The sequence below is a fragment of the Setaria viridis genome, chromosome 9 (genome assembly GCF_005286985.2).
Source record: "Setaria viridis chromosome 9, Setaria_viridis_v4.0, whole genome shotgun sequence".
NCBI lineage: Eukaryota > Viridiplantae > Streptophyta > Magnoliopsida > Poales > Poaceae > Setaria > Setaria viridis.
Window position 1 is genome coordinate 34,828,004 of NC_048271.2, and position 68,943 is coordinate 34,896,946.

Below are 68,943 nucleotides of genomic sequence, written 5' to 3' on the forward strand. Positions count from 1 at the left end.
GGGTGGGGCCTGGCCTGCCCAGGGAGGCGCGGGCACCGTCGCTGCCACGTGGGGCTCCGGCCGGGACCGGCGGGTGGGGGCCGCGAGGTCAGCGGGGGCGCGTCACGCGGAAGGCGAGGCGGAATAAGAGGTCAAAGCGGGGGGAGGTCGCGTCACGCACGGACAGGCACAGTGCACAGCACACCAACAAGTAACCGCGCCGTCTCCTCCGCCGCTGCTGCCTCGCTTCCCCTGTCGTCGTCTCCCTCGCTGCGCCGGCTGCTGCGACTGCTGCGAGGGGAAGACGAGAGCACAGGGGCAAAGGCAGGAGAAGGAGAAGGCGATCGATCCACCTCGCCATCGTTCGTCTTCAACCTCGCGTGAGTGCGTAGGTGAGCCGATCGAGCGAGCTTGGGCGAGGGGGGAGGGGGAGGAAGCAGGGGGTACGCCGAGGCACAGAACAACCGACAGGGTATTTACTGCCGCCATTTACTCCCCCCGCCCTTGTCCCGCCCCCATCCCCTCCCTCCCCTTGCCCTTTCACTCCCATCGCCTTCGCCCCCTCCATTCCGATCCCCCTCTCTTCTCCCTTCCCCCCCAAACCTTTCCCTTTCCTGTACGCCCCGCTAAATCCTCCTCCTCTCCCCCTGTACTCGCCCTGCCATGCTTCGCCTTGGATTTTAATTACTACTTGCTGCTTCTGTTTGGGACGCAAGATCACCAGACGGGCCGCACGACGAGAGCAGGAGGAGGAGGAGGAGGGATTCTTCATTCATCGGTTCGTCTGCCGGTCGAGCCAGGAAGGAAGGAAGGATGTTTGGGGACTGCCAGGTCCTGTCCTCGATGGCGGCCATGGCCGGGGCCTCATCCTCGGCGGACGCGCTCTTCATCCCCAACCCTGGCGCGCTCGCCGGCTTCATGTCCTCCTCCGCCGCCGCCATGCCGTTCCACCACTTCTCCACCACCACCGCCTCCCTAATACTACCTGTAAGTGCTCCGTTTGTTCTTCTTGTGCGTGCGTGGGTTGTTCTTTCTCTGTGTCTGATGAAATGGTACTACTACGCATTCATGTGTGCAGAAGGAGGAGGGCGGCATGATGGGCGCGCTCCAGGCGGCCAAGGACGAGGACATGGAGCTGGAGATGGACATGGAGCTCAGCGGCGGCTCCGGCAGCGGCCACCTGGACGGCCTCCTCAGCTTCGCCGACGTGGACGACGACCGGCCCGAGCAGAAGCCGCAGCACGGGGGCCTCGACCTCCAGGCGGCGGACGCCGGGCAGCCGCCTCAGCAGCAGCTCGCCACCGCCAACGGCAAGAAGAAGCGCTACCACCGCCACACCGCGCACCAGATCCAGCAGATGGAAGCGTAAGAATACTCTTCCACCATGCATTTCGTAATCTTCTTCGATCGGAATCGATCTCTGATGCACGCATTGCATTGCATTGCCTTGCCCGCAGGCTGTTCAAGGAGTGCCCGCACCCGGACGACAAGCAGCGGCTGAAGCTGAGCCAGGAGCTGGGGCTGAAGCCCCGCCAGGTGAAGTTCTGGTTCCAGAACCGGCGCACGCAGATGAAGGCGCAGCAGGACCGCGCCGACAACGTGCTCCTCCGCGCCGAGAACGAGAGCCTCAAGAGCGACAACTACCGCCTCCAGGCTGCCATCCGCAACGTTGTCTGCCCCAACTGCGGCCACGCCGCCGTCCTCGGCGAGATGTCCTACGAGGAGCAGCAGCTCCGCATCGAGAACGCCAGGCTCAAGGACGAGGTCGGCCGCCGCTCCCTACCTACCTACTCGCCTCCCTGCTAAACCCTAAGCACCGCACCGCTCTGCACTGCATGCAAGAATCCTGGACGGGCAACGGGGCAAAGTACTTTTGTTTTTTTATAACTTTTGATTTGATTCGGGCCAACACAACACTGTTCATTGTGCATGCAGCTCGACCGATTGGCGTGCATCGCGACCCGGTACGGCGGCGGCGGCCGCCAGCCAAGCATGTCGTCCGCGCTGGTCTGCTTGCCGGGGCCGCCGCCGGTGCTCATGCCGCCGCTCGACCTCGACATGAGCGTCTACTCGCGCCACTTCACGGACCAGTCCCCGGTCATGGGCTGCGGCGACCTCATCCAGTCCGTCCTCGCGCCCCCGCCACAGCAGATCGCCGGCGGCGGCGCCGAGAACCATGCCGCGTCGTCCTCGTACATGGGCTCCATCATGGCGCCCGTCCCTGAGCAGGACAGGCAGCTGGTCCTCGACCTTGCTGCCACGGCGGCTGACACCCTCGCCAAGATGTGCCGCGCCGGCGAGCCGCTCTGGGTGCGGTGCCGCAGCGGCGCGGGCTCCGAGGTCATGGTGGCCGATGAGCACGCGCGGATGTTCAGCTGGCCGGTCGACAGTGGGAAGCAGGGCGGAGGCTCCCCGGTCGCCGGCGCCAGGACCGAGGGTTCAAGGGACAGCGCCGTGGTTATCATGAACAGCATCACGCTGGTGGATGCCTTCCTGGATGCAGTGAGTTTTCGATCCATTTTAATCCCTGAGCAGGCGATTTAATTAAACTCCTTCCTGGATGAAACGGGTTTCATTTGAAAGTGATTTGGCAATCGGGACTCCCTGGATCTTTACTATCTTGTTCGAATGCCGGGAGAGATGGTGGCACAACCATGGGGTGGGGGTGCTGGAATAAGATTTGGAAAAATCAATATCAGAAACCTATATCTTTCTTGTTGTGTCAATATATGAAATGTTTTTTATGCATTTGTCTCAAATATTTATAATTACAAAATTCTGTTTTGGCAGAACAAGTGGATGGAGCTGTTCCCTTCTATTGTGTCCAAGGCAAGAACTATTCAGGTCATAAACCATGGAGCTGCTTCTGGCCATCTGGGCAGTGGATCTCTCCTCTTGGTAACTAGCTCTCATGTTTACGTGATGATCACTTTACACTTTGTTAATACTTAAAATGTGATTGATCTGATTGCGTGGAATGAACGAACAGATGCAGGCAGAGGTGCAGTTCCCATCTCCTCTGGTGCCGGCGCGGGAGGTGGTGTTCTTCCGCTACTGCGTGCATAATGGTGATGAGGGGACCTGGTCTGTTGTTGACTTCCCCGCAGAGGGGTTTCAGCTGGAGGCACTACAGACATCATCAGTGGTCAAGTGCCAGCGTCGCCCCTCTGGCTGCATCATCCAGGACATGCCCAATGGCTACTCAAGGGTAAGCATGACACTTGTACGTGAGGTGATGAGGGCATGGTGTGCATGATGCTTATTTCAGCAAGGGGTTTGACACACGAATCTGCATGCAGGTGGTGTGGGTCGAACACATGGAGATGGTTGGGGAGGAGAAGCCGCTGCACCAGGTTTTCAAGGACTATGTAGCCAATGGTACTGCCTTTGGTGCCACACGTTGGGTCTCCCTGCTCCAGCGCCAGTGTGAGCGCCTCGCCAGTGAGCTCGCCCGCAACATTGCCGACCTTGGAGGTATGCTCCGCTCTCTGTCATTGCAAGCATAATTTTTTTTTAGGAAAACTGCAAGCATACTACTTGATTGCTGGTTCTTATTTGCCATGGCAACACATTATTTGCTCATACGGCATGTTTGCTGCTTGAGACCTGGAAACCCAAGCTTTCACATTTGTTCAAAACCATAGATCATGCCATCTGTTTGTATGATTTTGATCTTTTAGTTGCTGTCTGCATTACCTTGTCTACCCGCTACTCAACCTTTTCCCTTGGGGATAATTCACGTGCTCATTTCAACAAGATGTCTGTTTTTTATCGTCGTCATCATCTTTTCTTTGAAGGAAATGTGTTGTAGAATATGCATATGCTTCATTTAGTACATTTGTCTCCTATCATAACTATGGCTACTATATGTTATTGCTGATCATCAGCATTCATCCATTGTGACAGAAGTCCAACTCTAACCTTCATGTTATTTTTTTTCTTACCTTATAATTCCCAGTGATTCGCACCCCAGAGGCAAGAACGAATATGATGAAGCTGTCGCAACGGATGATCACCACTTTCTGTGCCAACATCAGTGCTTCTGGGAGCCAGTCTTGGACGGCACTCTCGGAGTCTACAGAGGACACGATCAGGGTCACTACTCGGAAGAACACAGATCCAGGGCAGCCCAGCGGTGTCATCCTGACTGCTGTCTCCACAAGTTGGCTTTCTTTCAGCCATCAGCAGGTCTTTGAGCTTCTTGCCGATGAACAACAACGCTGTCAGGTAGTGTCTGTATTTACGATTTCACTGGGTCATTTTTAGCATTCTTTGCTCTAGTTGCATCCAATTGTTGTTAAATTTGATTCAGTAGTGTCTTGATGGATGCTTTACTTTTGCAGCTTGAGATTTTGTCAAACGGGGGCTCACTTCATGAAGTGGCACACATTGCAAATGGATCACACCCTAGAAATTGCATCTCTCTTCTTCGAATTAATGTGAGTATCTCATTTCTGCTTCTGATTGCTATTTTTTTATGGCAGCTTCTGATTGATATTCATAGTCCTCATATTTGAACGAAAAAGAGTTTATGAATACTGATGTTATGTTGCTAATTTCTTGCTTCAAGAGCACAATCACATTAGGTTGGCTCTTGCATGGTGCTTGTAGTTTTTAGTATTTAGTATTCGAAGAACATTATATAGATGATCTAGCTATTACATTGGACTAGTAATTTAGGCTGATATCTGAAGGGTGAGAATCATATATTCTTAGCTTTTATGTTACGAAAATATAATGGGAAGAATTGTGATAGTATACATGTATGCCATTTTTTATGTGTCTCTAAAATGAAAAGTTGTCAAAAGGGAAGCAAAATTTGTAATTGCTCACTGGTACTGAATTACTGCAGTAACTGTACTCTGGTGTAGAACTGTTGATCATTTTAATAGTTCTACAAGCACTTTACTATTTGCTACCAATGCCAAGGACAAGAAATTAACAGCGGCTACTTGAGCTGTACAGTACTTGAGATGCCACAATAAATGAGATTTGATCTATCTACTCTGAGTCTTAGCACATGCATCCCTGCAATTTTGCAACCAAAAGTTAGTTACATTTTCTGTCAAAACTTTAAATTTTACCTGGAAAGAAAGGAAGCTTATATGTCTTAAGGTCCTCTCTTTATGGTATCAGACCCATGCAAATCATATGCTGATTTGAGGCCTTTATAATCTGAACCATCTTGACATTTCATTTGCCACTTTGTACATACTGAAGTAGTGGAGTACATGCTTTGTACATACTAATTACATGCTTGCGTCGTCATATATATTGTTTTGTTTGTTTATGATAGTTTCTGTTCATCTTTTTCGTGTTCTTGTTCATTTTTTGGTATATTGTTATTATCCCTGAAATACTGTTTATTTTAGCATTTAAGTAGATATTAACATGATGTTTGGAGATCTGATATTTTTGCAACTGAATGAAACCACAGGCTGCAAGCAACTCATCACAGAATGTGGAGCTCCTGCTGCAGGAGAGCAGCACCCACCCTGATGGCGGGAGTCTTGTGGTGTTTGCAACTGTGGATGTGGACGCCATCCAAGTGACGATGAGCGGCGAGGACCCTTCCTACATTCCTCTCCTACCCCTGGGCTTTGCCATCTTCCCAGCAACCAACCCTTCTCCTGCAGCAACCAGCACAAGCTCCGGCAATGGAGAAAGCAGCCCAGGTAACCCAGAAGAGCCTGCCAGCGGCTGCCTCCTCACCGTTGGCATGCAGGTGCTAGCCAGCGCTGTGCCCTCAGCCAAGCTGAACCTCTCAAGCATCACAGCAATCAACAGCCATGTCTGCAATGCCATCCACCAGATTACAACCGCGCTAAAGGGCACTGGAACCAGCGGGGCTGAGCTGGCAGCTGTGGGGGGCTCCGACTAGTTGCAAGAATGGCTGGGTGGGGAACCGAGGAGAGCGGATGGACACAGACCAAAATGCCTTCCAAGTCAGGTTGTTTTTGCTAACATCAGGTTTTCTATTAGTGCCAGTGCAAGGGAGGATTTGACAAGAGCCCGAAACTAACACATCAAAATTCAAAATTCCTCTCTTTCCCGCCAAGTGCCTCTCAAAATGACAAAAATACCCCCGACCAGGCAAACAGTGTGGGGGCATTTTGATCATTTTGGGAAGCTAGTGCTGTCTACAACTACTAGAAAGGGTCTTGTCAAGCTCTCACTTGCACCGGCTGAATCAATCACACAGATAGCAACCCGGGCATTTTGGTCATGCAGTTGTCGCTGCTCTCGGTCTGTTCCCTTTCTCAGAAACCAGAACTGTGAAGGTTAGCTAAGATCGGTATGCTTCTTATTTTTGTAATAATACGATGAAAGATTACCTAAATAGTTTGCACGTAATGGTTTCGTCGTCTCTGTTAGAGATTGAAGACTATTGTGTAGGAGAGAGGAGAAAAATGTGTGAGAGGAGGAGTCAAGAGCGAACCAAACCAGTTGTGACCCTTGGATTGGATCCCGGGTCTTGGTTCGGGAATTGACTTGTTCCCTCTCTGCACTGTCCTTGTCGATCTGTAACCTGCTTGTTTGTGTTACTCCGGTCGTTTGATTCCATTGGTAGATTGTTATCAAGCATGTTTGCAGCTCTTGCTCTTGCTCTGGTTGTGAGGTGGTGGTTGTTGAATGGGAGTGAATGTGCGTGGTGCCCTTTTGTTTCTTGTGTCGACCTAATCTGTGGAAGACAGTGCAGGGACTTGAATGCCCTGCCTTTCTGCTGCACACCACTGCACTGCGTTGCATTGCATTGGATCCTGCTGTGGTGGCTTGCTTGAGATAGATGTCCTGGCACTCAGCAACTGTAGAGTGTGGAGGGCCAGGCCAGCCACCCCAGTTTTCGAGCTGCACAAGGCAATGCAAGCATCAGCAGCTGCTGCTGGTGGTTATTTATTCCTGTGTACTATGCGTGAAGATGCTGTGTCTGACGATCAATCTGATGGGTGGTTGGGGAGATGCCTCCCTCATAAATAGCTTACCAGGGGAGGGGACCGGCCAGCTCCTCTCCTCTTCTCCCCCAGCTGCATTGCATTTTCTCTGTTTGATGCTTTCAGTTCTGCCATTTTTGTGATAAAAGCAACAGCATGTCTTGTCTTAGCTGGATCAGGAATTCCCTGTCACTCTTTCTCTCTCTGTTTAGCTGGAGAGGCCTTTGGAGTTCTGACAATGACCGGAGGTAAGGGTTCTATGGGAGCATGCTGCATTTGCTACCTGCTGTTGAGGCAGAAAGAAAGCCATGCTTTGCTTTGGACATTGGTTCTAAGTGTTAGGAAGGTGCAAATCAAGATATATTGCTATGTCCAAATTAAATGGGGCTGATATGCAAGCATGATGTACAGAGTGCAACAAACGCTCTAAACTAGAGGGTAAGTACATAACACAATGTAGGTCCGTCTGATCACGACACTAAATTTGGAGAGGAAAAGCCATGTTGCGTTCCTGTCTGTGCTCTCATGAATTTAAGTCTGGTAATTGAAGCTCCAAATGAAGAATCAAAACATGTTCATACACCCGCGCGCGGTCTCATGCAGGAAGCACCAACACCGATGCTTGGTGAGTCTATGCTTCATTGGATCCCGAGGTATACTGATCGCACTAGCGCTATTAGAGCAAAGAAGGATCCAGTCTTTGCCATGTTACCCCAACTGTCAACGATCTCATAGCTCACAGGTCAACCTCAACACTCAGAGGAATTGTTGTGTCTTCTTGGTCTTTCAGGCAATCAAAGAGGACCTAACAAGGACAACATAGCTGGCAGAAAGGGAGTGACAATCAAAGTGCCTGATCGCATCAGATTGATCCTTAAAGTCGTTGTAGCGAGGGAAACAAATTAAGACGGGTAGAAATGGTACGAAAGACATATCATAGAACAAAGAGAAGGTAGTTGTAGTAGTGCAGTTAAGTGGAGAAGAAACAAAGAACCAAACTAATAACTAAAGGTGTGTGTGTACAAAGTGAGAATGTCATGGTGAGTGATTCTAATTAAGACAAGGTTCCCAACAAAGCAGTGATAGCGAGTGGATGGGATCCTCAAGCGGCCACCACCATCCATCAGTGGGCTACAGGTGAACACCAAGCTCAATAGGACCATAATTTGTGTGGTGATTGGTGAGAGCGACACGAGCAAAGAAAATCCTATATCATATGTACTTCTCCTATAGGTAGATGTTGTCAAGAGTGGAAGAAACCTTGACTCCAAGGAAGTATAGTGAAGATGATCCAAGTTAAACAATCATGAATAACTTGTCATTGAGATGTTTTTTCATAAAGTTGATGAAACCGTGAGCCATCACTTATAATGATCTTTCAAAAATAAATGATGATGCCATCAACATAAAGATGAAGGATATGACCATGAAGAGAAATGTGAACAAATAGGGCAGGTTCATTGTTGCTGCGCTTACAACAAGCATTAGAGGGTGTTTGGATCTTTAGTCGTGACTAAAATTCATGTCACATCGAATATTCGGATGTTAATTAGGAGGACTAAACATGAGCTAATTCTAAAACTAATTACACAGATGAAGGCTAATTCACGAGATGAATCTATTAAACACAATTAATCCATCATTAGCACACATTTACTGTAGCATCACATTATCAAATCATGGACTAATTAGGCTTAATAGATTCGTCTCGCAAATTAGTCTCCATCTGTGTAATTGGTTTTATAATTAGCCTATGTTTAATACTCCTAATTAGTATCTAAATATTCGATGTGACATGAATTTAAAGATGTGCTAAAGAAACAAACACCCCAATGACAAATCATTCCATCAAGGCGAGGAATTTATACAACTACCGCTACAAAGAGCATTAAGAAGCTTCACCCACTGTACATGTCATCGGTAGGAAACCTGCATCTAATTCAACTGAGATTTACCCACTTTGTACTTTTAAAAGGTATACTTTTTTATGCAAATGCCATGCTAGTAATGTGCAATTTTAAGTAATATGAGACCAGAAATTCGACCCCTTTGCATGGAGCTCCAATATGTGGATTATAGGCGAGAAGAGCAACTCTCTGATACCTACGGAAAAACTTCTTGTGCCAACTTTGCATTCTTCTATCTTTTCACATTGGATATTAACTTACTGCACTTATGTTTTTGAAATTAATTTTCCTTGAATTAATGTGTGAGTGATGTGCAAACTACAAGACTATATACTGGTTGTCAAATACATACCCAAACCTATACTCCCTCCATCCACAAATATTTTAAGTTTGAGCAAAACTATAGAAAAGGCAAATAATATTTATGATATTGATAAGCATCCTTAGATCCATTATGAAATATATTTTTCATAGTTTACTTCTTTGATGTGGTAAATGCTAATACTATTTTTTTATAAGTTTGACATAAACTAGGATTAGGATAGTTTGATTTAATTTGTGATAAACTCAGATATCCTTATATTTCTGGATAAAAGGGGGTATGCATCTAAAACTAATAAGAAATGTCGTGAATAGATTAAGAAATGAGCTCTCCAGTTTCCAGCCTGTCTGTCTGGCTGTGCCCTATGATCACCTTCTGGCTCTCGAGTGACGGGAGGTCATGCGATGCAGCACCTGTCACTGGCTGGGAGGCACTGAGACGACGTGACCATCATCTGTCAGCTCAGGCCTCAGGCCATGGCTATCGCCATCGCCATCGCCACTTTCTGCTCGCAGGCATGAGCTCTTCCGGTGTCCGCACGCCTGCAGGCTGCCCAGCAAGCACGGGTCTTGCGTGATTTTGTTACTCCACTTCTGCTACCAGTTACCACCACAAATTTAGCGTTGTCTGACTGTTTTAGGGATCTCATCAGAAGCCTTGTCACGGAACAATAAAGAGTTTCTTACAGAATGCAGTAGTGAGTCATAGTTATTTTCAGAGTGCTTATTGCTTTCCACAAACAACCAGCAAACAAATGGCTAAGACCAATGCAGGCAGAACGATAACAATCAAAGTAACACATACTAACTGACAGCAGGTGCATGATTACAGACGAAGAAGACAACACCACGAAACACAAATGAGTAAATGGCAACTGACTGAAACTGAGCTTCACAAGACGTGAACACATGTTTCTACTTGTCAACTGAAAACTGTTTACACACAGTTCTGAACTTAAAAAACAATTCAACCTAGTTCTGAACCATGCAACGGAATGCTTTTAGTCTCTACTGTACTGCACTATATACAAACACTGTACTGTACTATATACAAACACACGAACGCGCTCTCGACTAGTTCTGACCTCAAAGGTCAGGTTCCTTTCCTGACAGTTAACGAGCTCCTCCAACTGAAAGGCATCTCACATCTCAGGCTAGCTGTATCCTATCAGACTTGCGATCCATGCAGCCCAAGCGATGGGAGCAACCAACCTCCAACCAGATGGTGCGTGCGTGTGTGACTAACAAGCCCAGGGAACTTGCCTTGCTCTGTCATTGTCCAGGCTCCAGTTAGCCTCTGCGAAAACACGGCGACGCCGTGCCGATCTGGGTCCTACGGCCTTCTTGTTCAAAGGCGTGAGTGTCCGGAACATCACGGCTTCTTTGTTCTCCTTCTCCTCGTGCTGCTCCTCCTGCGTGCGCCGATCCATCTCAGACCTCTTCCGCTGCCGCGTGCTTCGCTCCTTCGTCTTCCGGTCTGTCTGAAGCTTCGCCTCCACGTCAGTGTTCCTCGTCTCCAGATTGCCTGCATGAATCAAAACTCAGAAGTTCAGTTTATTGTCAGAAATTGTATTACAATAGCATTGCTCAGGTTGGGAATTAGATTACAAAAGCGGCAAATTTCCGACAATGCTCTGAAGCCTGCACACAACTACTGTAACGCTATGTTGTTGCAGCATGAACAACTGCTATTTTCATTTTCTCGTCAGAAACTGTGTTTCCTGAGGATGATGTATTCAAAAAGGTTTACTCAAATTAAGGGTTATTGATGAATCGACAAGATCCTAGTTGTTGGGCTTCCATGAAACTATAACTAATTATGCATCTTCCTCGTACTTATCGCCATGTTGGTTTTATGCAAAAATAAACAACTAATGTGCAATGAACTCTGTTTTATCACAAACGATGCTATTTACAGCATGTTCTCATTAAAATCCTATGCAGGAGCAGGATCCCTGCCAGTGCCAGATTTATCAAAGAGGAACACAAGTTCAGAACAAAGGAGGCAATCACGACACGACTATCAATCGCAAACAACAACCTGAAGCCCACAAGTAACTAATGTAACTTCTATACACATTTTCAGTTTAGTCAGAAACTGGCAAATTTGTCAGGAACTGTTTTTTGATAAATCTGTCAGAAACTGTGTTTGAAGTGTCAAAACTGAAATTAAGTACTGAATATGAATAGATTCCATCATGACGTGGATCCCATAGAAACCCCATAGTACTGTGTTCGAGTGCTTGAGCATGCTTACCTTTGAGATGGTCGTGAGGCAAGGCTGCAGTGTGCTGCTCCTGCTTGTGCTGGTACATGTCATAGCTCTCTGGCTGTAGCATGCTCTGGTTCAGGAAGCTCTCGATTGCCTTCTGGTCTGCCTCAAGTGTCGCCTCCGGGTCACCATCCCTCATCTCCAGATTGGCTGCATGAATCAAAAATTCAGTTTCTTTTCAGACATTGTACTGCAGCAACATAGGGATTAGCGATCAATCAACGGATTCCTACTTACATGGTTTCCAGCAAACCATACAGAAATGACAAATAGCCAACAACACCCCGAAACCAGCACATAAATACTACACGCTATGATGTTAAAGCATGAAAAAGCTACAATTTCAGTTTCTTATCAGTCATTGTGCTTCTATATGAATTTCTTCATAAAATGCATTGAAACTGCGTTATCAAATCTATAAAAATGGCATTACTAAAATCAAGGAGTGTCAATTATGCAATCAAACCATATTGTCAATTCTGCTGCTTGGTTGTGAAACTATCCTATCTTCAGACACAGACACATGACAAATTCAGTTTCCTGTCATAAACAACTACTCTCTACAGCATGTCACAGAATCACTGAATATGATTTAGCCATTAATCTGTTAACTAGTGTGGAAATTTCATTTCTACATGGTTCTTTTGAAAACCAAAAGAGAATACAGCCTCAGTTTCTCAATCTGGAAACGAACAAAAAGGAAAGTTCAGGTAATCTAGTCAGCAATTCCGTCCAGATTCATTGATCTCTCAGAATCAGCCATAAACTTTCTGTTTTTGGTCAGATATTGTGTTTCTTGACATTTTTTTGTCAGAACCTGTGTGTAGATGCAATTAGGGAAATTAAGTACTAACAATGAACCGACCACATCATGATGTGGGCTGCGGAGGTATATACCCTGTAACTACAAAACTTCATAGAGATCAAGACATACCATCAACTAGGAGCTTGAGTGCTTGATGCTTACTTTCGAGATGGTTGCAAGGCCAGTCTTGCTGGTGCTGAGCATGCTGGTACATCTCACAGCTCTCCAGCTGCAGCGTGCTCTGGTTGAGGAAGTTCTCGCTCGCCTTCAGGTCCGCATCAAGCGCCTCTGGATCATCCCTCATCTCAAAATTGGCTGCATAAAATCAGAAGTTCAGTTTCTTGTCAGAGATTGTACTGCAGCAAAGCAGTTAGTGATGAATGAATGCAGTTCCATGGTTTCCAGCAAACCAACATCACCCTGTCACAAGGACATAATCACTATATTGCTGTGATATTGCTGCATGAAACCACAGTTTTAGTTTCTTATCAGATAACGTGCTCCTAGATGAATTTCCTAAGAAAATGTGTTGAAGTAGTGTTATTAAATCTATTAAAATGGCATTACTAAAATCAAGGAGTGTCAATTAAGCAATCGAACCTAGTATCAATTCTGGAAGCTGCTACACTCTTACTATGAAAGTGCATTGGCATATCCGCCGCTTTGTTCTGAAGCTATCCTCAGTCTTGACAACCTACATATTCCTTTTACAACTCAGACACACGAGAAATTCATTTCCTGATGTAAAGACTATCCTGTATGTCACAGCATCACTGAATATGATTTGGTGACTAATCTGTTAATTAGTACAAAGTTTCATTTCTACATGGTTCCTCTGAAAAACCGAAAGATAATACAGCCGTTGTTTCTCATTTCGGAAACAAACAAAAAGGAAAGTTCAGTTAACCTAGTCAACATTTCCATTCAGATTCATTGACCTCTTGGAACCATCAAATTTTCTGGTTTTAGTTAGACATTGTGCTTCTTGACAAATTTTGTCAGAACCTGATGCAATTAGGGAAATTAAGTACTAAAAGTGAATCGAACAGATCATGATGTTGGGCTGTGGAAGTATATACACCGTGACTAGGAAACTTCATAGTCTCATAGAGATCAAGACATATCATCAACTACGAGCTTGAGTGCTTGAGCATGCTTACTTTCAAGATGGTTACAAGGCCAGGCTGCAGCGTGTTGCTGCTGCTCCGTGTGCTGGTACATCTCATGGCTCTCCAGCTGCAGCGTGCTCTGGTTCAGGAATCTCTCACTCGCCTTCCTGTCTGCCTCAAGTGTCGCCTCTGGATCACTGTCCCTCATCTCAAGATTGGCTGCATAAAATCAAAAGTTCAGTCATTGTGCTGCAGCAACAAAGGAATTAGCGATGAATGAATGGAGTTCCATGGTTTCCAGGAAACCGACAAAACCCTGCAACAAGTACATAAACACTATAATGATATGCTGTTGCCGCATGAAACCACATTTTCAGTTTCTTATCAGATAATGTACTTCTAGGTGAATATCATCAGAAAATGCGTTGAGCAAATCATTGAAGACTTATACACTCTTACCATGAAAGTTCATCTTTATATCTCTTCTGAAAGCAAATTAAACGATGATTAACAAAAGCCACTTTCCTGTCCAGATTCATTGACCTATCCTATCTGCAGTCCTGAACAACCACATGTTCCTAAGACTTTTTCACCACACCAATTTCTTGCAGACATCAACAGAAACGCGAAAAATTCAGAACATGGTTGGCGACTAATTCATTACTGAAATTTCATTTCTATTTGGTCCGTCCGAAAACCAACAGATGCAGCCCCAGTTTCTCATTTCGGGAAAGTAACCAACAGCAGGTTTCAATTAACCTGGTCAAAAGTTCCGTCCAGATTCATTGACCTCTAAGATTCAGTCCGGGGAGCCTGAACATGGTGCTTACCGTCGAGCCGGTCATGGGGCCAGGAGAAGTAGTCCCAGTCCCACCCCTCGAAGTCGTACTGGGGCCGCCGCAGCTTCACCAGCGGCTCTCGCACGACGGCAGCGAAGCCGAACCCCGGGCCCCTGCAGAGCGCAGCGAGCCAAACACGACGAATTCAGAAAAGGAAAAGACAGAACGATCTTGCTGCTACGCAAGAGCCGGGGACGAATTCAGCGTTTGGGCGGAGGGCGAGGCAAACACGAATTCAGTGGGCGGAGCCAAGAAAGAAGAATGGCAACCAATGGAACAAGCATCCAGAATCACGAAGGCAGAAGAACTGGAAGGATAAGCATCAGAAGGATCAAGAACGACCGATGCTGCAAGAACCAGACCGCTGTTGATGCTTACCTGAGAATGGAGGAACCCCTGTCCACCTCGATCTCCGCTCTCAACCAGAAGCGGTGTCGCCGCGGAGTCCACCCCTCCATGGCCGTCTCCGTCCGTCCTCCTTCTCCTCCTCCTCTCTCGCTCGCCCACCGACTCGCTCGCGTTGGCGCTCTTCTCCTCGCCTTCGGCGGCGTTCGTGTTCTTGCCTTGGTGCGGCTCGGGTCTGGGAACGGACCGAGCGGGGGATTGGTCGGTTGTTTTTATAGGCGGAGGCAGCGAAGCAGGAAGGGGGGAAGAAGAAGAAGAAGCAGAGCAGGGGGGCGGAGGGGATCAGGGGAAAGTTCGTTACGAGTTAGCCGTTGCGGCGAGACAGCTTCCGTGTGTTTCTGAGGCCATACTCCGTGTGGCCCACCTGTGTCTGCCTGCGTGGGCTCTCGCCATCGGAGCACACAAGTCAAGTCAGTCAATCAATCGAATCCTCCACAAGTCAATTGCGGCGCTGCTGTTCTCAACAATTCGCTCGTCAGCAGCTCCACCAGGCCTCTCCATTGGCCCAGATTTCCATATTTAGCGCAGGAGTATATAGGAAAACATGCCAAAAGAAGAAAAAGAAAAATTACAAACGCGGTTCGTAGGTTGCCGGCGGTCTTTTAATCTAGTGGGGTTTTATTTAAGTGAAAATTTTCTTGTTTGTGGCATATTTAGCTGATAGCATTAGTGGTATTGTTTTTGTGTATTAGGGTATTATGTTTTCTGCTCACTTCTCAAGGATAGGGTCAATGCAAAAGATCTTCTTAGAAGAAAGCAAATGGAGTTGGAATCATACACGTGTGACCTTTGCATTTTGTAAATACATGAGGCTGCAGCTCATCTCTTTCTTACACTACAACTTTGCAAATGTTTGCTAGGCTTCCATCGGTGGTAACACACTAACAATGACAAGAAATAGTTTTGCAGGCTTTTAGAAGGATCAGACAGTAGTTGGGAGTTCCTTTCTTAATGGAAGTTATATTCAAATGACTTCGAGCATTTGGACTATCAGATATGACTGGATCTTCATTCTTCAATGATATTGATCCAATTGTGGATTATTGCATAGAAAGTTTATTTCAGAATTCTCCCTAGTCCTTAGAGCAAAGCCAAATCTTCTCACCTCTATGGAATCATGGCTCAATAACTTGTAATTCTTATTTTGTTCCCTTTTCACTTTTGAACTTTTTTCATGAGCCTAGTGCTCCTTTTCCTTATTTCTCAATATAATATCAAGTAGGGGCTTGTTTCTCCTGTTTCATTAAAAAATGTATTCTATTTTATGGCATATTTAGCTAAATAGCGTTGTGCTATCGGTTTTGTGCAATGTAGGTGTGAAGACTTTTATTGTTCTCGTGTGTATCCATATGATTATAGCTATGTTTGGATCCAAGGGTCAATGTTTAGCTAGTTAAAGTTTAGCACTAGCCTATCCAAACAGGAGGGTTAGTGGGTGAACTAGGAAAGAGGAGCTAATGAGTGCTAATAGGAACTAGTACAATAGGAAAGTGTCAAAATACCCCTAAGGAAATAGAAAAGCAAGGGCAAAAGTGACACTTCATACAAGTTAGCTCTATCCATTAGCCATGCCTGTGCAGTGCTAAGGTTTAGCTCTAGCCCATCCATCCAAATATGCCGTACCTATTATCCATTGCCATTTTTTATGTACGTATATATACAAATGGTTCATATTTATTTATCTTTGACATTTCATCAACTACTGTGAACATATCCATTTGTCATTCACCGGAGCTGCACCAGACAGACATATCATTCAAATTGGGCCGACACAACATATCGATCGCTTTACATCAAATTGGGCGCGTACGTGCATCAAGTGTGTCGGTGTATGCATAGATCGATCGCCTTATATCATCCGCCAAAAATCTAGTACCCAGACGCCTGAAAACCATCTAAATCGATGGTGAATTGTGTCATAACCGAGTTGTTAAGTGGTGTGCAGTTGTGCACTGAAGAGGAGGAAGTGAACACAGCTCCTATTACTTCGTTCTGGCATAGTTGCTCATCAAAGCGGACCTGTTTCTCAAGCAAAAGACCTCTGCAGTAAATCTCAATGCCAGTCGATCAAAATTTCCGATAATGCTCGACAATAAACAGAAGCATCAATACAATGTTAAACGGTGCTTCCATTGATGTCTACGGCCCAGCATATCAATACAAGGTCGCAGCAACGTTGCCAGGCATCAACACATCCAAGCCATCGATCCCCGTCGCTACGAGCATCCCGGGTACCTGTGGGTGCCAGTGCACTTCTTTCCAATGTTTCTGGCCCTGCACATACAAAACAGCCAGTGCCATCAGTACTCAACTCTTTTTTCCAGATTACAACACTACGTATAGAAACAAAAACCGACTGGGCCAATGCAAAAGATGATGTGATAATACTACCTGATGAACAAAAAGAAGTTGTGGGGGTAAATCTTCAGGCGCCTTTACATGATCTTGCATCTTTGATTCGAATTCGGCCTCCCCTTCTGCTCTTTCTACTGCAAGATCCCAAATTCTGAAGCCACACAATTCAGGAGGTGTCAGTGAATCGTAGAACATTTCTGTGGCTTGGGGGATTTAAAAAATATATAAACAAGAGAAGACGAGAAGAATCACGTCAGTTGATGGTCTTCGGATGATACAGCCAATGTTGATGCTTCAAAGGGACTCCACTCAATAGATGTAATTGCTTTCTTGTGATACTTGAAATGTGCTGCCAAGGAGCCAACGCCCTTCTACGAACACAATAGAGAGCATAAGGGAAACAGATTCGACGAGAAAATATCATTGAGAAGCCATGTACTTCAACTTTTTTGCAGGAAAAAGTTGTGTTTGCTTTAGATATTGCTGGGTGCAATTCTATGACATGCTGATAAAGAGGCCTGAAGGAATTGAATATATGCCAAGAATTATCCATATGAATAGGAGCATGATGTTGTAACACCCTAATTTTCAACCTTTGCAATTTAATAAAATTTGCTATAATTAAATGCATGTGTCTAAGGATTTTTAGGTTGCATTTGAATTTTCTTAGGCAATTAAATCTTTTTCAAAATAAATTAATGAATCATAGGAGTTCATTGTGGCATTCATTCTGGTGCATTGTTTTTGGTTGCTTGAATTCAAATTTGTGTTTAAATTTATTTATTTGAATCTTTTAAACAATAGGAAAGTCTTTTTCTTTTCCCTCCCTCTCTTTTCTCTCTTTCGGCCCGCTCTTTCTTTTGGCCCAGCTCGCCGGTGGTCAGCGGGGAGAGCGGAGGGGCAGCGCGGGAGCGGGCCGGCGCGCGAGAGCACTGGAGCGAAGCGCTGGGCCGACGCAGAGGCGGAAGCGGGCCGGCGCGAAGCGCTGCGCTGCGGCGGCGAGCTGGGCCAAAAGAAAGAGCAGGCTGAAAGAGAGAAAGGAGAGGGAGGGAAAAGAAAAAGGCTTTCCAATTGTTTAAAAGATTCAAACAAATGAATTCAAACATAAATTTGAATTCAAGCAACCAAAAATAATGCACCAGCATGAATGAAACAATGAACTCCTATGATTCATTAATTTATTTTGAAAAAGATTTAATTGCCTAAGAAAATTCAAATGCAACCTAAAAATCCTTAGACACATGCATTTAATTCTAGCAAATTTTATTAAATTGCAAAGGTTGAAAATTAGGATGTTACAATGTGGAAATTAGCAATACATGTGCTTGTTGAGATAAGATCTTGGACATTATCCTTTTACTACATTGCTCTTAATCAGTTATACCCATTTTACTTCACCTCTTCATTCGTGGATCTTCTTGAGTTTCATCTCTAGACTCTAGCGGTCTAGCTTACCAACTTGCTTGGGACAAAAAGTAAAGGTTTTGTTGTTGTTATTGTACACATTATCAAATATGTTAAGACCAAAGGGTAATAACAGAGGCAATAGCAGTTGGCTCTGCACTGATTTTTGCTTGACAATGTACTATATAGTACTACCTGCACTAAAACAACATATGCCGTAGCATCTCAACTTGGAAAAAAAAAATCCAAGATTTCCTCCATGAGAAGGTTGGCCCATTACAAAGACTGGACTAAACCGATAATCCCCACCAAAAGAAAATCAACAAAAACAGAGGACCATTTATTTATTTTTAGCCTTTTAATCTTGCTATTTCTCGTGGACAATTTTACGCATCAAATGCTCTTTATTGTATCTAAATGAAAATGTAGGCAGTGATCCTTCCATATTATATACGTTAATATAAAAGCACCACTTAGGTAGTCATAGGCATAACTATTGTGGTTTACGAAGAATTCAAGATGAAATACCTTGATTAATCTATAATCATGGACTGAGACACTGCCATCATCACTTCCTGAAGCTATCATGTTGTTGGCAAGCCTGAGAATATAATGGAAGTAAAGAAACATGCATAAGAAATCATCTATGCATCTATTGTTGTTCATAAGTAAAATTTGAGTTTTTCAACAAACTTACCGGTTCCATGAGATAACATTCACGTCGGAATTATGAGCCTTCATAATAATACATGGTTTCTTTCCTGTCCGTATATCCCATATAGCTATGGTTTTATCCGCTGAAGAAGAGGCAAATATGTCGGCTTCCGTGGGACTCCACTGCAATAATATAATTGTAGGAGTTGAAACAATCACAATCGAGAAAACATAGGTGAAGATCTATGTTACATCATTCAGTGCTGTACCTGTAGATCTTCAACGCTTTTAGAGTGTCCAACAAATGGATTTGCATCTATGTTCCAGTTGCTCGAAGTTGGCTCCCACAGGTGAATGCACTTGGTCAAGTCACCTGCATATACAAAGAATTAAACTAATCCATGCAGATGTCCTATATATATACACCAAATTAGATGACTTGGATGACTTATTGACATGTATCAGAGGGGGCAAGATGATATATTAAGTCACCAATAAGGAAATACTTTGGATACTATAACAAATAGCAAAAAGTGTGAAATGGATAAGACCAATTATACACCAGAAACAAGTCTTCCAGTAACAAGTGGATTCCAATCAATTGCAAAGCCCTCATCTTTATGGCCGCTAAATACTTTCAAAGGTACGAGCTTGTGGATTACTTTGTCTTCCATCCCTGAATCTGATAATGAATTAAGGAAAGAGCTGTAGTCCCACACCTGCACAGAATGCACAGTTATGAACAGATAGTCAGCATGGGGCATTCTATTCCTTTCCAAAACGAAATATAACATGTAAAGTATACATTCTGTTGATGTCTGAAATGGGATTGATCATTGACGTGGGCCAGTCAACCATCACAGAACATGAAAAGGAAATGTGATGGAGGAACCGAATTACCTGAACATGACCAGTTTCTCCCCATGTGGCACATAGATGTGGTTTTTGAGTCATCGAGCGTATCCGATTTACACTCCCCGCGTGAGCCACCTTTTTTAGCTGATACATTAGCAAAATAACACATAATAAGCTATGCATCAGAAGAGCCTACTGGATAGTGAAGTAATTACTTTATTTATGGACAAGTCATTTGAGAAAAAAAACATACTTGCATAGTGTCCTTTGTATCTTCTGCATCATCACTGCTGCTGTCACCATCCATATCATATTCACCATCAGGTCTCGGCATCTTCCCTTTCATGTTGGAAAGCATGAAAATTCCAACATAATTTGGTGTACCCTTTGGAGTCTGAAGAAACAAGAAGTGTTAGCTCTTAAACTGGAGGGACAAAAGTTTGATTATCTGGGTTCACAGGTGGATAAAATATTACTGAAAAAGATGCAAAACAGAGCAGGTAAACATGCGCTGATTATCTGCAACTACACGAATCTTAAAAGTTCCAGCAAAAGATTGATTAATTTTAGAAATTTGTTCAATCTCGTTGTTATTATTTCAACGAACCAAGTTAGAGAAAACTCGCAGTCCATCACAATCTTTCCTAAAAATCATGATGCAAATGCAATCAAACACTCATACTCAGTTTCCTCATGGTTTTTATGTGCTCAGAGTCAGCACCGGCATGATTTTTTTTATCTAAAACAATGTAATAAGATCATAGCAAAGTAAAATTCAGAGCAGGAACCAGGGCAGTATAAAGTCACAAAATATGACAATGAGATATGATTTATTTATGTTTAGAAAATCAAAGAGCCAAGTCCGGGAGACATGAGTGAGGAGCAATTCAAGTTTTGCTGGTGCCCTACACCACTAAGCTGAAATACATAGATGTGTGTGTAGACTTTCACCTGAGTTCCAGCAACACCGTACAATGTATGTGGGAACTCTGATCGGACAAGTCCAAGGTGATCGCGAACGACATCAAAACTGCAACGGAAAGTAAGTTTGTTGACAATGGACCGCACACATTGACCTCAAATTAGGATTTAGGAGAAGTATAAACAACAACCCATGTGGAGAAATAAATCTTACCTCAAGAAAGGACAGCCAATGCTAACAAACTGATGGAAATAATTGTAAGCCGTGGGGTCGTACTGGAGCTCCTCCCCATCTTCCAGTGCATCTACGCCCGGTTGCCATACCTAAATGAATTACTAGTTGAAGAATCACATCTTGTAACGATGATAAAAGATTCCAGCTGTAACTTAACAAATGAAATAATAGGGAACGTTGATGTTCAGCACTCCGCAGTCATGTGCAGTGCAGTCTCCACACGTTCAGGAGACGCGAAGAAAATAACAGGATGGGTTGTTTCACGGCCTTACCTTAGCCGGGACGGCAGATGATGACGAAGGTTCACCAAGTTGCTTCAGCCAGGGAATACAGAAATTGGGATCAGGAAACACTGGTGAGCGATCGAAATTCGAAACAGAAAAATCAGATAACACGATGCATGTATCTGGCACCTTCTTCTTGGATTTGGCCGCCTTCTTGGATCTCTTGACGCGACCCATCAGTTGTGTAAAAGAAATCCACCAATGTAGTAGGAAGGGAGAAGGTCGACGAGACTCTTTCTAGTTATGATGAGCTGGGCAGAGTTATGGGGTGTGTTGTGCGGCTGCGAGGGAGAAGTAGGAGCTAGCGGCGCGGGCGCGGCGCCGGTGCTGGCGGTGGCGGTGTCAGGGTTTGAGGCAGTTGCGTTCCGTGGATGCCAAGCAAGATTATATGGGCTGGGCCGAGACTCAGGTCTCGGGTGGACCGAGAGCAGATAGACCGCCGTCCGCAATCCGCCTCTCCTCGGCTCGCTCGCCCTGCTACGCCGCTGCCGCTGCCGCCGCCGCCGCCGCTGCCGCCACCACTACTCGGTCGCCCTGCGCCGCCGCCACCGCCCGCCATCCTCCTCTCCTCGGCTAGGTCTCCGTGCGCCGCCACGCCGGATCCGCGGCGGAGGAGCCCAAGGACTCCAACGGCCTCTCCTCTCCTGCTGCTCGTTGCGCTCTCGGGCTCTTCGCCGTCCACCACTTCGCTGGCCATCCCCGTCTCCCTCCCTGCGCTGCCGCCGGGCCGCCGCCGATTCCTTCCTGCGTCGCCGCCGCCGTCCACCGCATCGACAGGTCCGTGGTTCTGCCCGCCCACGTGGGTCTGCCTCTCGCCAACCGCCATCCTTTACCCATGGTCTGCAGCACTTCCTCGCCGCCCCTCTTCCTCCTCACCGCGCTCGCCCTCTGCGCTCACCGCGCCACGTCGCCCGGCGCGGCAGTGCCTCGCGCGGGATCCCCTCCTCGACAAATCCACCGCCACCATCAAACAAATGCCGCCTCCCCTTCACCCGTGCTGCTCGTCCTTGTGTTCCCCACCTCCACCTCCCCAATCAACATTCGCCTCTGTGTCGCCTTCGACTGGCTCATCCTGCGGCATCTGCCCTAACTCATCAGCTGTGCGATTGAGAGGAGCTGAGGTGCAGGCCATGGCTTGAATTGCCCATGAGGGAGATGGATTGGGAGGAGCCCGTGCTGGATTTGTGGCTCGGGTAGGAGGAGAATCTCAGGAGATGTCGTGCTTTGGTTGGAGGTGCAGCAAGAATCGATGGAGATCTAGAGATGAGGTCATGGTGGTGATGTTGGAGCTTGGGGATTTTAGAGATGGATTTAGCGTGCTGCTGCTGATGCATGCTGCTATTGGAGGGAGAGAAGGTTAGCTGGGTTCATGATCAGCTCGTCGTGCTTGCCGGCAGGAAGAAGGGAGAACTACTGGTTGCTGCTGCAATCATGGTGGACAGAAGAACAGAGAAGAGGTGTGCTGCTGATTATATTTGACCTGTTGCTTGCTAATTTGGAGGAAGAAAAAGAAAGAAACTGGTTGGCAGGTTGCTAGCTATCGAGGATTGCTTGCTCGGTGGAGGCGGAGGGAGAAAGAGAGGTGTGAAGGAAGAAAGATGCTACTATGTGTTTATTTGAGAGGAGCTGGCTTGCTATAAGAGGCCGGGAACATTTGTAGCGTATTCTTCAGAACATATCACAAGTGCTAGCATATTGAAGATTTGGAGGGCCTGGAGGACTGTGACCTGCTCTGCGATGTGGTACTGCAGATGAGGTATCCAACTATCCATTGTTTGCTTTGAGTCTCCCTGTGTTTATGTGCCTTTAGATGACAGTAGCTTTAATCTTGCTCCTAATTTGATAGAACTGAGATTTTTTTCCAACATAAATAGGCTAATTTCTTAGAGCCATTACTTCATCCCAGTTTACACTTATACATACTCGCCAGATTGAACCATAGTTAGACCTACTGGAAATACCTTTTTATGCTCTCGTATTCTGAATATGGGAATTCTGGACTACTTTATTTTGTGCATGTTAATTTCTCGATAGTATTTCTTTAAGATTTGCAGTTAGGAGACTTTGGCCTTTTGCTCATCAACTTTCTATAGCAATCAGTGATGATATATTAATCTTGATTCTTGAGCCAATCTTCTTGTTACTGAGGCCACTTATTGTACTTGTGCCCATGCAATGTATCTTAACATGGTAGATAACATGCAGGTTCCATGTTAGGTGGAAAAGTTAATTTTCAAACAAACATTTAATCAGGACTACATGCAGTTTATTTTGTGAATTTTGGTTTCAGGGATACATGCAGTGGTATTTGTTTCATATCAGCTTTAGGCTCTCCAATCCTTATTTATTTTATGAATTTTGGTTTCAAGCCTACAAAGCACTGGCATTTGTTTCAAATTTAACTTTTAGCTCCCAACTCTTAATCTGTAAATGGGCAGCTTTAGGTATCAAGAACTGCATTAACCATTGTATTTGTGAGGACTAATGCCCAATTATTTGCCTTCTAGATTTTAGGACACATCATTTTCCTTGTTTCCCTTGTACAATCAATACCAAATGTGGTTTATTTTGCTGTTACTGATTCCTTCCCGTCCATGCTATTCTGCCAAGAAAGTTAGGTTATTGGTTAATGGTTGTTCAATGCAAAATATTACGATTCTTCATATCTAGGTGTACTGTTGTCCAAGAAGTTTGCTTGAGTTACAATTTACAAATAGTGTGCACTGTTGGACTGAATTTTTTATGAAGTCTTAAGTTGTACAAACCATAGATGGATCAGGCCATGAATTTTATTACTGTACTGGTTCCTACATAAGTTATCAAAATTATTTAGCAACATATCAACTATAGGTTATATAGCAAGAAAATGCTATTCAACTTCATTATAAAAAACAATTTCATTCAAGCAAGGCTTTGTTGAACTCACTTGGCCCATCCTTTTATTTTCTTTGTCTATCTAGGTTCTAGAGAAGTTGGATGGAAGAAAAAATGTAGAATCTTTATCGTCTGGGTTCTATGTCAGGTTTGGTTTACTATAAGCATGCTGTTGACGCCAGATTTTGACACGTGTAAAATCGGCGTTAGGAGAAGAAAAGATCGGAAGATGCGGCGAGATACAAGGGCGACGATTGGAAATCGGCCGATTACTGCTATAGTCAAGGATCGGCCATTTGATGCTTCAGTCGAGGATCGGCCGATTGATCCTTGGAGTTCCGCCTTGCCCGACCCCTAAGGCTTGGGATCGGACACACCCGACTCTCCAAGGGAGGATCTCCGCCTCGCCCGACCCCTAAGGCTTGGGATCGAACGCGTCCGACCCTCCAAGGGAGGATCTCCGCCTCGCCCGACCCCTGAGGCTTGGGGTCGGACGCGCCCGACCCCTCCAAAGGAGGATCTCCGCCTCGCTCGACCCCTAAGGCTTGGGGTCGGACGCGCCCTCCAAAGGAGGGTCTCCGCCTCGTCCGACCCTAGTGCCTAGGGTCGGGATGGGTTTGAGCCATTGACGTGTGGGTCCTGATCGGTTACCTCCTTGCTAAAGAGGTGATTGGGCCGATGTAGGCTTAAAAAGGATTATGAAGATGAAAGAGGAGGTCAGCCTATGAAGCGCGTAAAGATAGTACGAATCGTACTTGTAAATATTCATTTTCTGTTTAGATTTGGGGATAGAGTTCTAGTCGGATAAGAAGTTTTTCTGTTTAAAGTTAGAGATAGAGTTCTAGTTAGATTAGAAGTCATTTGTACTGGGCTATAAATAGCCACCCTTATGGGTCTGTAAAACAACAATCAACTCAATACAACAAACTACTTTTTCCTCGTACTTACTTTCAAGCAGGCGACTTCGCCAACACTTTTTCCTCCTTTTCCACGAGTTCGTACGGATTGGCGGGGCTGCATCAACTTGACCTCCGGCTGATCTTGTAAGCTCCGTTTATCGAGTAATTTCTAAGCTTTAACTTCGGGCGCATCGCTGTCGTTTCGTTTAGATTTATTCACCAGTTATCGATATTTACTAGAATTCTAGGTTTTACCTGTTGTTCTAGTTTTATCACCAGTTATCCAGCTTGGAATTAGAACTTTCGGTTTTATTATATCTTGTTACTTAATTTACTACTTTCATATAGCTGATCGGATCTGTTCCTAGTGTTGCTACCTTAGCGTTGTTTAGATTGCTCTAGTAGTTTTCTCTACGAACGTTACATGGTAATCGGTTGCCTCATAGCCGATTTTCTTCATTACCGCAAATCGGCCGATTCGCTGATAAGCTTTCATAAGATCGGAACTTTAGCCGATCGCAACCCCTGGGAACTGATACGTCTATTTCCTTGCCAATCAACAGGTCAGATTGGCTGGCACGCCGCGAAAACCGCACCAGGGCGATTCACCCGAACATGAGCGAAGCAGATTCTCCCGGGTCGTGTGTCTGACGCTAGGAATTCGATCAGTAGTTTCTAGCGCCAACACACTTTTGGCACGTCCGATGGGACCAATACAACCGCCACCATGTCGAAAGCTGCTGAAGTCACCGAAGATAACGTCATCGAAGTAACAGAGGCAGATCTCAGGGACGACCAGAAGGAAGAACTAGAGAGGCAGACGGCATACTACCGGAAGGCATGCCTGCAATCCTTCAGTCGCACCAGGAGCGGGGAGACTATCAAAAAGACTCTGTTTCCAACTCCCCGCCAGATCACAGTCACCGAGGATTCGGACAAGATGTCCGAGATGGTTCAGCAATCCGTTTATCAAGCTTTCATCGATCAATCCCCGGTGCAGATAAGGTACAGCTCTGCCCATTTTAGTTGTTCCTTGAGAGCCATATGCGCAATACTTCTACTTATGATTAGTGTTTTATGACTATGCCAGCACTGTATTTCTTACATTTTGTTTCATGGTACATTAGCATGTTGTACACCCAAATTATAGGGGATGGGGTAGGGCTGGTGACTGGTGGCTCCATTGATATTTCTGATGAAGAAAATAGAGGAAGATTATGTGTTCATTGAGTTTTCTGTTTACGTGAAATCATGTGATGTGGTCATTAGCATGTTGTACATCCAAATTGTCGGTTGGAGTAATCATCTTTGTCGCAATCTGATATTGTTATGTTTTTGTCTATTACACATGCAATTGCACATGAATTTTAATTTTGTTTCATTCTGTGCTTGGTATTAATGGTATGCCCAATGGCAATTTCGTGTCATGTGATGCGATTCTACATTTGTTTTGCATGTAGGGATAATTTGTTTTGCCCGTAGCAACGTTCTCATGATGCAGTTGGTGGTGGAGCAAAACTGTTGCTAGATGAATGATTCTAGCAAGTGTGCAAAGGTGCCGGCTTTCTCTGCACACAATCTCTTTCGTTTCTATGCTTTGTTTTCAACCAGTTTTATTTTCTTAATGTAGCTCAAAATAGCATGTTGATAAGATCATATTGATTGTTGGGTAATATATTTGTTAATTAGGATTTGCATGAGATTAACTTATGAATTAATCATATGTCCTTGACTAAGTAACAACAGTCCCTTTCTTGTAATGAAAAAAAATCAGATCAATCTACATCAACCTTGAGGTTATAATGCATTCTTTGACATGGCATGGCAGGTTAATGCACAACGTGGTTGTATCATTCATGGTGAATGCAGGAATATGATGGAGAAAAGTGGGCTGCTGGATTTGGCCCCCTATAATCCCACTCCTATGCCAAGGTTCATGGTGTTTGTGCCATCGGAGGTAACTGAGGATAGGATAGCATAGCTATCTAGCTTCTGTTTTTGAATGTGATTATTCTTAATTACTGATTATGCAGGTTTCTTGCTGCTTAGCTTCAAGATCCCTACTGGTGGCAGTATAATAGGTGATAGACATTAGATTTAGCGGGGTTTGTTCTAAAACCATTTCTGGACATAAGCTTTTCTCCTATCGATCTACTGACTGTCCTTTTTATATAACTTAATGGATGACTCTCATGATGCTTGATTTTTGTTGCACCTGTAATACGAATGAACATGAGAAGTCATGTATGCCTGTTTAATAAAGTATAAAGTTGGATGTATTGCATTTATGTTAGTCGTCCACTAAGATTAGAATGTTATCTATCTATGATTTGTGTTGCCCGTAGCAACACAAGGGCACAATCCTAGTAAGAAAAAAAAAAGCAAACAAAGGTTTCCGATTCAAACTTTACATCATATAAGTTTCGACTCAAAACACAGGAAAACGTGAGGAAATAAGGGGAGCCGGGCGAATTGTGGGCATGTTCATGCGTACACCAAACAAGGGTACACTAGGAAATAATTTTTTTCTAGATTTATTCTAGGATTTAACCGTCGTTATTCTTTCAGTGGTAGGCGACGTGCCCGTCAACAGTGAAGCGCCAGTGGTGACTTCGTCAATTTTGAGGATATGCCATCTTAATCTTTCGGAGGTGTTCTCGTAGGGTGAATTGTGGGCATGTTCATGCGTACACCAAACAAGGGTACACATAGGAAATAAATTTTTTCTGGATTTATTCTAGGATTTAACCGTCGTTATTCTTTCAGTGGTAGGCGATGTGCCCATCAACAGCGAAGCGCCAGTGGTGACGTCAATTTTGAGGATTTGCCATCTTAATCTTTCGGAGGTGTTCTCGTAGGGGTAGGGTTGTGTGCGTGTGTTCGTAAGGGCGAGTGTGTGTGCGTGTATGTGAACGTCTGTGTTTGTACTGTGTGTTTTGAAAAAAAAGAGCACACATGTACATATATACATATAAAAAGAAGAAGAAAAAGTTCAAATTACTCCCTTCAACTATGATCAAAATCCAAATATAACCTTGTAAAAAGTAAAACTGCCCTGACTTTATAAAATCAGCTTATTTTTCACCTTTGCAACCCAACTAAACTACTTTTAGCCGTATGGACAATGATTTTGTTCACCCCGTTCGGTGGGCTGCAGCTGGATGCCGCTAGGCTTTTTCCAGCTGGGCTTTTCAGCCCAGCCGTTTGGTACGCTGCTTGAAGCCGTTCGAGCGGCTGAAGGCACCGACGCTTCAACCTCATTTGGCCTGCTATCGCCTGCCGTCCTTATCCAGTCACCTCCCTCTCGCCCGGTCGCTAGTTCTCGCCCCCAATCCGCCGCCGTCGCTCCCGCCGCTCAGCAGCGCCTGCGCTCTCGCCCACTCTCCGCCGCCGTCAGTCCTAGATTTGGCCCGCTCGCCGACGTTGTCGCTCCCGTCGCTGGCCCGCTCCCGCGCTGTCGCCCGCTCTCCGCGGTCGGCGCTCCCAGATCTCGCCCGCTCTCCGCCACCGTCGCTGCCGCCGCTTGCCCGCTCCCACGCTCTCGCCCGCTCTCCGCCGCCGGTGCTCCCGCCGCTCGCCCGCTCCCGCGCTGTCACCTGCTCTCCGGCGCCGGCGCTCCCAGATCTCGCCCGCTCCCCACCACAGTCGCTCCCGCCGCTCGCCCGCACCCGCACTCTCGCTTGCTCTCCGCCGCCGTCGCTCCCTCCACTCGCCGGCTCCCTCGCGCTCCCCCTCTCTCCGCCGCCGTTGCTCCCAAATCTCCCCCGCTCCCGCCCCCTCGACCGCGCTCCGCCGCCTTCGCTCCCAAATCTCGGTCGCTCTCCGCCGCCGGCGGTCCCTCGTGCTTCGCCCGCGGCGACCACCTCCCTACGTCGAGCAAATGACAGGAGGGCTACAATCATCGGAGTACAGGACGACTCTTCTTCGCCGGCGGCAGGCTATTCCGCCCCACCGAAGTGCTGTCGCACCAGGGGTGAACGGCGCCGCCAGGGAGCAAGGTCGTCGGCCAGCACAGCAGCTGGGATCCGGGCTCTCCGCCGCCGCGTTACCACCCCGTGCCCCCCCCCCAGCACTCCACCCCCCTCCGGCCCCCTACGACCTACAGGTGCAGGTGGTCACCCAGGTACGCCTGACGCTGTTGATCAAGCACCATTACCATTACAAATTGTTATGAACTGCCCTGTTGAACTGCTTGTGATTATGAAGTTTGTGTTCTAATGCTTGCGTATTTTGTGCATTAGCATTACAAATTTTTAGCTTGTTGTTGCTACTTGGGTGCAGATGCTCCATTTTTGTACTTTGATGTTGAAATACAACAAATTTGCCATACATGTATGACCTCATAGCTGCGTTACCATGACACACAGACATACATGACATGTTTGATCATACTAGAGACCATGAGCATGTAATCTATGTTTGCCTGGTTCTGTCCATGGTCCTGATGGTATCACTTGTGTGCATTGTGCTTCCAGCATGTTATTCAGCTTAAACTCCCAAACTTGTCTACAACATAGTGAACTAAATTGATGTGCCTGGTTTTGGTTTTCTCACCTTTCCAGGCGACTAATACAAGCCTAGTAGTAGGCCAACCGCGAGGAAGTACCAAAGGTGCCCACACTGGCATCGTCATCCACTTCGTCATGCTCCCCCCCCCCCCCCGTCTACCCGTACAATTTCCGCCACAAACATGCCAAGACAACTGCTAAGGCAAGTAACATATCCATTGATGCTGACATTGTGTAGTTGTATGCCTCCTGGTTATCCGTACTTCGGTGCAATATAATTGTAGCTCCTGTGTACTCAGATGAATCATAACCGTGCCAACTGGGATGAGGGCATGACAAAAACTTTGCTGGACTTGTGCATTGATCAGAAGAACCAGTTCAATTGGAGCAACAGATGCCTCAGTAAGTTGGGATGGAAGAACGTGTACCGCAGCTTCAACCAACAGACTGGGTTGCATTTGGGCAGCAAGCAGCTGCAGAACAAGCTCAACGCCCTGCGGAGAACATTCCTGAGCTGGAGGGCCTTGCAAAACCAATCTGGTTTAGGGCGCGACACACAAACTGGTGGTGTTGCTGCTGATCCCACCTATTAGGAGGACGACGAAGCGGTACGTCCTATGACAGTCTCATAAGTTAGTCGTCATCTTATTTGTACATTTCTGTTTTCGGCCTTGAACATATACTGTTCCTTGAACATTGCAGGACACTAGTGGTGGTGCTGCCCCGCCGAGTTCCCAACCGAGTTCTGTTAAGCCTCCACCTTTCCTCGAAGAATTGTATGAGTTGTATAGCCATGACCCCCAAGACAGGTGCACCTTGCTGACGGCAGGAGGTATTCGTGAGTCGGCACCTAGCGTGGGGACTGAGGGCAATGCAGCGGACTTGGACCAGGACCCCATGCCTGCTAGTAGTGCTCGTAACTTCTCCAAACGACCGGCCCGAGAATTCTCTATTGACAGTCCTCGGAAAAAGAGAAGTAGCAGCTTGGAGCAGTACATTAGGGACCTTTCTGAAAGTGTGGCAAAAAGGAGCCAGAAACGTGCTGACCATGCCCAGGAGGAAATGGACCGTGCAATGCAGCTTATAGAAGAAGATGGTCTATAGGAGGGGTCTCTGCTTTACTGCCAAGCTCTTTATTTATGTACTAAGAACCCGGATTATCAGAGGGCGTTCACAAAGATGAAAACGAAAGAGGGCCGACTGAATTGGATACAATTCAACTGGGACATGTTGAACAAGTAGAGTGATTGTGGCATGACTTTGTTTTATTGTAGTGATGTGTACTGATGGGTTTAAAAGATAATGTTTGCACTTGTGTCGGAACAGTAATGTTAGCTTATGTAACATGTCCTGTTCGTTGAACATTTTGTTTTAGTGCTAGTTAAATTCCTTTCAAGTTTAATGTCGTCCATGATCAGCAATTTCTTTCAAGTTAAATGTCGTGATCAGTGATTTCTGTGAAGTGAAATATCGTCCAGGATCAGTACTTTCTTTCTAGTTTAATGTCATCTACGATCAGTACTTTTTTTAACTTGTGTCAGAACAGTTGGCTTTGAAGTGATTTGGAATTTTGATGTCTCTTGTCTTAACCATTTGGACACGTAGTTGATTAGCTCATTGGAGGCCCTCAGCTCATCACTAGGAGGAGGATTGGTTTAATTTTGCGGCAGCTGAAGTAAGGTGGAGAGGCAACTTCACTGGCACTTGACAGGTTCGAAACAAATGCATATGTATAATATGGTGCAACTACAAATGTGTAAGGTGTGTTTGCTGATGCCCCTCCGATTGTGCATGCACAGGTTCAATCAAGTATGAGTAGTGCAGAGGAACCAAATAGTCACACCGGCAGTGACAGCAGCTCTGTCATGTTCGATCTAAAGTGTTTAACAGCAGCAGCAGCAGCCGCATATGCGGAGGTGCCGCATATGCGGAGGTGAACAGGAGGCAGCATCCTGTGGTGAACCTGCAAGTTGACTTGCCACGCATGACCGGACGGCAATGGGTTGAGCTCAATCTGCAGGAAAGGTGGCGGTGCTTCGATAATTTTCGTATGTATCCCGACGCGTTCCTTCAGTTGCATGACATCTTGGTTACCAATCATGGATTGAAAACGTCGCAAGGGGTAGAATCTGTTGAGGCTTTAGGTATGTTCGTGTGGGCGTGTGCGACACAACACGCTTGTCGTCAAATTAGAGATAGATTTGACCGGAGTTTGAACATAGTTAGTAGGAAGATGGCGCATGTGGCAAATGTAATGTTTTCATTTGCCCAGATAGTAATCGGTCCAAAGGATGCTGCTTACTCTAAGGTGAATCATAAGCTGAACCAATATGCACCGTTCTTTGATGGGTGCATAGGTGCTCTAGACGGTACACACGTTCCTGTACAGGTCGGGCGTGAGTCCCGTTTGGATTTTATTAACAGAAAAGGGTGGACTAGCTTCAATGTATTAGCTATAGTGGATATGGACATGCGATTCACGAATGTAGGAGCGGGGAGGGCAGGATCCTTTCATGACATGTCGGTGTTGCGGGACTGTATGGCGGCACCGAACTACCCTCATCCACCTGCAGGTATGGTACTTGACTAATTACGCACATGACGCTGCAATTGCAAAATTTGGTGCACTAATGGTGAATATTTTTTATTATCTGTAGGACGATATTATTTGGTCGACTCGGGCTACGCAGTTCGAGAAGGCTATCTGGGGCCGTATCGAAATATCAGGTACCATTTGGAGGAGTTTAGCAGAAGATAGGCGGACACTTTGGAGAAGAAATTCAACTTCCACCATTCCAGTCTTCGCAATATGGTCGAACGCGCATTTGACGTGGTCAAATCCAGGTGGCACATTCAAGTTCCACTATATTCTCGAGAGCGGCAAACGAAGCTCATTATTGCTTGCTTCGCACTCCACAATTATTTGCTGGACCTTGCCGATGCAAGTACTGCAGGTTTAAACATGGCGCGAACTTCGGACTATGGGGTGTCCGAATGGGTGGCAGCAAATGCTACTCCTGATATGGCCAGTGTACGAGATTGGATTGCGGCGGGAATCTCTTTGATGTAAATAATGGGTGTATGCTGTGTATGTTAATGTTGTAATATGTATGTAAGCAATTGTACTAGTTGTGTACGTTCGTACCTTCCATTGTGTTGGTTAAGTTTGCGCGACAGAATTTGAATATTGTACATCCTTTTACCGTTACAAATTTAAATTTGAAATGTAGCAGCGCATCAGTAGGAAAAACAGGCCGAAAAATCCTAAGCAGTAGCTAGCAGCGCTGGGCAGCAGCTTCTCCTGCCGCTGATCAGCTGAAGCCACAAGCAGCAGCTAGCAGCTGCGCTGCAGCCGCTTGCAGCAGAAGCCAGCAGCGGCAGCGCTGCCGTTGTTTTTATGACCGGGATGCATGACCACATGATCAACAATCGTCCACATTTACCTTGTGTATTTCACATTCACTCCCTCAACTATTTTTACTCTGCAATGAAATTTGGTGCGCGCGAAACGAAGGAAGAAATTATTGCGTTTCACGCTGAAGCCAGGAGACCATGGCCTACACGTACAGTTGCACTTGTGGTCTGATCCTGATGTGACCTCACAAGTTTACTGCTACCCTTCTCTACTGCTCTCTACTTCTTCCACCAAAAGCCACCGGACTAGTAGGCTTTCATTTCACTGCCGCATCTCTAAACTCCCTTCAAGCGGCAAGCAACTAGTGAACTAGAGCCACGACCGCCTCCCTTCCAATTTCCTCTCTCTGGTCCCTCCTTGCTTGAGCAGAACATCGACATCCCAACCACCAAATCATGTGGTTCCTCTCCATCTCCACCTTTGCCAAATTAAATCAGCAAGCACCAGAGCCTCCTCCACTTAGCAAGCGCCACTTGAGCTTCGCCCAGGCCCAGCAACGTCGCCATGCCTCCAAACGGCCTTGACCATCTCTAGGACAGCAAGCGTGGACAATAATTGATGATATCGCCATCCGAGTCATCAAAAACAGTAAAACCACTGTCCACATGGCTAAAGCTGGTTTTAGTTGGATAGCAAAGGTGAGAAATAAGCTGGTTTTTTAAAGTCAGGGGTTAAGTAAACGGTTTTATAGTTTATGGGGTTACGTGGACTTAGGCTATAAAGTGAGTAGTGATTTGGACTTTATTGTAATAAGAAAAAGTCTAATTTACACCATTCAATTGTCATGGCAGTCCTATTTTAAGTCGTGAGCTACATAACTAGACAACAAGAAACATCCAACTATTAAAACTAGAAAAAAATTAGTTTAATATCAAAAAACCATAACTAATTAATTTAAATCATTAAAATATGAAACATCTACCAATTTTTTTCTAAAAAAGTAACCTATCTCTTGGTGCCACTCTTCAAAATTTCAAATTGTTAGGACTTTAACAAATCTATAAGCAACATAATCTTTTGAAAAATAAACTGAGTTCCAAAAATCACATTCATAACTCGTTCTCGTACAAGATGGAAGTAATTTTTATGTGCTTCTTTTCCTGCATGAAAGATCGGATTTGCGATCCATCATCTGCAATTCTGCATCAATATCATATGCAGATGCACGTGCCATTCCTTCGGCCAGGTGGTGTTGTGGCACTTGTCATAGGTGAGTTTTACGGACCAGTCGTATTCTTGTTTTGAAACTGAGCCTTCCACCACCTTCTTCCGGTGTCCAAAGCGACCAAAATAATCGCGTGGCCGTGGAGGCGTGGAGCAGAGGGCCGGCCGCCTGTTCCGCTGGCCACCGTGTAAGAGGACTGATGCAGTGCCAAGCCGTGACCGTCGATGGGGGCGAGCGGATCGGAGGATGGTGGCGGGAGGGCAACCCGTGGTCTTAGCATAGCGGAGAAGCGAAGGAATCGAGGCCGTGAGAGAGTAGGAAACCAATCGGCGATTACGGATGGCAGAACGCACGAACCGCGGGGCAGAACGCATGACCGTTGACTGAGATTTAATTTAACTGAATTTGTTATTTTTTTAACGTGCACGACCCGGACTTTGCTTTTTGTCCAATTTAATTTTAACGTATGACCGGTTTAATGCACGTACCGCGGGGCAGAACCGTCTTGTAGCTCATCCTCCCGCGCTTGGCGAGCTCAATCTCCCCGCTCGGCAACCGCCTCAGCTCCACCACCAAGAAGGAGCAGCCGTCGTACGTGATGGGAGGCGCGTCGCGGTAGGGCTCCATCGTGCTCGTGGGCCTGCAGATGCAGAACCTGCCCTTGCCCAGGTACGCCAGGCTGGGCAAGTCCCTCGGCCTCGAGTCCGGACGGCGGCGGCCGTCGCCCCCGACGCCGGACTCCTCCCAGGGTCAGGGGAACGTCTCCCTCCACACGTGCCGCACCACCGGCGGCGTCCCGGCCCTGATGTCGCACGCGCACAGGACCTGGGTCTCCGCTGCCAGGCCGATGACGCAGCCGATCGAGCTCCGGGACGTGCAGCGCGCGGCCCTCGAACGGCAGCTGCCACGCCCCCTCCACCCGCCACCGTGCGCCTTCTTCCTCGGTGTCCAGGGAGAAGGTGCCCCTGTGGGTGACCGAGATCCACACGCGCGTGCCAGGGCGAGGTACGCCGAGACGAGCACGATCTCGTCCTCGGCCAGGGGCCCTACCGGTGGCTTCGGGAGAGGGGTGGCGCGCCAGCCGCTGCTGCCAGGGACGAGGCGGAGCGTCTCGAAGCTGTAGATGCCGTCGAAGAGGACCGTGTCCATCCTGATGATCACGGTGCCGTCGGCGCCGTCTCCCATGGGGAGCACGGCGGGCGCTCCTTGTAGCCGCCGAACTTGTGCGGCGCCAAGAACTCGCGGCCCCTGGGCCACCAGTACTGGACGAGGCAGCCTTCGGAGTCGCGCATCCATGGGCTAGGTGCATGATGGTATCGTGGATGCGGGTTGGCAGCTACGACTTCTGGGACACCGTCATGCGGGTTGGCCGCTACGACTTCTGGGAGAAGCAGCCTAGCCCATGGATGCGCGACTCCGAAGGCCGCCTCGTCTAGTGGTGGGCTGGTGGCCCAGGGGCCTTCTCCCTGGACACCGAGGAAGAAGGTGCGCGGTGGCGGGTGGAGGGGGCGTGGCAGCTGCCGTTCGAGGGCCGCGCGCTGCACGTCCCGGAGCTCGGCTGCATCATCGGCCTGGCAGCGGAGACCTGGGTCCTGTGCGCGTGCGACATCAGGACCGGGAAGCCGCCGGCACGTGTGGAGGGAGACGTTCCCCTAGCCCTGGGAGGAGTCCGGCGTCGGGGGCGACGGCCGCCGCCGTTCGGACTCGAGGCCAAGGGACTTGCCCAGCCTGGCGTACCTGGGCAAGGGCAGGTTCTGCATCTGCAGGCCCACGAGCACGATGGAGCCCTACCGCGACGCGCCTCCCATCACGTACGACGGTGGTGGAGCTGAGGCGGTTGCCAAGCGGGGAGCTTGAGCTCGCCAAGCGCGGGAGGATGAGCTACATGACGCCGGCAATGCCCATATATCGGCTTCATTCACTATACCTAGCTAATTAACGCGTGCAGGTGTAGCTAGCTGCTACTACCACTTGTACGATAATGTACCATCGGCATTGCTGTCATATATTCTCTACAACGTTGACATCGTTTACTGGCGCGAACTTTTTTTATGGAATACGCAAGAGAATTGCGTATCTTTGTATTAAGATAAGAGTTTAAAAAGTACAACAAACAGAGCGCAAACTTGTTGATTCTATCTGTTCTCATTCAGCTAGCAATCTAGCATACATCTAGTTCTTAGGCCAGCCGCTTCCCATGTATTTTTGTAGATTACAATTGTTCTTTGAAGCCATGACGACATTTTCTTTTTGCTGCATTTTGATGGGTGTAGCGTATAGTTGCATACGCAAAACAAAATCAAAGCGCCCGGATGAGCTATATATATCATAGCCCAATTTGTCAAAAACAAAAGCTGATGCGTGCGTAGCGTACTGCCATAACATATAAGTCCTGACCAATGTATTTTCTCTTTTTTTACATGGAGCTTGCGATTGTATAGTAGTAGTAGAAGTAAGAAGAAAGAGTGGTAGTTATTCGCTTTCAGCGATTATTACCAATTCATCGGATAAAAAAGGTTTTGGGAAATGATGAGGTTAACTTGCAAGTTTACTGTATTTGTGAAAATGTGAGGATACCGTGTTTTTCCCTCCTTCGAATCTGTAGAGAAATCCGGCAACGCCAACATCCGCCGTTCTGCGAGTACACACAGGAGCTTTCTCTTCAAATCCTACACCCACTGAATACTGGACCCACCGGTCAGCAGCACGTGAGTGGCTGGTGCTGCATGCACGAATCCAGTAGGTTCGAGGCTAGTAGTAGAAGTAACTGCCACCCTCTCGATCGGGTTGCAGCTCGCTGCGCGGCCTTCCTTCCCGCCACCAACCTCTCGCGCGCCCCGGCCGCTAACCACCCACCACCCATGTCACACCTGATTTTCAAGGCAAAATCAAATACATAAATTATACATACGTCAGGATCAAATTACACACATGTAACGACATAAGTGAATATCAAAATCAATATCATAGTGTAAGAGAGTATAATATTATTACATAATCGGTAGTCTTTAAATCGAATAACACAAAAGTTTATTAAATTTCGTAGCGGATCTTCAATAAGCTCGGCGACTCCACAAGTAGTTGACCGGAGAAACGTACGCCTAGTATTCTTCCCAATCTTGTAGTACCTCCACGGCGTTGACTTGTTCTGAGCAGCGGGTTAACAAGCGTGGGAAATGTGTAGTGCAAGACCAATCAAGAATAGGCTAAGGTTTTAATAGTAAGTTAGCATATTATTTACTTGATCAAATTTTATTAGCATTTACTACATGGAAGTATATACCACCCGCATTAACATGAACATAAAAGAGATATCCGCAACATAATAATAATGAATTAATTCTTATCTTTCGATAAATTAATCATGTGAGGGTCCAGACCGCTCTTGATCGTGAGCACGACTGATCGATCAGTTTTACATCTCTGTAGAGGTCGCACAACTTTACCCACAAGTCGCGTAAAAGTTCAAAGAACTTTAAACCCAACCATGCAGTGCTAGCTAGTCACCATACCACACTTCCGAGGTGTGATTGCATAGCGATGCTACGACGCCTTTACAAAGATTCGTTAGTAAGTGGTAACCCGCTAAGATTTCGGTGTCTGGCGCGCATAAACCTCCCTAGTAGGCATAGGATCTTAGCCAATCTCCCTTCCCAAGAGGACCAGGTTATACAATGACTCAGTGCTCCCTCTTACCCCTTTCAGATACGATTACCCCAGACTAAAGTCCCTAATTAATTAGCAGAGAACAAAGCCATATAATTTTTGTGGTTGTACTATTTTCCCGGGTGGTTCTCCATGTTCCAATTAAGCATGAATGGTCTTGTCTTAACGAAAGGTTTAGCATGAGTAAATCAGGATTAATAATTAAGTCCATCAATACCACCAAGTCCGAGTTAAGCAACTAAGCATGTACTACCCAGCAATATGTAAACCCAGGTTGATCAAGGTATTGGGAAAATAAAACTAGTCAATCCTTAATTAGGTCCCGTCATGTTTATGACTTAAAGTGCATGGCATATTTGTTGTTGAACATGAAAGTAAAACTTCTTAGGATCAAATTGTGGTCAAGGATATGACTTGCCTCCTTGCACGTCCTCCTGCTGCTCGTAGTCCTCGAAGGCTTGAACTTCAAATCCCTCGAACGGCGGTCCTTCTAACGCGATCACACGAGCACATACAAGCAAATAAAAGAAATAAAATAAGAAGCAGTATATCAAACAGTATAAACAGAGAAAAACAAGCTCAAAAAGGTAAACTACGCGTCAAGATGAACTCGTGGATGCAAGAACCACTTAAAACGGGTCTAGGATGATAAAGATATGCACTAAACAAGATGCAGGGACTTACTGGTAAAGCTTTAAAATTTTCAGGGGCTAAACTTGAAGAAACCAAGGGCTAAAACATAATTACATGTATAAACTAAAGGTTTAACGTGCACAAGAGCCAAGCTGGACGGCGGACGCTATTAGATAGAAGCTTAGGGGCCTAAGCGAAAGAAACAGGACTGAGATGTAAAGATTGAACTACGATCAACTGCGGAGCTTTTTAGCAAGAAAGGCGCGCGCGCAGCACGGTTGACTAGTATGCGGCCGATTTGACTTGGGCCGGATTGGATCTGAGCTGTTGGGTCAAGATCCGATAGCTGGCGGTGAAGCTTGGTGAACAGGCGGCGGAGGCGAGCGATGCGTGACGGCAGGGGAGATGGCAAGCGGCGGCGACTCGCCGGATTTTGCCCGAAAACGCGCATCCGGGTGCAGCTTTGGACGCGAGCTTGGCCAGGAGATTGAGGAAATCACGGCGAGCGCGTTTTGCGTGTCGATGGTGTGGGTTTTGCGGCGGCGGCGGTGGCGCGAAGCCCGGCAACAAGGCACAGCTCCGGCGAGCGCGGGCACGTGGGGAAAGGCCACCGGCAAGCACAAGAACCCCACGACGGCTTCATCAACACCTTGCGGACCTTTGGGCGGAGTTCGTGGCGACGAAGAGGCATCAGCAGTGTAGGTTGACAGCGGCAGGCGCTCAGGTGCGGCGACGCAGAGGTTTGAGCGAGGACTTTGTGGTGCGGGCACTGGAGGGCGGCGGCGCCTTATATAGTCCCATGGGGATAAGACCCAGACACGCGTGCTCGCAAGGAAAGTGGAGCGGCGGTTGCAGAGGTGCTGGAGTCCGGTGCGGATACGGCAGAGGGGGGTTGCGGGAGAGTGCGGGAGGTCAGGGATGATGGGCGGGGCCCGTGGGGCAGCGAGAGAGAGGAGGAGGTGCGGGAGTGGGCCAGCGCAAGGGAGACGGGCCGGCGTGGCAGCAGGCCGAGCGGAGAAAAAGGGCAGAGGTGGGACAGCATTATGTCGGGCCGAGCTGGGTCGGGAAGAGCTGACGGGGCGAAAAGAAGAAAGAAAAAGAAAAGAAAGAAAGGTTTGAAACCCAAATTCAAAATTAAATTCAAACAAATAAAAACAATGCACTATCATGGATGCAACAATAAACTCATATGATTCATTAATTTATTAAAGATTTTAATTGCCTAAGGAAATTAAATGCATCCTAAGAAATTTAAATACAACCTTAGAAATCTTTAGACACATGCACTTAGTTCCTGGTAAATTTTATTAAATTGTTGAAAATCAGCAGAAATATCCCGGCATGCGCTGCGCCACCGCCTCCCCGTCCGGCCGCTGCTATTTATACGCTCTCCCCCGATCCCCCTCTCCCGCCCAGGCACCCATCGCCAGCCACCCACTGGCCAACTGCGCATATGAGCCCCACATCGCCGCGGCAGTCCGGCGCCGGCGCCGCCGGCGGGTCGCGTCACGCCGCGTTCAAGGTCCACAGGGACTCCCACAGCATACACAAGGCCACCGCCTCCCCGCCCTCCTCGTCCTCCACAAACTCCTCCGTGTCGTCGTCCTCCAACGCCGCCATCACCAGCACCAGCCACCGGCCTCCCCCGGCGCCGGCGCCGCGGCCGCAGCAGCCGCGGCCGCCGCAGCAGCAGCCGGTGATCATCTACACGCACTCGCCCAAGGTGATCCGCACCAACCCTCGCGACTTCATGTCCATCGTGCAGAAGCTCACCGGCCTCGACAGCCCCGGCCCCGCCCGTGGAGCGCCCCCGGCGGCGCGCGTGGCCGCGGGCTCGGCCGCCGCCGCGGCGCAGGACGAGTCGTCGTCGTCGTCGTCCGAGAGCTGCGCCAACGCCCACGGCGCCGGGCCGCCGCCTCCCTACGCGGACTCGCAGCTGATGCCGCCGCCGCCGGCACCGCCCGACATCCCGCTGTTCGCGCCCGACGCGTCAGGCCTGCAGCAGCTCTGCGCGCCAAGGGGGCTCTACGGCCAGTTCCCGCCGGTCGACGCCGCGGCGCTCGGCCCGGTGATGTCGGCGAACGTGAGCGGGGCCGGTGGCATCAACGGTGGGGCCGTGTTCTCCCCGTCGATGGTGGAGGCGATGCGGACGTTTCCGGACTATAATTAGGCAGGCTTGATCTAGTCCGTGCATGGATCAGGCGATGATGCAGCGATGCATGAGCCGTTGCCATGCCATTGTGCAATAACCGGAGGTTGATTTTTGCTTGATCTTTTTTTTTTTCTAGCCATGATCGATATCTACTTGCCCGCGAACGTGTAGAGAAAACAAAGAGAGGAGAGATGTTGCCATGGATGTGAAAGTAGCCTAGTTACACATCTCTTTGTTCATTCTTTTTTCTGCTAGGAATAAAATGAAGTTAGTGATCAATTGATATTGCATGGAATCCTTGTAATTCTTTAATAGTTCTGTTATTTTAGTTCCACCTCTTGCCACTTTCACGGTGATGAATTTTGCAGTGTAAATAAATAGGTTGGAGAATTTTGGGTTGCACCACATGTGTATATATCAATGTTCTTTACTTGAACCGGTTTTGTTCATGTACAGTGAAACTGAATTGCTAGTACACTTGTGCTGTTTTTTTAGCAAAGCACGCTTGTGCTGATTGAGTGATTATGCACACGCAGATTGTGAGCTGGGCCTTGTGGCCGAATAGCGAGGATAACGGCCCATGTCTGATTCAGGAGCATTTCAAATTGCCAGGCCCATCTTAAAAATTTGCCTCTTTCTAGTTTCTACTTCATCCGTACTTCACCTGCCCCCGCTTCCATAACCTGTTTGCAGGCTCTTTATAAGACTTTAACACCGTTGCTAGATACAGTATATTGCTGAAACCATCATTTCCACTCTCTTTTTTTTGAAAACTACTCTTTTTTTAAGATTAAACTCATTCCCACTCTACAAAAGGGCCTGGCTATTCGAACCCTTCAAAAGACTGACTTGAACATATCAGCATATATATTTTAGAAGGACGTTCATGCGGTCATGGTACTACACTAGTCGTGTGTGTCAATTGTGTTTCGCAAGGCACCATTTCCTCATAGCACCCATTCTTTTGACATTGTCAGACAATGACAGTGAGAGCTCGAGTGAATTTTGTTACCATTTTATAAATAAACTAGGATCGTGCCCGTGCGTCGCTATAGGCAAAATAAATGCTATCATGAGCATAGATAATTTAGAATGGTACATAATGCACATAATAAAAATCAGTTTAGAATGGTACATAATGTCACACAACAATTTACAATTGGATTTTCTAAATGGAGTTTGCATGCTACACATAATTCAAAAACTACAATGATATTTTCAACAGGTTCACAGTTCTTGAGTATCTCAACCGTACAGTTTTCCAGGCAGTATCATGGTTCACCACTAAAGTAACCTAAAATTCAACTAAAGTCCTGACTTTGCCTGTTTCCATGCCATACATGGAGCTGCAAAATAGAGCATCATCTAAAAATTAGAAACATGTATATTTCCTTGAGATCTCATCTTTTTAGTCTAATGGAGATTAAGCTTAGTCTAATGGTCTAAAACTTAATACTTAAAAGGGTTTCACATGACTGAAAGCGCAGATTAAGAATGCAAAACACTAAGCTTCAAAGTCCATGATTGCCAAGAGTTGAAACACACTACATTGTGTTTACCATGTAACTTTCTCGTGTGCATCCATTGGATTAGTGCAGAGAAAGTTTGAAAAAGGTATGTTAAGCAATGAACAAATCTTGATTGCAGTTATTATAACACTATGTCTATTGAGGAAACAATGTCGTTCAATTGTTGAAATTTGTATGCATTGATTAGAAGGGAATGAATGAAATGGACATGATTAAGAAATGAAAATAAGAAGATAAAAACCTTGACTTACCTCTGCTAGTGCAACAATAGTAATGGCTGAATGAGTGAAACAAGCAGTTGGGTTGCTTAAATGAATCTAGGATGTGGTCCTTTCTAGAGATTTGCTCAGCAACTACATTTGAACAGTCAGCTGAAAAATAAGCACAAACTGGAGACAGATAGATGCAACACCAGCTAACCAAACTTGCTTTGCTACGGGCTTAGATCATAATCAAATAAAATAACATCAACTTGATATTCAAACAATTATGAAGTTAACCTATAGTGAGAGAAATCATTAACATTAAACATATGATCCTATTGTGAACCTCCATATTGAATATTGATACTATCATCTGGTAAGTAACTGTACTCATAACTTACTGAACCAACATGAGCAACAAGACTCTTAATTAGGCCTCTTTGAAAAAATTACATGCCCCTAGTAAGCACTCAGCAAGGTTTATAGTAGTGGTGAGTGTTCCTATCTCAACAGGTCCAGACCTCCTGGGTTCAATTACAGCTCTTGTGCTCCATTTTTAGTATTTCTCGGTCAATGACAGATAGATGCAGGAAGTTGCTAATAGGCTAAACAACAGTCCCCTTTACCATGCACGCGCAGCTGCAAATGCTTTCTAGGAGTGCATATTTAGTCATTCAAGGGAATCTGTTGGGAGGAGTACGATAGCATGGGCAAGCAACAAGGTTAAGATGAAATTCCTGCTACTTTGAGATGGCCTGCATCACCTTGCAGAAAGGTGTAGGACAAAAGGCAATGTAAAAGTCATTCTTTGTTGGGCATCTCTATTTTCTTAGAAAAGGAGAAAGAGGGAAAGTCGAGGTCACCAGCAGCAACAATGGTGCTGGCACATCGGCGTCCCCATCCATCTGTTGATCAGGAACCTCCCCGCATCAGCAGAAAAAACAAATGAATAATGGACTGGGCATTGCTCGACAACGTGAACCAATAACGTGCACAAACCTGTGTTTGAACCAATAACATGGACTGGGCTTCACAATATATACTCACTCACGAACACTGAAGAGGAGTGTGTTTCTCGATTAATCAACAGAGATCGAAGGGAACAAGAATGTAGCAAAATTATTTAGCTTTTCACTATGATACGGACCTCTAATTTCAGATGGGAATCTCTCTTCCCGCCGCGCTCGATGGGAGCACGTCGATGGCAGTGGCCTCCGTGACACGGCCCGTCGAGTATTGTCTCGCTCATGCCACCCCGGAGCGCGTCAATGGTGGCGACCCAGCCATGGCTGTCAAGAAAATAATTGGAGGTGAGGCCATTCCTTTGATAGTGCTTGGTGGTTGGCGTCAGCGGGCGGAGTGAAATAAAGCTTCAGTATGTATTAGATTGAACTGGAAACCTGGAGCAGATACACAAAGGAGCATGAACTACTTTCTGTTGATGCAAGGCAGAATGAGATCTTACCTTAGGTCAGAGGGGTCCATCCTTCTTGCTTTTCCTAAAAGCTGCTACTAATACAAAACAAGCTAATCATCATATTAAGTAAGCATACTTGTACAAATCTAGCAGAGTTACTAATAACCTGCTCTTGATAAGCTCGGTACTCTGGGGTAGTTGCCTGAAATATAATCAACCACTGAGAGCCATAGACAAAGGAAAACAATATGAATTAAAGATAATATGAAACAACATAACTGGCACAAACCTGCTTAAGCGCAACAGCCAAGCTAGTAATGGTATGGTTATGAGGCCCGCCTTACAAACCTAGAAAGACGGCAGTGTTGATCTTGTCCTCAAAATCATACCTAACCTGTATAGTGATACACCTTAGTCCTTCCTTTTTCTTATGTACTACAGCATGAACTTATTAGAAGAAACATCTTCAACATCCTATGCTACTATAGTCTATTATTTTCCTCCAGTCATACCTATTTTTTCTGCTTATTTATTTGTTTCACTCCCTTCCTGTAAAAGATCATGGCTCCACGTGGCCCACGGAGTGACTTGTGAGTAGTGGTAGTCACTATATCTGCATAATCAAAAGGAGATGGAATGATGCCAGCTGCAACAAGCCCACTGATATGTGCCATGTCTGCTAGAAGTATTGCTTTCTGCTTGTTGCATATCTGTCAATCACAAAACATGATTGAATTATTTGGTTGATTGCAGTGTAGGAGCAGATAAGGTGTCAGGGTGATTCAACTTGAAATAGTTTTACCATCGGAAGAGAAATGATGAAAAAAAGTATATCCTAGATAAGAAACTTGTTTGGCTAAAAATGAAAAAAGAAATAACACATTACTGCCATATGTAAAAGTGACAAAATTATCTGAATAAGCTGATGATACAAAGTATATGAAATAAGGAGGGAAAGTACCTGATCATAATTAATGAAGCCAGTGTTGCTTTCATCCAGTCTGTAGGGCATTGTCTCAAAGAATATCGAAGTTGCCGAAATCTTCTTAGTATCAGTCTGCAAACGTTAAGTAGAACCTTTGAGCAACAGGAGTTTCAGTAGCATACATGAACGTTTCTAAGAATTATGGGAAACTATATATACACATTATGTAATCATGTGCGAAGGTAGCACGTAGCTTGCATAGCAACTTCCAATGCAAGAATGGAACAACCATAAAGATTAAACTATCTGCAGGGCTAGCAAGGAAAACAAGCAACAAATGACACATTCATGCTTATATGCTACCTCTAAATAAAAATAGTAAGGAGATAAAAGTAAAATCTAGATCCATGTACGTGGTAACCATGAGAAAGATGTCCACCGTGAGGAAGATCATGATCCTTTCATGTGGCTTCAATAGGACGGTGTGTACATGGAAGTTGGCAGGTGAACCCGATAGAGGTTGCACATTCACTTTAGAGGTAAACATTGGTTATTACAAGCTGACCAAGCGGAAAGCCTCTAAAGCACGTTTTGACCTAAGGATTCGGTCATATCAATGTATCTGCAACTAAGGAAAATCAGAACAACAACCAATTCATGTTATCCATGGATTCACGTAGATGACAATTCGATTTCTCTTGCAAACATGCGTGTTTCCACTAAAACAATCCCAATAATGACAACTGATAGAACAGGGCCTTACTCATTCCTACCGTAGTATCTTGCGCCGGTGTACCCCTCGCTGTACTTGTTGGTCATGATAGAACCTACTGCCTGCATCACTGACACCGACATGAAATTCTCCATCGTGATGAGCTCCAGCCCCTGCATCAAATATTTTGACATAGACACAATTCAATGAGAACAAAGAATATAATATAATCCAACATTGCAACAACTGCATATGACTGAAGAAGTAGGTCTAGAAAAGATGACTGAAGGAACTAGAGACCACGGCGGATAACCCTCACTAGGATAGTAGCTTCACCCATGGTGCCACAGGCTGCTGTTGCTCCTGCTCCTTCCTCCTCTTCAAACTCTCGGCCGCCGTAGCAGCTGGCTTATCCGCTCCTTGATCTGCACCAAAGCATCAAAACCCCATGAGCTCCATTCCAAACCCATCGCACCAAATCCTAGCACCCGAAACACCCGCAAAGACCACACCTTTCTGCGCTGCTACCCTTGCCGCGTCCTCCGCCGAACTGGCGCTCCTCGCCGGGGCCGCAGTCGTAGAATCCTCCTCGGCCCTCCTAGGCGCGGACGCCGGGGCCTCCGCCTGGTTAGGGTCACGGTTTAGATCGGTTAGCCGGTGGGTCAAATCGGGAGGCAGCGATGCGGGATTCTTCGATCTACGGTTGGCCGACGCTCTCACCTTGGGCCTCTTCGGGGAGGCACGGATGAGGAGGACGGCGACGGGGACGGGCGCTTCTCGGCGGCAGAGCTCCGGCGAGTCTCCACCATGGTGTGCCCGCGGAGGCGAGTGTTTCCTCTGCCACGGCGCGCTGACGCGAGAGGCGTAGCCTCGCATGAGGAGGGAGAGTGGCGGGCCTGATGTGGAGGATGGCGAGCGACTCCATGGACGGAGCGGAGAGGTGAATGTGGAGAGGATGGAGGACGGAGGTGCGAGTGGCGTATATCGAGGAGAAGGAGGACCCACGTTAGGATTTGGGTGGAGAAAGGGAGGCGACAAGGGTGGGGCTGCGGGGGTGGTGGGGAAGGAGAGGCGGCAGGAGCTAAGGGATCGCAGGAGGAGGAAGCGGACGGTGGAAGGCAAGAGGAGGGATCGGAGGGCTCGCGATTGATTTTCGACGGACGAAACCGCGTAGGAGCGGACGGTGGAGGAGGGATCCGCGGAGCGGATGGCGCAAATCGCCTGAAGCGAGGGCCATGGAGTGGAGCGGAAGGAGACGTACGAAAAAAGTCCCCTTTTCATTTTTTAAGTAATAATTAGTAGATATATAACCAGTAATAATGAGCATACTACGTATCTATGGACATTAGTGCGTACTCCATCCAGTAATATTTTACACGTATAGAACTAATATTTTAAAAATTTTAAGTGGGTAATATTTTTTTAGAAAAATTGTAGTTAAAGAATACCCTATCTTGTATTCTTGTTCAAGTTTAAGTAGCATTCGAATACATACATTGACTTTGTTTTTTTCTTTGAAACTAAAGGCAAAAGCACTACCGCATCGTTAAGAAGACCGGAAAACAGACAGTACCGTCTTACAGTCGTACTCGTTCTATCTGTTTCATTTTATCCCTTTTCTTGTTGAAAAGAAAAAGAAAATAACTCAAACTCACTCGTGCTGAAGCCAAACACGGAAGCCCTCTGCTGAACGATCCCTCTCCCCACGAGCGATGCCTTGGTTATTAAGGCCACGTAGACAGAAGACAATAAAAATCGAGATCGGAAGCAAGAAACAGCTTGGAAACGCAAAAGAAAATTTCAATAAAACATCTTGGAAAAGGAGCCAACCAACCGATCGATCGATCAATCAATCGAGGCACCACGAGTCATCGCGCAGCACAAAATCTCGGCAACGGATTGTCCGGCCGCAGCGCCGGCGAGCACCCTCCTCCGGCGACCGGCGAGGCAGCAGCAGCAGGGGGATCTCGTCTCCCTTCGAGATCGGTCGCCGCGCTGGGGGCGACTCACTCGCGCCACTCCTCCCCTCCCCTACCCTGGTGGCGGAAACCTAATGCCGGCCCGAGCCTAGCCACCATGGACTTCGCCAGCCGCCACGCCGCCGCAGAGGCGGCCACCTCGCCCGGCCCCCCCGCCGTCGCCCCCGCCGGGCCTCCCGAGGAGCCCGAGTACCTCGCCCGGTACCTCGTCGTCAAGCACTCGTGGAGGGGAAGGTACCGCCGGATCCTGTGCATCGCCTCCTCCGGCGTCGTCACGCTCGACCCCACCACGCTCAACCTCACCAACTCCTACGACGCCGGCGCCGAGTTCGACAAGGCCGAGGCCCTCACTGCCACCGACGAGTTCACGCTCGCCGTCCGCTCCGATGGCCGCGGCAAGTTCAAGCCCATGCGCTTCTCATCCCCGCTCCGCCCGGGGATCCTCACCGAGCTCCATCGCCTCCGCCCGGTCCACCCCGCCCTCGACTTCCCCGTCCTCCACCTCCGCCGACGCACCCACGAGTGGGCCCCCTTCGTAAGCCCTCCCCCTTCCTGAACCCTCCCTTGCTATCACATCGCATCCCGCTACTGTCTACTATGTTGTGCTACTGTGATCAACAAATTAACAGTGCAAGGCTGAATTTCTGCAAGTAATTTTATCGTACAACTCTATGCTGACCAGTTTATGCTTCCATGCTCAATCTCATCTAGTAAACAACCCAACCTAACTGATTGAGTTTGTTCCCTCCTTCAGATTCTCACATAGCAGCACAGCTAGTTTAGGAAGCTACCAGTTCAAGCAGAACTCCTGAAGATAATCCACATATTTGCACAATCATAATCCTTGCTCAAATTTTTGTGATATATCTAACTGTAGGAAAAATTGGAAAACCGAATGCTACTATTCAATTTGTGCCACTATGCGCTAAGAAATAGATGATTGTATGCCACTTCATTGGTGTAGATAACTTGCTGATTGCAGAGCACATCTTCTATGATGTACTCACAAAAAACGCTGTATTGAAGAAACATATTGTTGTATAACCATCACAATTTTGATATCTGATACTTTAGTTGCTGTATGTGAACATTCTGTAGAAACTTAAGGTCACTTCGGTGGGTGTTGAGCTCCTTGAGGCTTCTGGTGAAATGCGCTGGTGCCTGGACTTCAGAGATATGAGTTCTCCTGCTATCATTTTCTTGGGGGATAGCTATGGGAGGAAGACTACTGAAGGTGGAGGGTTTGTGCTATGCCCCCTTTATGGTAGGAAGTCAAAAGCTTTTATGGCTGCTTCAGGCACTACAAACACTGCAATTATATCTCATTTGGTACACCCTTATGTTCTCATCTTTTTTTTTTTTGTTCCATCTTATATTGCCCAATGATAGGTTTTTTGTAGTTCTATATGCAACTTCCTGACGTTAGCTATCTTTTTCAGACAAAAACTGCCAAGCTAATGATTGGATTATCACTATCTGTGGACAATTCACAGTCAATGAAGGCGGCCGACTTCATAGCAAAAAGAGGTAGGCGCTGTATCTCCAGTGATGGAGAACTAACATGTATTTTATTGGGGAACCTATTTGGATATTGAGATGACGGTACATTTGTTTTCTTAGCATTATATGCTGGTAGTGTCTCCTTTCTGATTTTCCTTCCATATGTTTTTTAGTAGCACAAAAGATCTTGAAAAATAAAACGAACTGAATGAGGTAAAATACCGCCTTCAAGCATCATATTGATCAACAAAATCAGCATTTATCTATGTCGCTGATCCCAGAGTATCTCGTATAATAAAAGGATTGAAAGCTCACACTGATAGTTTGTTTATTACCTGTGAGCCTGTGACTGTGATCTTCTGATTTTTAATTTACTGGACTTCTTTCCCAGCTATGGAGGCAGTTGGAGCTGCTGAAACTCGACATGGAGAATGGTCAGTAACAAGATTACGTTCCGCTGCACATGGCACTGCTAGTATTGAGAGCTTAGGTTTGGGTGTTGGACCAAGGGGTGGTCTTGGAGAGCAGGGTGATTCTGTTTCTCGTCTGCTTGTTCTTACAAACACTTCACTTGTTGAAAGGCGTCCAGAGAACTACGAGGTAGAAATTTTCTCCTTGTTTTTGTATGAATTGTTAAACTTTTCTATTATAATATGGACATCCTACACCCCTCTAGGCATTGGCAAACCAAGAAATGGTGGTTAATTTTGAGTGTTAAGGGTTTACACATCAATACATCATAATGGTTTCTCCCTTGAATTCGTTTTTTCTAGATTGCTTGCCATATTATCCCCAGCTCTTCAGCATGTCAGGTTCTTACTTGTTTTCATTGAACTATCTTTTCAGGCTGTCATTGTCCGACCTCTCTCAGCAGTAAATGCCCTTGTTCGATTTGCAGAAGAGCCGCAGATGTTTGCATTTGAATTCAATGATGGCTGCTCGATTCATGTAAGTATGCATGCAGGTCTCTATCCCACTACAAGGAATACCATTTAATTCTTCTATATTTTCTGTCAGGTATATGCAAGCACTTCCCGTGATAATCTACTTGCAACAGTTCTTGATGTTTTACAAACCCAGGTATCATTTGTTTTCTCTCAATGATGCTCCCCTTGAGGTCATACTGCCTTGGTATATTTAACACCCAAATTTAAGGTGATTAACATGCAGCTGTTCTTTAGATCTTCAGCACAACTAAGCAATGCATTTTAACAAAAAATAAACATTCTGTTCAGGGGTGAAATGCGGCACATGCCACCTAAACGTGTGTGGACGTGTCACCTAGCTACCCAAACTTAAGTCACATTTAGGTGATTGTGTGTCAAGAAAGGTCCAAGCACATGATTGGTGACTAATGATCATGTGATACTTTACTGGCATTTAAACCACAAAACTCTTATAGAAGTTGTGCAGCTCCATGAAAGCTTACTTAAAATCCGAAGCTATTTTCCTTTTCCCTAGAAGTTTCAAGTAGCATGGCTGTGTTGGAATTCAACTAGGATTCAGCTTTAGGTGGTATGTCATCTTCAGTTACTGATTAAATAGAATTCGGACCTTTTATTGACCCACTTATGTAAGTTCAGGGATCAAAATACGCAATTCTTAAGTTTGGGAGCCCAAGTGACATGGTTACACATGTTTAAGATCTAAGGTGCATTTTACTCCTGTGGCGGCATTCAATCTGTATCATCCAGTTACACTTATGAAGTTAATGAAGATTACAGTTTCAAATGTATGCGCGACACCTAAAGCAACTCTTTATTTGCAAGCACCTATATGCTAGCTAAGCTCCATAAGTACAATGACCAAAATACCTGGAGAAGGACCATATGTGTTCCCATTTAGTGTCTGTACTCTGTAGAACATTGCCATTTTCACATAATCACGTCTTCCGTATATCATCTGTATAATAACTTCAAATTGTACATCAGCAGTGGAATCTTGACCTGCTGCTCTGCAAAATGGTGTTAACTGTTATGCAACTTCATTTTAGTATTTGGATTGATCTTACTCGTGTCATTGAGTTTCTTGGACTTAAGCATGGATTGATCTAGTTTTCTGTCATGCTTACCAGTTTCCGTGCCTCATATTTCCTTTCTCTTTATTATTTTCAGAGACAGTGTGCAATTCCAGTGCTACCAAGGTTAACGATGCCTGGGCATCGGATAGATCCACCTTGTGGGGTAGCCCATCATCAGATGCCCCATCATGGTTCTGTTGATATGGAAGCTGCTACCATGCACATAAAACATTTAGCTGCAGTTGCTAAAGAGGCTGTAGCATCATCTGACGCTGTTCCTGGAGCAAAAATCAGATTGTGGCGTAGAATAAGGGAGTTTAATGCATGTGTACCTTATACTGGAGTGCCTGTCAATATTGAAGTACCTGAAATGGTCTTAGTGGCCTTAATGAGTCTTCTTCCGAACCACCCACAAAATAGCGCTCCCATCGATGCTTATCCTCTTCCGCCTCCATCCCCAAAAGCAGCAGCAACTATAATGGGTTTTGTTGCTTGCTTACGCAGGCTACTTACATCAAGAAGTGTGGCATCGCATGTGATGGCATTTCCTGCTGCTGTTACTAGAATAATGGGTTTGCTTAGGAATGGTTCTGAGGGAGTGGCAGCTGAAGGTTCTGGACTTGTAGCTATGCTAATTGGTGGTGGTCCTGGTGATGCATCCATGTTAATGGATACAAGGGGAGAATCCCATGCTACCTACATGCATGCAAAGTCTGTACTGTTCTCACACCCAATGTATGTTCCGATCCTTGTTAACAGGTTGAAGCCTATATCAGTTTCACCATTGTTATCTCTGTCCGTTGTGGAAGTCCTTGAAGCTATGCTTTGTGAACCCCATGGTGAAACAACCCAGCATGCTACATTTGTTGAGCTACTGCGTCAAGTTGCTGGTTTGCGTCGTCGTTTGTTTGCATTATTTGCACATCCAGCTGAAAGTGTGCGAGAGACTATTTCTGTTATTATGCGTACAATTGCTGAGGAAGATGCGATAGCAGCAGAGTCCATGCGTGATGCTGCCTTGAAAGATGGTGCTCTTCTGAGGCATTTGCTAAATGCTTTTTTCTTTCCTGCTGGTGAACGGCGTGATGTTAGTCGGCAACTTGTTGCTCTTTGGGCTGATTCTTATCAACCTGCACTTGATTTGCTGTCAAGAATACTTCCTCCTGGACTTGTTGCATATCTTCATACAAGATCAGATGAAGATTCACAGAGCCAGTATGATGAAGCACCATTAAGCAGAAGGCAGAAACGTATACTTCAGCAGAGGAGGGCTCGTGGCAGTAAAAGTATGGCAGCACAAGAACAGGGGACACCCTCCAATGGTGTTGATGATGGGGCACTCTTCAGGCACACCAGTGCGGGTACTTATGGAGGAGCAGATGTCGATCAGAGGCATGTTGGTCAGTACACTTCCGCCCACTCCCCAGTGGCAGGTATGAACATTGACCCTTCTCATGCAATGTCGGTTCCACATGGTTCTGTACCTGAGGCCCTTTCTGAAAATAATCATCAAATCGGGGCACCACAGCTGGACTCACATGTTTATTTAGTGGACTCCAATGCCAATGGCAATCTTGTCAGCTCATCGCATTCAGATTTTTCAGTCCCTGCACAAGTTGTGGTGGAAAATACTCCTGTGGGATCTGGCAGGCTCCTGTGCAATTGGTATGGATTTTGGAGGGCTTTCAGTCTAGATCACAACAGAGCAGATTTGATATGGAATGAGCGCACCAGACAGGAATTGAAGGAAGCATTGCAAGCTGAAGTTCATAACCTTGACGTCGAGAAAGAAAGAACTGATGACATTGTCCCTGGAGGTTCGGTCACTGAGGATGCTGGTGGTAGTGACAACTTACCTCGAATTTCTTGGAATTATGCTGAATTTTCAGTTCGCTACCCAAGCTTGTTCAAAGAAGTCTGTGTGGGGCAATACTATTTGCGGCTGCTGCTTGAAAGTGGGAGTAACTATCGAGCACAAGATTTTCCACTGCGTGATCCTGTTGCCTTTTTTAGAGCTCTATACCATCGGTTTTTGTGTGACGCAGATATTGGCCTTACTGTGGATGGTGCCGTTCCTGATGAGCTAGGTTCATCAGATGATTGGTGTGACATGGGAAGGTTAGATGGCTTTGGTGGAGGTGGTGGGTCTTCAGTAAGAGAACTCTGTTCAAGAGCAATGGCCATAGTTTATGAGCAACATTATAAAGTTATTGGACCATTTGATGGCACTGCACATATTACTGTTCTCTTAGACAGAACAGATGATAGGGCATTGAGGCATCGTCTGCTACTACTTTTAAAGGTTTTTTGCTCTGTACTGTCATTTCCTCTCTTATTTTATAGTAAGAAGATGACATAAGATATGCCAGATATGGAATTGTCAACAAGCTTCTTTATGTGGTTTCATCTTGATATTGTACAGTAGAATCCATAAATCTCTTTAGTCTTTTGGGACATGGCGTTAACTTTGGACAAGGTTTCCAAGGACCATGACTAATATGGCTTTGCTGTCATGACATACTGTTGAAAGCTGATAAATCTTCTCCCTCTATTTTCCTTTTATGTAGGCCTTGATGAATGACCTTTCAAACGTTGAAGCATGTGTTTTGGTTGGAGGCTGTGTTTTGGCTGTTGATTTGCTCACGGTTGCGCATGAAACATCTGAGCGGACAGCTATTCCTTTGCAATCTAACCTCATTGCAGCAACCGCATTTATGGAACCTTCAAAAGAGTGGATGTACATTGATAAAGATGGCACACAAGTTGGGCCACTTGAAAAGGATGCATTAAGAAGGCTATGGTCAAAGAAGTCAATTGACTGGACAACAAAATGTTGGGCTTCTGGTATGTCTGACTGGAAAAGGTTACGTGACATACGGGAACTACGGTGGGCACTTTCTGTTAGAGTACCTGTCCTGACTCCTACTCAGGTATTGAATCTGCATCTTTTGATCAGACACATGGCCGCAAACTCGCACACACACACATCATGCTGCTATTTCACCAGCAAGCACAAATTTTCCTCTCATAAATGCATTTTCTTTGTCTCACAGAAAATGTATTTCTCTTTTACAGGTTGGGGAGGCTGCATTATCTATATTACACAGTATGGCGTCAGCACACTCTGATCTTGATGACGCAGGTGAAATAGTAACCCCAACTCCTAGGGTGAAACGTATATTGTCAAGTCCAAGATGCCTTCCTCATGTGGCCCAGGTTTGCTCTAGCTTCAAAGTGTTTGTTTTCTATTTCTATCACCAGTGGATTATGGAGACTAGATAAGCACAATATAAAAGTAACTGTAACTAATACTACCTCTGTCCCAAAATATAGCTGCATTTAGAGATTTTCTGACAGACTAAGGAGGAGGATGGAAGGTCTAATCTGCCCTTAGTTAATCACGTTTATCTACAGGCGCGTGCATCCCGCGTCAGTAGCGCTGCCTGCCGGTTTTTGTTTCCATACACCACCAGAAAAACAGAGCCACTCAATTTGCATGCCGATGAAACTAAAAAAGATTTCAGTTGCAGCTCATACATTTGCATGGCAGGAACGCATACGCTACAACAGTTCATTTGCGCCAAAATGATCCCATTGACCAGAATCCTTGCGGCACTTATTTACCGCCAAGGACAATTCCAGTCTCATTTTTTACATCCGCTCACCAGATTCCTTGGCAGATTTTGGGGAGACTGTGTGCGGCGTGGGGAGATAAAACAATGAGGTTTAACTTGGTCAGTTCATATGTAAAAGGTGGGGTTGGAACTCTAAACATAGCTATATTCGGGACAAATATTGAACCCTTAACGTAACTATATTCTGGGATGGAGGGAGTAGATTTATATACAACAACAACAACAACATAGCCTTTCAATCCCAAGCAAGTTGGGTAGGCTAGAGTTGAAACCCAACAAGAGCCACATCAGGGTTCGGGGACATGAATAGCTGTTTTTCAAGCACTCCTATCCATGGCTAAATCTTTGGGTATATTCCATCCCTTCAAATCTCTTTTTATTGCCTCTTCCCATGTCAATTTTGATCTTCCTTTGCCTCTCTTCACATTACTGTCACGTCTTAGGGTTCCACTACACACCGGTGCCTCCGAAGGCCTTCGTTGGACATGTCCAAACCATCTCAGCCGGTGTTGGATAAGCTTTTCTTCAATTGGTGCTACCCCTAACCTATCACGTATATCCTCATTCTGGACTCGATCCCTTCTTGTATGACCACAAATCCAACGCAACATATGCATTTCCGTAATACTTATCTGCTAGACATGTCGTCTTTTTGTAGGCCAACATTCTGCACCATACAGCATTGCAGGTCTAATCGTTGTCCTATAAAACTTGCCTTTTAGCTTCAATGGTACCCTCTTGTCATATAAAATTCTTGATGCTTGGTGCCACTTCATCCACCCCGCTTTGATTCTATGACTAACATTCTCATCAATATCCCCATTTCGTTGTAGCATTGATCCCAAATATCGAAATGTATCCTTCCTGGGCACTACTTGGCTTTCCAAACTGACATCTCCCTCCTCATGTGTAGTAGTGCCAAAGTCACATCTCATATATTTAGTTTTAGTTCTGCTGAGTCTAAAACCTTTTGACTCTAGGGTCTCCCGCCACAACTCCAGTTTCCTATTTACTCCTGCTCGACTTTCATCAACTAGCACTACATCATCCGCGAAGAGCATACACCAAGGGATATCCCCTTGAATGGCCCTTGTTACCTCATCCATCTCCAAGGCAAATAGATAAGCGCTCAATGCAGACCCTTGATGTAGTCCTATTCTAATCGGAAAGTCATCTGTGTCGCCATCACTTGTTCGGACTCTAGTTACAACATTGTTGTACATGTCCTTAATTAGTCCAACATACTTCGTTGGGACTTTATGTTTGTCCAAAGCCCACCACATAACATTCCTTGGTATTTTATCATACGCCTTCTCCAAGTCAATGAAAACCATGTGTAGGTCCTTCTTCTTTTCCCTATATAGCTCCATAACTTGTCTTATTAAGAAAATAGCTTCCATGGTTGACCTTCCAAGCATGAAACCAAATTGGTTCACAGAGACCCGTGTTATCCTTCTCAAAGGATGCTCGATAACTCTCTCCCATAGCTTCATAGTATGGCTCATCAACTTAATTCCTCGGTAATTAGTACAACTTTGAATATCTCTCTTATTCTTGTATATTGGTATCAGTATACTTCTCCTCCACTCTTCTGGCATCTTGTTTGACCGAAAAATATGGTTGAACAAAACTTGGTTAGCCATACTATGGCTATATCCCCGAGGCATCTCCACACCTTAAAAAAATAGATACAGCCATTAAACTCTGCTTATTTCCTCACAATATAGAGTTACTAAATTGTAACTCCCTATTAAACCTGTTGGTATATCCATCAGCAGTGTAATGCATACAATTGACAGTTGTCTTTATGGTTAGCTATTCTTCATACCAGTAAAGCTCATGCTTTAATCTGTGATTATTTACTCAGCACTTCAATATTATTTTTCAACTTTTGAGATATATTTTTCTCTTTCTTTCCAATAATTTCATTGGCCAAACAAAAAAATCTTATGGGGATTAGATAAACACGGCATAAAAGTGATAATAGATTTATATACCAATAGCTAAAAAGAATGCAGCCAATAGCTCTGCTGACACAAGTAACATTTCCTCAGAATACATAACCCTGCCTTTTGTACCTTTTATTCTTCTTTTTAATGAAATGATACGCAGATCTCCTACGTGTTTGAGAAAAAGAAAACATTTCCTCAAAATATTTTGAGTTACTGAATTGTAACTCAGTAAACCTGTTAGTATAGCCATCAGCAATAGAATACATACATTTGCCAGTTGTCTTTATGATAAACTATTTGTTTATACCAGTAAAATTCATCCTTTAATTTGTGATAATATTCAGCACTTCAATGTTCTATTTCAGTTTTTCAGATATATTTCTCTTTTCAATAATTTCATTGACACTGACAAGAAATACAATTTGAAATTGTATAGGTTATGCTTACTGGGGAACCAAGCATTGTTGAAGCAGCTGCCTCATTGCTTAAGGCTATTGTTACAAGAAACCCTAAAGCTATGATTCGCCTATATAGTACTGGTGCCTTTTACTTTGCATTAGCGTATCCTGGTTCAAATCTCCTATCAATTTCACAACTGTTTTCGGCCACACATACTCATCAAGCTTTTCATGGTGGTGAAGAGGCAGCAGTATCTTCATCTTTGCCTTTGGCAAAGCGTAGTGTACTAGGTGGACTGCTCCCAGAATCTTTGCTGTATGTCTTAGAACGTAGTGGCCCTTCTGCCTTTGCTGGTGCAATGGTGTCTGATTCTGACACACCAGAAATTATATGGACTCACAAGATGCGAGCAGAAAACCTTATTCATCAGGTCCTTTACCTATACCCCTTTATTGTCATTTGTTAAAACAATTGCTTTTTAAGCCTTGAGTTTTTAATCCCCTTTCTAGTTATGTTATTCATCTGATATCCTTTTGCAGGTCCTGCAGCATCTCGGTGATTTTCCTCAGAAATTGGCACAACATTGCCATTCATTGTATGATTATGCTCCTATGCCACCTGTGACTTACCCGAATCTGAAAGATGAGATGTGGTGTCATCGTTACTACCTTCGTAACCTATGTGATGAGATTAGGTTTCCTAACTGGCCCATTGTTGAACACGTGGAGTTTTTGCAATCGTTGTTGGTAATGTGGCGCGAAGAGTTAACTCGTCGTCCAATGGATTTGTCTGAAGAAGAAGCCTGTAAGATACTGGAGATTTCTCTTGATGATCTTGTGCTTGGTGAGAATGGTTGTAGCAAGCAGTCATCTGAGTTAAGTGTGGCTAATTCTGGAAACAAAATTGAAAACATCGATGAGGAGAAGCTTAAACGCCAGTACCGGAAGTTAGCAATAAAGTACCATCCAGACAAGAACCCTGAGGGGAGAGAGAAGTTCGTTGCTGTGCAAAAGGCTTATGAGCGATTGCAGGTGCAACTTTGTTCATATGGTCAATTATTATTGGTCATTGATGCATGCTATCTTTTCATGCTTTCTCCTTTTGTTGCTTACACTGTTTATTTGATTTATCCTACTTGTTGAAGTAACTGGCAAAAATATTATTTGTTCTGTGCACCTTTTGAACACCTTTTCCTACGAAATGGTAGTGATGTGCAAAACAGCGAGACCCATTAAGGCATATTTTTACATGGTTGATTATTTACAGTGAATCTATCATGTATACTTGCAGGCAAGTATGCAGGGATTACAGGGACCACAAGTCTGGAGACTGCTACTCTTGCTCAAGGCACAATGCATCTTGTACAAGAGATACGGACATGTCTTGGAACCATTTAAATATGCTGGTTATCCAATGTTGCTAAATGCAGTTACTGTAGATAAGGATGACAGCAATTTTCTTTCATCCGATAGGGCGCCTCTTCTGATAGCTGCTTCGGAGCTAATTTGGCTGACGTAAGCTGATAGAGACTCAATTTATTAAGTTTATACAAACATTTTCTTAAATACTGCTCACTCGGATTGGATATCCATTATCTGATGTTTTTGTTGCAATGTTCTGTTAGATGTGTGTCTTCTTCATTAAATGGAGAAGAACTTATACGAGATGGTGGTATTCCCTTGTTGGCAACACTTCTTTCTCGCTGTATGTGCATTGTTCAGCCCACAACACTGGCAAATGAACCAGCTGCAAGAATAGTCACCAACATAATGCATACCTTCTCCGTTCTCAGTCAGTTTGAATCAGGAAGAGTCGAGATTCTTAAGTTTGGTGGCCTTGTTGAGGACATTGTGCACTGTACAGAGCTTGAATTTGTTCCCTCAGCTGTGGATGCTGCGCTGTTGACAGCTGCTAATATTTCAGTGACACCTGAGTTGCAAGATGCTCTGCTAAGGGCTGGATTTTTATGGTAACTGCCTGCCATCCTTATTGCTTCTTCAATAAATGTGGAAATTAGAAACTAAATCGAAATATGATATACATTAGGAGAAAAACAGATGTCTCTGATGTATCTAATTGAAATATACTTGCAGGTATGTACTGCCCCTGCTGCTTCAATACGATTCAACAGCAGAAGAGAATGAGACAAGTGAGGCACATGGTGTTGGGGCAAGGGTGCAGATTGCTAAAAATTTGCATGCTGTTCATGCAATTGAGGCTTTGTCTAGGCTTTGTGGTCTCAGTAGCGATGAGATATGTTGCCCATCTAACAAACCTGCATACAATGCACTAAAGGCACTTCTTACTCCAAAGCTTGCTGACATGCTGAGAAACCACCCACCTAAAGAGCTATTATCAAATCTAAATTCAAATTTAGAGTCACCTGAGGTAAGGATTCTATTTTAATTGCTATGCCTAGAACATTGCGATAGTGTTATAATATATAAAAATATATTGTGTAAATGTATGCATTTCGTATATTAGTCATCACCATGGTCTGCAATATGTTAAGCAACTTGCTAATACTCATGCACTCATGTGCAAGCGGCTTAAGAGTGTATGGTCACGCACACTAAGTCAGTTTAGGGGAATTATAATCAGAGTGCATATGTAATTAATTATTTGCTAATGCACATGCACGCATGCGCATATGATTTAAGAGTGTGGTCATGCACACTCAGTTTTGGGAATTATAATTAGAGTTGGTATTATTAATTATTTCCAGCTTGAAAAATGTAGCAAGGACAGTTTCATACTCAAGATCTCCCTACCCCTTGTTTAATAGTAACTCTGACAGACTGGCAGCACATGTTTGTGTATGAATGCACAGATACTCTCAGAACGGTAGTGCATTATTTGCGTCATCAATTAATATCTTGTCATAGCAAGCAACTATTCTGTTCCTTGTGGCACCTTATGCAAGTATTTTGCTACAATCAACTTCTGTTTGGCTGTACATGTGTACATGATTCACTTCTCCAATAGATGGTGTGTATAGGCTGATTGTGTGCAATTAAAAGCTGTTTCCTGTCTAATACTATGGAAAAAATATTTCACAAAATCCAATGCTCTTAGATTCAGATAATTTTGAGCTCAAAAAACTTTGCTTTTGTTTCAGATCATATGGAATTCTTCCACCAGAGGTGAGCTGCTCAAATTTGTTGACCAGCAGCGTGCTAGTCAAGGCCCTGATGGTTCATACGATTTGACAGAATCACAATCTTTCACCTATGAATCTTTATCAAAAGAATTGAATGTTGGTAATGTATATTTGAGAGTTTACAACAATCAGCCGGATTTTGAAATAAGTGATCAGGAAGAATTTTGCATTGCTCTGCTTAAATTTATAGCAGAGTTAGTACAACAGTGGAATTCCATTAATTTGGAGGAAAGTACGATTGATCAACATGTTTCACTTGTTGATACATCTGCTTCTGAAAATTACCAAGTCGGTGATTCTGCTGAAGGAAAAATGGATGATTCATCAGAAAAACAAAGTACAGGGACTGATGGAGATTCTAAAGTTATTACAAACCTCCAAAGTGGGCTAACATCACTACAGGTGCTTCTATTGAAATAGTACTTTCTTAACCTTTTCTGTGTGAGGCACATTTTCTGAATTGCATGCCATATCTTTTTTATTGCAGAATCTTCTGACAAGTAGTCCAGGCCTGGCTGCTGTTTTTACTTCCAAGGAGCGTCTGATTCCTCTTTTTGAATGCCTTGCACTGCATGTTCCTCCTGAAAGCAACATCCCACAAATCTGTTTAAGTGTTCTTTCTCTGTTGACAAAGCATGCTCCTTGTTTGGAGGCCATGGTTGCAGAAAGGATGAGCCTCATTTTGCTATTTCAGATACTCCATTGCAATCCTCCTTGCAGGGATGGAGCACTTGCTGTACTGTATTCTTTAGCCAGCACTCCAGAGCTTGCCTGGGCTGCTGCCAAGCATGGTGGTGTTGTTTACATTCTTGAACTTATGTTGCCACTTGAAGGTTTGATCTTTACTTTAGTATATTGCTACTATAGAAGCAGATGTTTCTTTATCTCCATTATTTTGTATAATGTGCATGATACTAGCAGTCTACACGCTCTAGCTGTGATTAATTGCTGCATGTATTAAATCTTGGTCATCAACCTCCAGTAAAGTTCTAATGTTTTTAAACTTTGCTTCACTTAATTTCTACGCACATGGTTTTATTTTTACATGTTTAATTTGTCAGATGACTTATAGATCTGATTATGTAAGCATATTAATCACTCAATTTATATTATGTAGAGGAAATCCCTATGCAACAAAGAGCTGCAGCTGCATCCTTATTGGGCAAACTTGTTGGTCAACCAATGCATGGTCCCAGGGTGGCAATCACACTTGCTAGATTCTTGCCTGATGGTTTGGTTTCTGCCATTAAAGATGGACCTGGGGAAGCTGTTGTTTCATCTCTTGAACAGACAACGGAAACTCCTGAACTGGTGTGGACACCTGCAATGGCAGCTTCTCTTTCTGCACAGTTGGCAACCATGGCATCAGACCTCTACCAAGAGCAGATGAAAGGGCGTGTTGTTGATTGGGATGTACCTGAACAAGCATCTGGCCAGCATGTAATGAAGGATGAACCACAGGTAATTTGTTTTTCTAGAACCTTTTTTCTGCATAATGTATTTCTGTTACTTTGTCTAAGATGCTATGCTTTGCAAATTTCAGGTTGGTGGAATTTATGTAAGACTTTTCCTGAAGGACCCCAAGTTTCCACTGAGAAACCCTAAAAGATTCCTTGAAGGACTGCTGGATCAGTATGTCTCCTCTGTTGCTGCTACACATTATGAAGCAAATGCTGTTGATCCAGAGCTTCCTTTGCTGCTGTCCGCGGCACTAGTCTCCTTGCTACGAGTTCATCCGGCACTTGCAGACCATGTCGGTTACCTAGGTTATGTTCCAAAACTTGTTGCAGCTATGGCCTATGAGGGAAGAAGGGAAACTATGGCATCTGGGCAGGCCACAAGTGGATTGCAGGCAGAACCTAGTGAACATGACAATTCAGGTCACTCTGAAACCAATGTGCAGACTCCACAAGAACGTGTTCGCCTTAGTTGTTTGCGTGTACTACATCAGCTTGCATCTAGCACAACTTGTGCCGAAGCTATGGCAGCAACAAGTGCAGGAACTCCTCAGGTATCGAATTATTTAGCTTCTTTATGTTGTTGTAACTCTTTCTAGGAAGGCATGTTCAATCTTTTGCACAATGTTTTTTTAGATTTGTCTATACAACAGTGTGACTGCTTTTGTGAATTGATTTCCTCCTAAAAGGATTCCTGTGATCAAGCTTTTTTATGCTAGAATCAGCGATTTGAAAAGTAATTATAATGTTTAGAACCTGTAGTGCTCAGAATTCAGATTACAATCTAAGCCTGTTCATGTGATGATTTGATTTCTGGCATCTTTTATCAGTTTGACTGCAGAGTTATGTCTCTCAACTTCCACAGTGACTATTAGCACTGTTTCAGAAATCGGCTTGGCTTGCCTATTGCCACCCTGCCACTTTGTGCTTTTAGAACACTATCAGTACTTACATCTTTTTTAAGTATGCTTGACTTGATATCGTGGAAATCCATAAATTATCTCTACTGTTTAGGGGAACTCAATAGGAATCCTGTATGATCACATTGTTCCATCATAATCTTTTCTTGCTTGAACTGTCATGCAGGTTGTACCACTGCTTATGAAAGCAATTGGGTGGCAAGGTGGAAGTATTCTGGCATTGGAGACATTAAAGCGTGTAGTTGGTGCTGGTAATCGAGCTCGTGATGCACTTGTTGCACAGGGGCTAAAGTAAGCTGTTCCAAATGCCTATATAGCTATTGGTGTATATCATGTGAAATTGCCCTAAAAGCTAAAACTTTCTGTCAAGAACATTTGTAAAACTATGGAATTTCGATTTTTTTGAAAGAGAAATTTAACGGCTGTAAATGTTGGTACATTATATAGCCATGTAAAAGATGCATATAAAGGGAAACAGTCAAAATTGCAAATTTCCTTGAGGGGGGGAAATCATTCGAGTTTAATATGGGAATTCAGAGTATTCTGTAGTATCTCAGGTCATGCCTAATTTTTCTTGGTTATAGAGTTACTTAAGCGATCCATTTTGTTGATTTTATTCCTGCTGACATAGAAAAAGTATTAACCTCTTCTTTCCATATTCAAATCAGTTTGTGCCATTTTTTTGAAGCCTTTTTAAGCAAAAGAAAGGATATCAGTAGTCCAAAAAATTGCTTCACCTTGCCACTAGGTGGCAAAAAATATTGTTTGTTACCATATATTCACTCAACCTAGTCTTTCTTGGAATCAAGCCTTGCAGTGACTAATCTTTGTTATGTATTTCATAATGAAACAAAACAGGGTTGGTCTTGTTGAAGTACTCCTTGGTATTCTTGATTGGCGTGCTGGTGGAAGACAGGGACTCTGTAATCAAATGAAGTGGAATGAATCGGAGGCTTCAATTGGGCGTGTTTTGGCAGTGGAGGTGACTGTTAGCTTCTTTGTTTCTTTGAGATGCAATTAACTCCTTTCAGCTCAATTCCATATTAGTATAGTACACTGACTTTACTTTTATGGATTGACCTTCACATGAGATTGATGCAATAAAAAATTGGCACTCTGTAGAAAGAAAAACAAATTAGATCAATTGTGAAAGTTCTGCAGGCAGATGATATAATCAACTGAGATAATGTCCTTTTTTTCTTGTTTTGGGTATCCATAACTTGTAAAAAATTGTACATCCAGCGTTTTTTGCTTAGCCTGGAATGTTTTAAACTTAGAATTCATGAAGTATTCAGACAAGAATTGGACGGATATATATTTCATGCAAGTAGGCACTATATATTTTAAAAAATAAACGAAGTGTCTTCAGAGCATACAAATTGTGACAGTTTTTTAATTGCTGATGCACCAGTCTCAAGTGGTACTCTTTTTTTCTTTTGATTCACACAGGTGCTTCATGCTTTTGCAACAGAAGGTGCACACTGTGCTAGAGTTCTTGACGTCCTGAATTCCTCTGATGTAAGTAACTCCCTGCTGCAGCACAGTTCCCTGAAATTCTTAGGAATGTAAAAGTGCATTTGTGATCATGACTAGTGATTGACCAATTGGAAAATGACAACAGATAGTGGCCTGAATAAACAATTTCCCTATTGTGTAGGTATGGGGTGCTTACAAGGACCAGAAGCATGATCTATTTCTCCCATCCAACGCACAATCCTCTGCTGCTGGAGTTGCTGGGCTCATTGAGAGTTCGTCATCAAGACTCACCTATGCCCTTACAGCACCCCCGCCTCAGCCAGCATTGGTCCGGCTACCATCTTCAGCTCCCTCTCCCCCAACAGCTCCTGCAAATCCTAGTGGACGGCATTCGTACCATCATTCGTAGCACGACAAACAAATTCCTTAATCATGGTTCCTTTTGGAGATATGTCCATTTGAAGTTGGTATCATTTGTAGAGTGAAGCCACCATAACTGGGCTCGTTACAGCAGCAAAATACAGTTCACGCCTCCATACCCCACCAAAGAGCAGCTTATGAGTGGCTGCATTTCAGTACATAGCATGTACAGTTTTCCATTACATAGGGGTCGGTTTTGCGTTTGTTGTTCCTAGTACACATGTAAAGCATATGCTCCTTTTTTTTTGTAACATAGATGTCCATAGAATACTCGAGCTCGGAAATGTGTATCGATTCTTGGCTGGGTGGATACCTTCTCTTTATGGATTTACATGACTGGCTTGTCATTTTGACACGACGGAAGAAAGATGGATGATTTTTGTCCGTTCTACGCTTATTGTGTACGTGTGGCTTGGTTAACCCTTTTTAAAAGTTTTATTGCTGTTTGCGAGCTCTACTCCAGCTTCGTGCCAAGGAATTTTATTTTTAGCTCACGGCCTGAGACCGATTTTAGTACCATTATATACCATATACGATTGTAGTAGTTTTAAACGTTGCTCCTAGGTGCAGACAAACATTTTCTTCGCATGGATTTTGTTATATTGCTTGCTGAGGACAGACATTTTCTCCAAGCGTTCGTTATATTGCTTGCTGACGACAGATGCTGCAAAACATAAGCTGAAGTTAAATTTCAATTCAGAAATTCGAGATGGAGAAATAAAAAATGCACCAGCCGGGAATCGAACCCGGGTCTGTACCGTGGCAGGGTACTATTCTACCACTAGACCACTGGTGCTTCGCGTGAGGATCGAAGGAAAATATAAATTGTTTAAGAAAACTTGTGATTCAGATAGTTCTATATCCCTGTATGTTAACCCTTTTTTTCCGAATGAATATGTTAACTTTTTTAGAAGAATATATCTTGTGTGTATTAAAACTAGGAACGATCGGATTCTTCTTCCTTGATTTTTCTTTTTGAGGAACCTTCTTCCTGGATTGACAACTCTTGAAGTCTTGACCCAGATTTCTTATTATCCTCCATCGCTTCTTGATTACCAGATTATAAAAACAGAATGAATGGAGCTTCTGCACAAGCCAGTTAAGCTAAAATTGGAGCCAGCTCCTAATCCTTGGAGTGCGCGGCAGTGGATGTGAATGAGGAGGTGCATGTGAGACGGACTGGGGAGGCAAGCAAACAGCAAAGCTCCTTTTGTTGGCCAGTTATGGCCGGCCCGGGCTGGTGTTAGTTAAAAGTCACATGCGCGATAAGCAAAGCCGCACGCCACTCTTGTCCCCTCCAGAAAACATATATTGCCGTCTCGGAGGAAACTATAAACATCTCAGAAGAGAATTATCAGTAGCGCTAATAGAAAAGGATGTTTTTTATTTATACATAAAAAGGCCATGTGATATGGTTTGCACCCATGCCTCTCATCCATCGCTACAGCAAATAGCGTCTTTTGTGAGTTGTCACGTTTGATTGCTTCACAGACAGGAGTACTCGTACTTCATAGCCATTAGGCAGCGGTTGGCTGGCCACTGGATAATCACTGGATAATTCACGAGGAAACTGTGGTGCTCCATGTGAAATTCCTGCGGATTCATGGGCTAAGCAAGTTGCTTCTCCTTTTTTAGTTTACAAGGGGAAAGTTGCTTCTCCTTATCTCGCCTAACTCCCTCCACCCCTAGTGCTTGCACGTGCTTGATGGTGAAGTCTACCCAACTCACATGCCCCCTGCTCCCATGGTGTCTCCATCATGTCATGTGCAAATCCTACTGTCGCTCGTGTTGAATTTCACGCACGCTTTCGCAGGTGACGGGACGGCAACCGTTCCTAAACCCTGAACTCTCCGTTTCAGCTCGTCAAATGGTAAGCAATTAAGATCAATCGATCAGTCAAAGAATTCAACGGTAAACCAACCAGAGACTGTGGATTGCTGTGCGATCAAAAAAACAGACTCCATTTCAGGCGAGATCCTGCTGCAAAATACATACATCAGGGCACAACGACGATCAACCCATCCTATATACAGTTTTCGATCCAACCAACGCTAGCGTCGATCGATCCATCATCACATTCACAGCTCATAAACAATATAGGTATAGGGTAGTAATTAACAAGACTGGATGGACGCCTGCTGATTGCTCAATACTGCTAATTAACACGCTACTAGCAAAAAAACAGAGACGACGATGAACAAAACAGCAGGAGCTAAGTATCATCATCCATCCTCCCCTTCTAAAGTTTACAGCAACACCGGAGTAATCGTCTTCCTCCTCCTGAATCTCTCTGGCTATCTTGCTGTAACATTGGAGGTGACGACGACTCACGATCCGGTGGTGGTAACGGTAACAGTATCGTCCCTATCTGGCAGGCCGGACACAGGTGCGCCGAGCAAGCCCCGATTACCTGCCCATGGCGGTGCCGGGCTCGGCGAGGCGGCTGTAGAGGGCGGCGTTGAGCTGCTCCTGCGAGTACACGCGGCTGGCCATCTTGACGGCGACCTGCTGGATCATGAGGTCCTTGACGACGGAGACGCTGGCGTGGTAGACGTCGAGGTCCAGCTCGCGCAGCGCCGTCATGAGCCGCGCCGACGGGTGGTTGCGCTTGTGGCACTGCACGCGGATCATGGCCTCCAGCCCCAGGATCTTGGCGTCGATCTCCACGGCGTGGCACCGCGGCCCGGCGTCGTGGCCGCCGAGCCCGGCGGCGTGCGGGGCCGGCCGCGCGTCGCGCTCCTTCTTGAGCGCCTCGATCTGGGCGTGCAGCGTGTCCTTGTCGGACTCCAGCGACGTCAGCTTGCCGCGGAGCTCGTTGATGTAGGAGATGGCGTCGCCGAGCAGCGACGCCTTGTCCATCTTGGACACGTTGGGCACCACGGCGCGCAGCGCGTAGAAGCGCTGGTTCAGCTTCTCGCGCCGCTGCCGCTCCGCCTCCACGTGGTTCAGCGGCTCCTCGCGCCCGTTCGCCGGCTTCCGCCCACGCTTGCGCGGCCGCTTCTCCGCCTCCGGCGGCGGCGCCACCACGCGGCTGCTCTCCACCTCGCGCACCGAGGCGTCCAGGTCCGAGTGGTCCGACTCCGACTTGGCCGGCGCGCCGGTCCCCGTCGACGGTCGCGTCGTCGGCGCAGACGAGAAGGATAGCATGCCCTCGTTCGCCGTCGCCGCCGGGTGGTAGTTGGTGTTGCTGGCGCGAGAGGTGGCCTCCATCGAACGCTTGTTGTTGTTGTTCTTCGTGTCGTTCGCCGGGGCGGCCGTCAGGGTCGCCGTGTGCTGCGAGAAGAGGCTCCCGGGCGCGGTGGTGAGGCTGGCTGTGGCGGCGGGGGGCGCTGGCGACGGGTTCCTCCGGCCGTTGCTGTCGGCGCCGAAGCTGAGGATCTCCCCGGACTCGGGCTTGAAGAACGGCGGGGCCGCTGCCATGGAGGGATTGGACGCGAACTCGGAGAAATTGAGCTCCCGGCGGAAGGGGCCCTGGTGAGCCTGGTTGTGCTGGTGCTGCCGCTGAGGGGGCGCGGCAGCCGGCGCCGGCGGGGGAGGGGGCGCGTGCACGGAGGGGCTCGGGTTCTCCGTGAGGGTGCTCGAGCTACCGTTCTCGAAGTGGATCTGCGGCGGCGGGGGCGGCTTGGAGACAGAGATCTCGGCCGACGGGTGCGACAGGGATTCCTTGATGTCCATGACCGGCGCGTCGGCGAGCCAGAGCACGGAGGGGTCCGTCTCCGCCTGGTCCGCTCCGGCCGCGGGCTGCTGCGGCGGCGGCGCCGGAGGCTGCACGGGCGGCCACGAGCCGCCCCCCGTTCCGCCTCCGCCCCCAAAGAGCGAGCGGATCTTAGCCATGCTCTCGGCGGTCTGGAAGACGACGTCGGTGGAGCCGAGCTCGAGCACCCCCGTGCCGACGGGGACGCAGACCATGGTGCGGAGGCCGAAGTTGTAGGCCTGGCGCGCGCGCTCGCACGGCGCGGAGGAGAGGCCGGAGGCGATCCAGGTGGGCTGCCCGGCGAAGAGCGCCTGCCCGGGGAGGCCCGAGCCGTTGAGGAACGACTGCGTCATGGAGACGAGGAAGAACCACTCGGTGTCGGTGACCTCCTCCTCGACGGCCTCGTCGGGGGCCGCGGCGGCGCCGGAGATGAGTGAATTGAGCTCGCGGAGCACGCGCTTGCGGTGCTCCTGCTCGGCCTGGGCGGCGGGGGTGAGCGGCTTCTGCTTGCGCTTGTCCTCGTCGCAGCCCTTGTAGTAGCCGTCCCCCCAGCCGAGCAGCGAGGCGCCGGTGGCGGCGTCGACGGAGGACTGCCAGAAGATGGCGTAGGTCCAGGTCTCCCTGGAGCCCTCAATCATGGCCTGCAGGCGCTGCTGCAGCGTGTCCTGGTTGAACCCCGGCGCCATCGCCGCCGGCATCTGCGGCGGCGGCGGCGTGGCGGCGGCCGACGAGGCGCCGCCCCCTGCCGGCGCACCCCAAGGGAAGGCGGGGAGGTCGGCGGAGGCCATGAAGGCCTCCATCATGGAGGCGTTGTCGTCCGTCCACAGGTTCATGGGCAGCCAAGCCGAGCCGAGGAGGAGGAGGGCGGGGTGGAGACGGAAGAGGAGGCGAGGAGGAGGAGAAAAATGGTGGGTGGAGAATGGAGGGCGAGGGGAAAGCGAAAGAAATGGTTTAGA

General features: G+C 45.9%; 6 protein-coding genes, 1 long non-coding RNA gene, 1 other non-coding gene and 1 pseudogene across 11 annotated transcripts; 4 read left to right on the top strand and 5 right to left on the bottom strand.

Annotated features, from left to right (window-relative positions):
* Positions 1-226: 226 nt before the first annotated feature.
* On the top strand, positions 227-6,577 carry LOC117839238 (homeobox-leucine zipper protein ROC3). 2 transcript variants are annotated; one of them, XM_034719524.2, is made up of 11 exons: positions 227-371; positions 696-966; positions 1,058-1,344; positions 1,437-1,743; positions 1,915-2,481; positions 2,770-2,877; positions 2,969-3,187; positions 3,279-3,453; positions 3,938-4,206; positions 4,323-4,418; positions 5,417-6,577. In XM_034719524.2, exons 2-11 carry the CDS (start codon positions 793-795, stop codon positions 5,858-5,860), a joined length of 2,646 nt encoding a protein of 881 aa, XP_034575415.1. In that variant the 5' UTR covers positions 227-371; positions 696-792; the 3' UTR covers positions 5,861-6,577. The 2 variants fall into 2 exon arrangements, with proteins under 2 accessions (XP_034575415.1, XP_072147035.1); XM_072290934.1 differs by lacking the exon at positions 227-371 and adding an exon at positions 427-451.
* Positions 6,578-10,112: 3,535 nt separating this feature from the next.
* LOC117836708 (uncharacterized) lies at positions 10,113-14,856 on the bottom strand. Of its 2 annotated transcripts, none has more exons than XM_034716186.2 (6): positions 14,543-14,856; positions 14,156-14,277; positions 13,377-13,544; positions 12,346-12,531; positions 11,397-11,561; positions 10,113-10,664 (listed from the first exon to the last, which is right to left on the bottom strand). In XM_034716186.2, exons 1-6 carry the CDS (start codon positions 14,620-14,622, stop codon positions 10,381-10,383), a joined length of 1,005 nt encoding a protein of 334 aa, XP_034572077.1. In that variant the 5' UTR covers positions 14,623-14,856; the 3' UTR covers positions 10,113-10,380. The 2 variants fall into 2 exon arrangements, with proteins under 2 accessions (XP_034572077.1, XP_034572078.1); XM_034716187.2 differs by having other exon boundaries at positions 12,379-12,531; positions 14,543-14,853.
* Positions 14,857-16,574: 1,718 nt separating this feature from the next.
* On the bottom strand, positions 16,575-21,623 carry LOC117839610 (protein HEAT STRESS TOLERANT DWD 1). 2 transcript variants are annotated; one of them, XM_034719993.1, is made up of 13 exons: positions 21,407-21,623; positions 21,266-21,307; positions 20,973-21,082; positions 20,789-20,867; positions 20,091-20,231; positions 19,883-19,981; positions 19,545-19,701; positions 19,252-19,355; positions 19,026-19,165; positions 18,857-18,929; positions 17,177-17,295; positions 16,961-17,075; positions 16,575-16,843 (listed from the first exon to the last, which is right to left on the bottom strand). In XM_034719993.1, the coding sequence occupies exons 1-13, from the start codon at positions 21,452-21,454 to the stop codon at positions 16,724-16,726; spliced, it is 1,347 nt and encodes a 448-aa protein (XP_034575884.1). In that variant the 5' UTR covers positions 21,455-21,623; the 3' UTR covers positions 16,575-16,723. The 2 variants fall into 2 exon arrangements, with proteins under 2 accessions (XP_034575884.1, XP_072146913.1); XM_072290812.1 differs by having other exon boundaries at positions 21,266-21,623.
* LOC140221323 (uncharacterized) lies at positions 21,347-25,094 on the top strand. The gene is made up of 2 exons (XR_011897091.1): positions 21,347-23,033; positions 24,238-25,094. It is a non-coding gene; the product is annotated as an uncharacterized lncRNA (long non-coding RNA).
* A 14,773-nt stretch (positions 25,095-39,867) lies between these two features.
* On the top strand, positions 39,868-40,985 carry LOC117836205 (uncharacterized). The gene has a single exon (XM_034715587.2). The coding sequence runs from the start codon at positions 39,891-39,893 to the stop codon at positions 40,605-40,607; it is 717 nt and encodes a 238-aa protein (XP_034571478.1). The 5' UTR covers positions 39,868-39,890; the 3' UTR covers positions 40,608-40,985.
* A 2,708-nt stretch (positions 40,986-43,693) lies between these two features.
* LOC117835577 (serine hydroxymethyltransferase, mitochondrial-like) lies at positions 43,694-45,542 on the bottom strand (annotated as a pseudogene).
* Positions 45,543-47,131: 1,589 nt separating this feature from the next.
* On the top strand, positions 47,132-64,684 carry LOC117838457 (dnaJ homolog subfamily C GRV2). Its single transcript, XM_034718498.2, has 22 exons — positions 47,132-47,889; positions 48,453-48,683; positions 48,794-48,881; positions 49,246-49,454; positions 49,701-49,802; positions 49,872-49,934; positions 50,969-53,176; positions 53,442-53,804; positions 53,950-54,090; positions 56,898-57,290; positions 57,400-57,891; positions 58,151-58,374; positions 58,485-58,829; positions 58,954-59,248; positions 59,979-60,422; positions 60,508-60,853; positions 61,138-61,481; positions 61,564-62,031; positions 62,564-62,688; positions 63,256-63,379; positions 63,847-63,915; positions 64,055-64,684. The coding sequence occupies exons 1-22, from the start codon at positions 47,452-47,454 to the stop codon at positions 64,280-64,282; spliced, it is 7,740 nt and encodes a 2,579-aa protein (XP_034574389.1). The 5' UTR covers positions 47,132-47,451; the 3' UTR covers positions 64,283-64,684.
* Positions 64,685-65,018: 334 nt separating this feature from the next.
* On the bottom strand, positions 65,019-65,089 carry TRNAG-GCC (transfer RNA glycine (anticodon GCC)). Its single transcript has one exon. It is a non-coding gene; the product is annotated as a tRNA-Gly (tRNA).
* Positions 65,090-66,487: 1,398 nt separating this feature from the next.
* Positions 66,488-68,930, bottom strand: LOC117838935 (transcription factor MYC2). The gene has a single exon (XM_034719139.2). It carries the CDS (start codon positions 68,818-68,820, stop codon positions 66,700-66,702), a length of 2,121 nt encoding a protein of 706 aa, XP_034575030.1. The 5' UTR covers positions 68,821-68,930; the 3' UTR covers positions 66,488-66,699.
* Positions 68,931-68,943: the final 13 nt, after the last annotated feature.

Bases quoted from the DNA above. Each gene is read 5' to 3' on its own strand.
- LOC117839238 (XM_034719524.2), top strand. From the start codon at position 793: ATGTTTGGGGACTGCCAGGTCCTGTCCTCGATGGCGGCCATGGCCGGG. The intron at 967-1,057 runs GTAAGTGCTCCG...TCATGTGTGCAG, and splicing joins CCGCCTCCCTAATACTACCT to AAGGAGGAGGGCGGCATGAT. The intron at 1,744-1,914 runs GTCGGCCGCCGC...TTGTGCATGCAG, and splicing joins ACGCCAGGCTCAAGGACGAG to CTCGACCGATTGGCGTGCAT.
- LOC117836708 (XM_034716186.2), bottom strand. From the start codon at position 14,622: ATGGAGGGGTGGACTCCGCGGCGACACCGCTTCTGGTTGAGAGCGGAG. The intron at 13,545-14,155 runs GTAAGCACCATG...GATTTTATGCAG, and splicing joins GCCCCATGACCGGCTCGACG to CCAATCTTGAGATGAGGGAC. The intron at 12,532-13,376 runs GTAAGCATGCTC...GATTTTATGCAG, and splicing joins GCCTTGTAACCATCTTGAAA to CCAATTTTGAGATGAGGGAT.
- LOC117839610 (XM_072290812.1), bottom strand. From the start codon at position 21,454: ATGGGTCGCGTCAAGAGATCCAAGAAGGCGGCCAAATCCAAGAAGAAG. The intron at 20,868-20,972 runs GTAAGATTTATT...TTTCCGTTGCAG, and splicing joins ATTGGCTGTCCTTTCTTGAG to TTTTGATGTCGTTCGCGATC. The intron at 19,356-19,544 runs GTGTATAATTGG...TTGTATATGCAG, and splicing joins TACTGGAAGACTTGTTTCTG to GTGACTTGACCAAGTGCATT.
- LOC117836205 (XM_034715587.2), top strand. From the start codon at position 39,891: ATGAGCCCCACATCGCCGCGGCAGTCCGGCGCCGGCGCCGCCGGCGGG.
- LOC117838457 (XM_034718498.2), top strand. From the start codon at position 47,452: ATGGACTTCGCCAGCCGCCACGCCGCCGCAGAGGCGGCCACCTCGCCC. The intron at 48,684-48,793 runs GTACACCCTTAT...TATCTTTTTCAG, and splicing joins CTGCAATTATATCTCATTTG to ACAAAAACTGCCAAGCTAAT. The intron at 62,689-63,255 runs GTAAGCTGTTCC...GAAACAAAACAG, and splicing joins CTTGTTGCACAGGGGCTAAA to GGTTGGTCTTGTTGAAGTAC.
- LOC117838935 (XM_034719139.2), bottom strand. From the start codon at position 68,820: ATGAACCTGTGGACGGACGACAACGCCTCCATGATGGAGGCCTTCATG.